We start from the raw sequence: 72,089 nt of genomic DNA on the forward strand, positions 1-72,089 counted from the left end.
TGCTCCGAACATGTGAACCCAGGCACAAGAATCATCTCTCCCATCCTCCTCGCACCCATCCAACCTATCAAAATCAGATGGGCCATTGAGGAACCTCACAATACAAAGGATTGGTTAATAGCCCTGCTACACCTTGGAAATGCTATATGCAAGGAAGCTCCTCCTGTGGAACTGGAAGCTGAATGAAGGAAATTAAACAAAGTTACAGGAAAATTTTCCATCTCTCTTTGCTGTTTGAGCTCTTACAGGACTAGATACACCAAACTGAAGCCAGAGATCACCAGGAGTTACATCCTGGGTCCACCCTAAAAGACACTTTGAATTGACAGATCGCTACAGCTGTGTCATTCTTAGGATTTAGATGATAACTCATATGACCAAATATATATATTTGCTTGCTTTAACCTGTAAATAACTCTCATTTCTTTTTCCTAGTTAATAAATCTTTAGATAGTTTATTACAAGATTGGCTACAGGTGTAAGGTGTCTTTGGTGTAAGATCTAGGGTACCAATTGATCTGGGGTAAGTGACTGGTCTCTTGGGATCGGAAGCAACCTGACTATTGTGTGATTTTTGGTGTAAGTGACCATTTCAATGTGGCTCTTGAATCTTTAAGACTATGGAACATCTCATCAGTCTTCTGAATGCCCTATCCAATGATGTTTGTAGAGGGGTGCAAGCCAACAACTTGTCCAGCTCTATAAGTGTCTGGAATTCCTGTCTGTCATCCTCTAGCAACTTGTCTGAGAACTTCAACATATTGTCCAAGAGAAAGAAGTCATATCTGGCCAGTAAGGCTTGTTGATTAGCGATATAAAATTGTAAACCAGATATGGAATACATTTTTCTATCCAAAAGGTCTATTTTCTTTGGTTCCTTGTTCTTTGTGGTAGAAGAAGGTCAACCCTGATTACCCTGTCTCACGGCTGAGACAACTAAGGAACCTGGCAAATAATGGGTATAAAAATGTCCATATCCTTGAGCAGGAACATGGTACCGTTTCTTGGTTCTCTTACCTGGCGGAGGCAGAGAGGATGACATTTGCCATAAGGATTTTGCAAGCTCTAATATGGTGGCGTTGACAAGTTGAGCCACTCTAGAAGGCCCCGCTGAACCTAGAATGTCTACCAATCTGTGAGAACTCTCCTGGATCACCGCAACAGGAATATCTAGAGAGGTAGCTACTCTTTGTAAAAGGTCTTGGTAAGCCCAGAAGTCATCTTGGACAGATGAGGAATTCTGGGGAACTATAGTTACATCAGGTGATTAGGAGGAAGAATGCCAAGGATGTGAGGTTAATCCCTCTGCATCACAGTGGATGGAGGTTCCAAAGCCTGAAGAGCCCTTGAGGTTTTGTTCAGTATTGACGTTGGTACTGAAAATAACTTCCTGGACTTCCTTATGTGCCCTAGCGAATTGTCTTCCTAGGAGGTCTGAAAGGTGGAGGAACTGCAGAATGGATCTGGAAGTGGGATGCATGCCTGTTGAATTCTAATTGGGCCATGGGTCCATGATAGGACTCCAGCCATGACTGTTCCAAAGGCCCCTGTATCTGGACTGTTTCTGAGCATCCATGGGTACCAGTACTGGAACTCCACTGATGAAGGAGAAGGGGAGTGCCGACTTCTATCTAGGGAGCGAGGGTCATAAGATCCTACCTCAGACCCCGAGGAGGAACCTCAGTTGTCCAACACAGAGGTGGTGGGCCAGATGGTACCGAGTCTGGGGTCACAATTACAGAGATATCGGTACTGGTGACATCATGCTGTCTTTACTTCCAGACTGCACAGGAAAGCAGTGGAGCCTCTGATGATCTAGCCCCCCCCTCCCCATAGAACCAAGGGCTGATCAAGACTGTGTGGTAAGTCTGTAGCTCGGGCCTGAGGATCCACTGGTACTGGCTGGCTTGTCTCCTGTATCCTCAAGGAGTCCAGCATTGAGAAGTATAGGTCTCATGCTGTAGCATGGTCCTTTGCTGTCAATGGTACAAAGACATTTTCCTGATGCTGTTGCACAGAAGTCAGTATCATAGCAGAGGGTCAGTCTCAATGGCCAATGCCAGAATCAACAACTCCTGATGAGATGAGGTTGGTACTGGGAAACTTTTTCCAGACTACGCCCTTCCCTGTTCCCCAAGTGGGTGGACAGTACAAGGGACCTCAGTTGCCTCGCGGAGCTAAGTCTCGGCTCATTTGAGGAATCTGCCCTTTTGTGCTTTCTGCTCAGCACTGGAGAAGGGGACTGGTGCTGAAGATCAGAAACAAGTTCTGGAGGGAAACTCCTTACTAGTTGTGAAGTACTCAGTGCACTCCCTGAGTGGGAAGGTTCAGAAGATGGATGCAGGATGGTTTCTGTGAGGCTGTGATGTAGTCTCAGAGATAACATGGGTGAGGTAATATCTTTTATTGGACCAGCTTCTGTTGGTGACAGAGACGGAAGTTAGTTCAGTAAAAGATATTACCTCACCCACCTTATCTCTACAGTAAGAAAGATAATTTCTCTGAAAGAGAGATGGCATGCAATAGCAAGTCAATCCTCTCTGACTACCAATCATGCGCCGTAAGAAAGAACTGAGTTGGGTGTGGGGCAGCTCCATCTTTTATACCATTGTGTAGCAGAACAAGGCAGCAGGGGGTGTTTCCCGAATGGGTACCACTAAGGGAAAAATCTCTGACTCTGGTACACTGGGCATGCACAGACCCGATGTGGAATGCACAAGTACAATCACTTGAATTACTACTATTAGTAATTCCCTGCTCATGTAAAAGATGAAAAAGAGAAAAAACTATTCTGCAGTTGAACAACAATTAAAAAACAATGAAAGTCCCAAGAGAAATCACTTGGATTTCATCAGAGCAGCATAGAGACCAATACAATAGAAGAGTGCCATGTAGAAATAGATTGCAAAGTAGGAAACTGAAGTATGTCTACACTCCAATAAAAGACAAGCAGCACAGCCCAGGCCAGTTGACTCAAGCTCATGGGGCTCGTACTGCAGGGCTATCAAACTGCAGTGTAGACATTCAGGGCAGGGGGCACAGAACTCCAGCCCAAGCCGAAACAGGCCAGCTGCAGATCTTTTATTCAAGTGTAGAGATACTCACTGGCATGCCCTGCACTCAACTGATGATGCTGTTAAGTTGAAGTTGATACAGTTACATTGGTGTAAAGACATTGGGACAAATTCTGATAGCCTTACTCGTGTTGAATAGCACCTTACTTTATTAACATATCCAATGAAATCAATGGGCTACTCTTGAAGTAAGCTGCTCCTCAATGTGAGTAAGGGTATCAGAATCTGACTCACTGCAAATAAGGAGGATGGGATTCCGATATACAACATAATTATCAGATGAAAAAAGTCCAAAAAGTAAATGTAAAATATAAAACAAGTGGCTAGAATCACTACTGGTAAAAAGGAGTGCAATTCCTTTGAATTCAATAGAGCTGAGTCCATTAAAGCCAACAATGAATTTAGCCCTAAAAGCACTTAGGCATAAATGTAGCATGGTAGTGCTAGCATAGCTGGCATTCACTGGTAAAGAGAAAAATGTTCCATCATCATTTAAAGAGAAATTGACTAGTTATTCTACCTCACACCTCTTTGAAGGCAATTTCTATACATTAAAATAATTTGCTAGAACTATTAGGAAATTAATAACAGCAGTAATAACCCTTTGCATTAACACAACACCAAAGTTGCCAAACCACTCTACCATAATTAGATAGGAAAGTAACAGCAATTAGCAGAAAGAACATCAGGTCTGGGAAACAAGAACAGAGAAAACACAGAACAACATTGTGAAAAAAAAATTTTTTTTTACTTCATGGCTGCAAAAGGCCAAACAACTCAGTTGTCTTCAGAACACCTAAAAAATTATCACATATTGACAAACATCCTGACAAATATATTGATCTCTAAGCAGAATAGGTAACAAAGACTACATTAACAGTAATTAAAGGTCATCTCATCTTTATTTCACATTACAGTGCTCAGAATTCATGTTGATCCTTCACCTGCCGCTACCCCTTTACACATCCTCTGTGCTTCCTATATGTTTGACGGTCTCTCAGCTAACACTTTGTTAAACTGCAGCAGCTGGATGCAACTTTGATTTCAGAACATGGTACAGTAGTCAAATAATTCCACATTATAGGCCAGATCCTCAGCTGGTGTAAACTGGCATAGATCTATAGCATAGATTCCCTGTTGCAATGAAGAAAAGAATAAAAATGAATCTGCAAATGGTCACACTTTATATTAATGTCCCATGTCTAAATAATTTATAAAGAATTAATATATGATTAATTGATATTATAGGCATGCGTAGGGAATATTATAGATGGTTATAAGCACTTTAGTAAAAGATGTTATAAGCCATGGTTATGAACAATCTATTAATCCATTGGACTCCACAACAATTGATTAATCGTTTATAAATAATTAATAAATGATTATTAGCTGTTCTAATAAACTGGTTATAAATGGAACCTTCAGTCAAAGTGAGTCCATGCAAAGAATATAGAATAAACTTTTTTTCAATGTTTTATTTAAGAAATTCAGCTTTAACATACTTAGCATGTTCCGGTAGTGGAGGTGATGGCCACAAAAGAGTTAATCATCTTTTAGCAGGTGCTAGGTAACATAATCTTCAGTGTGTTTAAATCCCAGGTTGTATTCAATCAGTGCAAGTCCATTGATGATCAGTAATGCTCCATCTTATGTCTCATTATTAGAATGTGTTCCCCTCAATATCCAGAGTTAACACTGAATGGGTGGCTTTCTAGAAGAACAGGAACTGTTTGCAGTTGAATTGAATCTTAATTACAAGCCAGTTGCTATTTCTCTATATTGCCTCCAGAGCTTGCATAGTAAGGGCCCTATCCAACAGCCCTTACTTATGTGAATAGCCCCATTGGAGTGTCAGTGGGCTGACTACTCATGGGAATAAGAGCTGCAGGACTGGGCTGTAAGACTACAGCACAAACTAATCCCTGGCTGCCACCTACTGAACCTCTGTACACTGTCAGATACCTGATTCCTTCCGATTGTTGCCAGCTAGCTTATATCCTAGAGGGGGGGGAAAATTCCAATCATATACTTCAGATTGTATTGTTTTTCATGAAATCATTCACAATCCAATTTAAGGAGAGAGAATTTTTCATAAAAAACATCAGAGTGACAGTACAAGATTAACGCAAAGCTCAAAAAGCCAATGTTTTTTCCAACAAAAGCTGAATGAGGTTGTAATATGGTGTTTCTATCTCCTATCGTGTAGAATAGGAGCCCCATTCTCCATTTCTATCAGTAGGAGAGTTTTCTATGTCAAAAATCCAGACAATACATTTCCTATCTCCTCTCCCTTGGACTGACATTCACCTCATTACATTAGGGCTGCAGAAGGTCATATGGACCCTTAACATCAGGCCCCATGCAGAAGAGTGAATGTCACCCTTGATCTTTTGATCTGCTCCAAGCTAACACATTTTAAAACATTCTGTATTTTTAAAAGCAAAAGCCTTGAATTTGAATTGCATGTGCTGCAGAGGCATACAATCACATATAGTGTGCATTCAGGTTTTACAAGTCATGCAGTGTATTATCATATGCAGTGGAAGACACTTCTAGTGAGCTAGGATATAGGGAGACTCCGTTTGGGGTGAAGCAAAATGAAACCACCAAATTGTTCTAGTGCTGTAATGAGTGAAGCTCTATGGGGAAAAAATGACTTTGCTAGTGGATGACTGGACTATAATAACTCCTAGCCAAATAAGGATGCTAGGAAAGATAGTGAAACATTACTCTAGGTGTCCCATTTATGCAGAGACTTGTAAAAGAAAAGGTTAAATTAGATAGTGACTGTTCATTAAGGTTATTGATATGAAGAAAGCCTTTATTTCATTTAGGAAAAACTTTCTTAATTCACCATTACTAGGAGATGTTTCTAATCATTTAGCTTAAATGAAACATAGATGGTTTAATTAGAAGGTGTCAAGTATCAGAGGGGTAGCCATGTTAGTCTGGATCTGTAAAAAGCAAGAGAGAGTCCTGTGGCACCTTTAAGACTAACAGATGTATTGGAGCATAAGCTTTCGTGCGTCTGACGAAGTGGGTATTCACCCACGAAAGCTTATGCTCCAATACAGCTGTTAGTCTTAAAGGTGCCACAGGACTCTCTGTTAATTAGAAGGTGGTTTTTTTCAAGGCTAGTCCCTGAAAACCGTACTAGATTGTTTAAATAGATTTTATCCAAATTCAATATGAAAAAAAACCCAAAAACTAAGGAAAACAGCTTAATATTAATCTTCAGGGTCTGATTATGAAACAACTGCCAACATCATTCATCACTTCACATTTCTTATGACAAGCCATTAGACCTTACTGCTTTAAGCTCTTTATCTTCATTGTTACATTGTTGATTGAAGGGGACACTTCGTCACATTCTAATTAAACCATTTTTTCGTTCCCATTCTTTGGGCATAAAAGCTAAGAAAACAAAATGATTGCTGACCAGTGTAGAAGCCTAATCGATACACTCTGATTCATTCGTCATGCTGTTTTATAATCCAAATGGAATGTCTGTTATATATAATAGAGCAAATAAAACATCCAGTATGTTACTGTCAAGGTACAAATGCAGCAAAGCTAATCATTGCTGCTCTTGTTTTGGGAAGGGTTTTTGGTACTTGTTTTTAGAATATATGAGGTTTATTAAATAGAAATATGAACAACAGTTTCTCCACTGTAGATTGTTTTGGTAGCACTTTTTAATTTACTCTGAGTGACTAACACTCTTGCAGTATGAAATTTAAGGTTCCTTGGATGGTTTTCTATGATGGGTGCACAGCTATTGCCTCAAGAAATTTATTTCAAGGCTTAAGTTAATTCAGGTGAGTACAACACTTTGAGATCCTCAGATGTAAGCCACTATAAAAGCAGAAAGAATTATTCTCTTTGGTGCAGATTCTCCCCCTGCCCCCAATCCTGCAGAAGCCTCTCCAGAGGTCTGACTCCATGAAGGAAGAGGGGATGAAAACACATATTTTTGTTCCCTTCTGGTCTTAGGTAGGTTAAGCAGAAAAGACAATACACCTACCTGCTGTATAAAATAATATACCGCCCCCCCCCCAAGTGGAGAGGGGGTTGGTCCACAGGCTGTGTTATCATTTCTGTGGATCCCCTTCCTCCCAGGCAGCCTGGGGCAACTGAAGCCAAAAGTCTCCAGTACAATGGACTATCAGGGACCAAGAGTGTGGTGTTCAGGGTGGTCCTCTAGGTTTGTGGGTCAGCCCTGAAGCCCATTCTGCAGGGAAAGAGGTGAGCGCAAAGATTTCCATGAGAGGGGATAACCCAATCCATTATTAGTGTTATACTAGATCATACCAATAGTACTTCTGGATCAATAGTGTGTTTCAATAGTGGCCGATGTCAGATGCTTCAGAGAAAAGCCAAATCGATAATGCACTGTATCATGGGATGATATTGTGCTAACTGCATCTGTTATTCATTGATGCCCCATAGCCTGGGGATTTATTGATTATCATTGTACTTTTTACCCCTTGCGGATGCTATTCTTAATACTAAAAGAGGAAAAGGACAGCGGAGAGCAATTAGATGTGAAAAAGAAATATGATTTGGCTGCAAAAAATCATAATTTGGGGTTACAGTGTGACCAATTATTACTATAAATATTTTATTTATAATTTGTAATTCAGCAGTGCCTCAAAACTCTAATCACTGTTGGTGCCTCGTTGGGTTCAGTATTGTATAGAGATATAACAATTCAATGGCCAGAAACTACATTTACTGCACGTTAAGGTGGCTTAGTGGTACGTCATTCCTCTGCAGAACAATCTAGCAAGTTTTGGTTCAAGGCTTTGTTGAAGATGGTCTTTCTCACTCACAGTCTTTCAGCAAGATGGTGACTGACCCTTTCTTTGGTCAGAATCTCTTCCAGAGGCTCAAAGGTGCTGGTGCCATTGTCTTCTTAGGTGAAAGTTGTTTTGTTTCCTGCCATCTCCTCCCCCTGCTGTCCTGAGGACTCTGTTTACTATTTATATGTAAATTAAGGTAAACACACATTTCTTTGTTTATGTTAGGCCTGCTTAACAAGTTTTGTCTAGGCAGGGCTATTTGGTTTTGAACATGTGCTAACATCATCATACTGGGGGAAATCATAACTTCACATATGCTGTTGCTACATACATTTTGCCATGATATTATTAACCAGCGAGTTATTCGTTTTCAAATGATACCTCACAAGCATACTTTGTACAAAGATTATTACAATGGTATGTAGGGAGTGAATACCAGGTGCTTTGGGACATACAGAGTTAACAGGTATGAGTGTTAACAGGGCATAGCTGAAAGAGAGTAGAGTTAAGGTTGCCTGAGCAACCTTAAGTGTGTATTGCCTGGTTTTCAGAAATTTGAGTTTTGGTCAACTCAGCGTTCTGCAAGGGGGTGGCATACCACCAAGCAACCTTAAGTCGGAGTTTTCACCATTGAATTTCCTAGTTTTTATTAAACAGGAAAAGATACAGTTTGGGTAAGAGTTAGTAGTCATTTAGGCAACTGTACATATATCCCGCAATTTGCGTGCCTGCCCAGCCAGTCCACACACACATACACACACACACACACACCAGCTGGGCTTCACCAGCCCTACTTCAGGACACCTCCCCAGCCATGCCCCAGACCCATTCACTGTGTTTCTCCCTCTAACTTGGCCAGTCCCTGCCTCCTCCCACCCCAAGCAGAGAAAGCATGTGCCTGAAATTCTCACTCCCTGGAATACAAAGGTGTCTATTGCCATTACTTTTGCCTTCCTATAACCCAGCTAACAAACGGTGCCTGGAGTGAAGAACTGCTATGTTACAGTGGAATAGTGTTCCTGGTCATGTTTCAGAATGGTTGGAGGGTAGAATTTGTGCAGGGCCAGCAAGAGAATTCACACCAAAATACTGACAGTTTTATGTTTGAGAGAACAATCATCTGACCCCTGTCCAATAGGTGTATCCCATCTCAAGAAACAGAGAGGCGTCAGAGCTTATAATGTTTCTATGCCCATACAATGCACATTTTCTGGTCACCCCTCCAATTTTCTGATTAATGCTTTTCCAACACTTCTTAATAGCTTTCATATTGTCACTGTAGCAATTATTCAGACACTCACAAAATCAGAGAAAACTATCACAGCTCTTGGACACAAAACTCTGATGTGATCCAAATTAGCTCTCATACATTGTATGGGAGTGCACCAGATCATTTCCACTCAAGTGAATCACCAGTGTCCTGTAGATTACAACCTCAAGTCACTGCTTTAGATGCTGCAGAGTGAAGAAAACATGATGCTAATGCAGGCCACCTCTCTCCACCCAAATCAGCCTGTAGTCAGCAATCCCCATGTCATGGTGTAACTCCTTGCTCTCCTGCAAACTTCTGCAACTTCATGATCCAGAATTCGCCCATTGTCTCAATTTTAACAGTCAGAAATCGATGGATCATTATTTTGAAATTTCAGACCATAGCTAGAGTTCTTTGATTTGGTTTGGTTTGTTTCTCTACTTAGTAGACTTTTTCTGTTCTCATAGGCTGAGATAATCTATATCAAATTTTAGCCCACAAAGAATTTGCACATTCAAGTTAAAACTCTAAAAACAGAAGTCTACAATGGAAAATGTTGACAGATCCTCAATCATAACCATGCTAGAAAACACAGCTATAATATATGACTAGGATAAAATAACAAAACTACACAAAAAACCCAGCACCAACAACAAACAACTTGAAGGCAGATGAGGTATTAGAGACTATGGAGAGAGGACAAGCATTTAAATCAACTACATATCATAAATCTACTGTTCAAGTTATTTGGGGGCAGGGGAAACTGACTGAGAATTACAAGGGGCAGGTGACAAGTTGTAGTATATCACCCAAATTACAGTGGCACAGTGAAGTGGCTAATATAAAGCAACTTTTCAGCTCAGCATTATCCAGGCACCAGATGGCAAGTGCTCAGGAGGACATGAATAGGAGAAATGTCACTGGAGATACCATAGGTGTTCCTGAATGAAGAACCATGTGGGGAAATTTTATGTTTCTTGCCATCATTTCCAGAAGTACCAGTTTGCAAGTCTTTTCTTTGTGTTAAATAAATCCACAGGCATCCGAAGACTTGGTTGTTTCACTAGACTTACTGAGCTAGTCCCAATCTAATAAAGCCAATAAGTCGTCCAGCTGAAGACAGTGGAACTACTCACATACATTAAATTGCACGTCCTTACTTGGTTTTTCTGGATCAGGACCTAAATGCACCAAAGAAATTTGTAAGTGGTTGCCACATAAATCATCAGGTGGCATTCAGTTATTACAAAGAGTTATTCTTTGTTAAGCACATAGCAAAACCTGAAGACATGTATAAAGACAAATGGCCAAATTTTGCACTCAATAATCTCAGTTTAAAACTGGAGTAACTCAGTCATCTCATTTGAAATCTAAAGATGACAGTCTGAATATCGAGATTGTTTTTGCTATTGTTGTTAACTACTTTACAGCTGATCATTTCAGCAGAAACATCCAGATAATATCAACATTATCCTGATAAATCCCAAAGGTATATGGTTTTCTTGCTAATCATGCACCACCCAGCTCAATCTCTGGCAAGGGTGCTTAAGGTGGTCGGGTTTCATATTCAGTTTATGACCATCACTGGTAATCTTGTTGTACCACTGAAGCTTTTGACTCCCATGTGATTATCCCAAGTTGTCATGGGATAAGCGGGAAGATCCTTTCATGGATTGAGAACTGGTTAAAAGACAGGGAACAAAGGGTAGGAATAAATGGTAAATTTTCAGAATGGAGAGGGGTAACTAGTGGTATTCCCCAAGGGTCAGTCCTAGGACCAATCCTATTCAACTTATTCATAAATGATCTGGAGAAAGGGGTAAACAATGAGGTGGCAAAGTTTGCAGACGATACTAAACTGCTCTAGATAGTTAAGACCAAAGCAGACTGTGAAGAACTTCAAAAAGATCTCACAAAACTAAGTGATTGGGCAACAAAATGGCAAATGAAATTTAATGTGGATAAATGTAAAGTAATGCACATTGGAAAAAATAATCACAACTATACATACAATATGATGGGGGCTAATTTAGCTACAACTAATTAGGAAAGAGATCTTGGAGTCATCATGGATAGTTCTTTGAAGACATTCATGAAGTGTGCAGCGGCAGTCAAAAAAGCAAACAGGATGTTAGGAATCATTAAAAAAGGGATAGAGAATAAGATGGAGAATATCTTATTGCCCTTATATAAATCCATGGAACGCCCATATCTTGAATACTGCGTACAGATGTGGTGGTCTCATCTCAAAAAAGATACACTGGCATTAGAAAAAGTTCAGAAAAGGGCAACTAAAATGATTAGGGGTTTGGAACGGGTCCCATATGAGGAGAGATTAAAGAGGCTGGGACTTTTCAGCTTGGATATTATAGAGATATATAAAATCATGAGTGGTGTGGAGAAAGTGAATAAAGAAAAGTTATTTACTTATTCCCATAATATAAGAACTAGGGGCTACCAAATGAAATTAATGGGCAGCAGGTTTAAAACAAATAAAAGGAAGTTCTTCTTCACGCAGCGCACAGTCAACCTGTGGAACTCCTTGCCTGAGGAGGTTGTGAAGGCTAGGACTATAACAGGGTTTAAAAGAGAACTAGGTTAAGTCCATTAATGGCTATTAGCCAAGATGGGTAAGGAATGATGTCCCTAGCCTCTGTTTGTCAGAAGGTGGAGATGGATGGCAGGAGAGTGATCACTTGATCATTACCTGTTAGGTTCACTCCCTCTAGGACACCTGGCATTGGTCACTGTCTGTAGACAGGATACTGGGCTGGATGGACCTTTGGTCTGACCCAGTATGGCCATTCTTATGTTCTGGCCATACTGTGGCATTCCTGGTACACATGCTTCAGAATTTGTTGGTGACCCATTCTAATAATATGTCGATATCAGGAAAGCTGCTGAAACTGAACTAGTGCTGATGGAGGCAGGTGCAACCCAGACAATTTGCTTATTCCTAAATCCTTAACTGCCAACCAGGTGTCAAACACCCTAGTGTCCTCTATCCAGTTTCCAAACCCTCCAGCTTGAACCCTGACAACTACTACAATATAGTTCTTAACTGGAAATTATAGAAGGCAGGCATCCAAAACACACCAAAAGATCATGCTGGCTGAAATACAAGACTAAATCATATAGGCATTCATTTACAAAAAGGTGAAACATTTAAAAGAATTATGACTATACATGTTGATCTATCCACTCCTATTTAGGACACAGGAACACAGGATTAAGTATTGGGTAAATACTTAAATAGTCTTTGGCCAAGAGAGAGATTGGTGGGAGGGAATGATTCTATAAGGCTGGTGGTTATGGCACTCGCCTCTGAGGTGGGAGACCCAGAGTCCAGCCCCTTGCTCCAATAGCTATTTATTTACATACAGGGAACAGATTAAACAGGAGAAATTGAGACATCCACATGCCACAGGACAGTGGTTAAGGCATGAAGCCTCTGTCCAAATCCTCGCTCCCTGTCAGGCAGAGAGGGAAACTGAACCTGGGTCTCCTATGTCCTGTGTGAGTGCTTGAGCCACTGGGCTTAAAGTGATAAGGGAAGCACCTCCTTCTTTGGCTGGATTCTCGGTGGGGTCCAATCCAACAGGCATGACTACCAGATCAGGCTCTGCAGGTGAGGTAGGCAGGGGAACATCCGTCTTCCCCTGGTTTGAGGATCCTGCTGGGGCTTAGACATGAGCTAGGTATCTGGATATCTAGAATGAGGCATTATGCATGTGTCTAGAGCCAAAAACTTAGATGCCTAAAAGACTTTTATAGTGAAAATTTAAGCACTGATGGATTTTAGGTACCTACAGGGTTAAGCACCGTCTGAGTAGAGGTTTTGAGATTCTCAGTGGCACTTACAATTTGGTCCTAGGTGCCTAAAGTGGGGAGTTAAGCACCTAAATTTATTTGTGGATCTGGCCCTTTGCTCCAACTACTCTAATTGGCAGGATGTTCCTCTGATGGTTAGAAACCTTCCAATCTTCAGCCTAATTTTATTAATAGCTACTTCATTCCCATTTGTTGTTCTGTCAACACTGTCCTCTAGCTTAAATAGCTCTTCTCTCTCCCTAGTATTTACCTCCCTGATGTATTGAGAGAGAGCAGTCATCGACCCTCTGAACCTTTGTTTTGATAGGCTAAACAAACCAAACTCTTTTTAGTCTCCTCTTGTAAAATAGGGTCTCCATTACCCTGATCATAACTAATATTTATGGAATAATTTGTTTTTTAAATTATGTAGCACATAATATGAAGTAACTAGTAGATCAATAAGGCCATATTCTGACCTGATTTATGCTGAAATAAAAATGGAGTATCTCCCTTGAATTAAATAGAGTTACTTCAATTTCATCTAGGGTTGCCATGTGTCTGGTTTTCAACCGGAAAATCAGGTTGAAAGTGGGCCTGCAGAGTGTCCGGTCAGAAGTACTGATGCTCTTCTCTGCTCCCTGGCTCTGCCCACCTGCCCGCTGCAGAAACACCCTGTCTTTGTGGGAAGCCGCACCAGGGGCTCTGAGACATGCGTGACCAGCACCAGAGCCGCAACCTAAGCCGGGGATCCCACCTGGGGCAGCTGCTTCTCCCCGGGGAGAGATAACTTTACAGCACCAGTTCCCGTTTCACCTCCCTCCCTGTGCCACTCAGATTGGGGCTCAGCCTGGCCCGGCCCGGGAGGGTAGGGAGCCCCGCCCCTAAAGCATAGGGCATGCGGCTCACTGCAGACCCTGGCCTCCAGCTCGCACACACAGCACGGGGAGGGAAGGGCATTTCTCCCAGCCCGGCTCGCCCAGACAGACAAACAGACAACATCCCCTGCTTCCCTCCCTCCTGGTGATCACTGCCTGCAAACGCCACCACCAGCCTGGCCCAGGGCGTGGGGACTGGGGACACCAGCTCATCAACCCATGCCAGCCCCTTCTCAGCCTGAGATCAGAACCCCTCCTTATGTCTGAAGTAAATACGGATGAAAAGTTTAAAACTTACAAGTGGTTGAAACATTTATTGGGGGCAAAGCAGAATAATTACTTACATGTTTCTAAATATTCAAGTATTATTAATTAAAAACAGTTTTAACTCTTAATTTAACTTTTTTAAATTCACTGATGGAACTGTATGAAGCTAATTAATAGTAATTAAGTAACAGTAACTACCTGTATCATATGTGGTAATTGCTTACCCTAATCATTTGTAGTACAACCTTATCTATGACCTGCTTTTCCAGTATAGTTTAAAGAAATGTACTCATGCCAAGAATAATAAATGATTAACACCAATATATCCAGGCACCTGACAAAAATACATTAATTAATTGTTTTGTGTGTAACTTAAAGTAAATCCTTATCTTTTCTGCATCTACAGTTTCTGATGGAAGGGGAGGGGTGGTAAAACTTTCAGTTACATTGTTAGTGTAAAGTTATATGCTACCACTAACTGTAAAACAATGCTCGTTACAACATTTAATAGATGGAGCATACTTTAACTCCTTGCAGTGTGGCACATAATGTTGCTATCTTTCTGAAACATACAATGCTCTGTGCAGAGATTAGCCAACATAGCTCACTGAAATCCAGGTACTTCTTAACATGAGAGATTAACAACACAGATCAAAAAACCCCAAAACCTCCTAACCCAAGCATTTAATCAATTCCATGAACTGTGAGCAATTTATGTATTTTCGGGGGGAAGGAGGTTGTTGGATGAATCAATTTCAATGAACAAACCTCTCAAAAAGGCCAGATTATCCCCTACAAAGCTCTTCTTGGCCACATGTTGGAAAAACCACCATAACTACTTGCTTCCCCTTCACCCAATGGAAGCTCCAGAGGTTCTAATTAGTCCCTTGAAAGAGGTTCCCAAGATCAGTCAGTCATCAGGGTGAGCCCAGCAGCATGGCTCTGACAGGAAGAATATTTACAGCTGTAGTTCACTGGAGGCTATGTTATGGAACTCTAGTCCAAGGATGATTCGCTGCTTTTTCCCCCCTCCTGGATCTCCATGGCTAGTTGCTGCTTTTTCTCCTATTTAATCCTCATTCCTATCTGCAGAAAGGACCTGGATTGCCTCCATTTCATCCTACTCCAGGTTACTAGATGCTGCTTGGCACACAAGCCTCTGCTAAATCTATATAAGCCTCAGCTTGCGCCACAAAATTTTACCCACTGCCAGCAATGAGTCAAGAATCTGAGACTTGAGTTCAGGAGTGCGCAGAATCTGTATTGTTACTACAAAGGTAGAAAAAGACATTTGATACAGTAATATTCCATCACCCCACACACACACCTTGCTAATAATGTAATCTACCTCTTTAAAACAAATCTCTACGCTGTTTGACTTGTCAATCCATTTTAACACAATTCTTTTACATGTTCATGCTTTGGATATCGCCTCTGAGGCACAGTTGTCAACCTTCACGTGGTAAATAAGCACCCCGACTTTCACAATAAGCCAAACATCAAGCTAATCCCATTTCAAAACAAGGCCCAAACAAGCCAATCCCTAAGAATCCCAACACTCTATGTAACTAGATCCCCTGGCCTGCAGTCTAGAACTGTGGTGTGCCCACTATGCATCCCCTGACTCTCTCCCCCTCTTGCCCATGCTTACCCCTTGCCCCTGCTTGGCGGGAGCTAATAAAAATAAATAAATAAATAAATAAATAAATAAAAAAAGAAGCAGCAACAAGCTACCAGCCAAACAAGCAACATGCTACAAGCCAAAAACTAGCCAACAAGCAACTCACAAGCCAATGAATCCAAAAACAAGCCCAATTTCTGTGGTTTTTTCGCGGGTTTGGCATGTCTGCTCTGAGGTTATATACATGAAATTACGTAAAAGACTGGTAGCTAGCATAAGATGCCTGTAAGAATAGAAAAATTCAGAACAATTATCATGCAAATAAAAGCCTGACACTACACATATCTCAAATGAGTCCTCTTTATTCTTTATGTAGAAAAACACCAGGAAACACAACCTTAAATGTAGTCAACTTGTGTTATCCTAGTTCTACAAGATACTCCTGATTAAAAATAGATGGCATTCTTATTAGCACTGATATAACTTACTTCTCAGGGAAAAGGTACATCATTGTTTGCACATTTCTTTTCTTGAATCTTATCATCTCAGCCACAGCATTTACTCGATATCCCTTGAGTTCTATTTGAAGAATGATGGTACACAAACTGGGATTTACTGAGCATGAATATTCTATAAAGGACTTGGGGATTCTGTGTTCACTGACTCCATTGTTAGTCGAGGCAGCTTTGTTTTTGATTTATTTTTAATATATGTGTATAAATATTTGGCTCTCCCTTTTACTCTACACCTAAGATATAATAACATCAACATATTCTTAGAATAATTTATATTCATTGGGAACCAATTGCTCAGAAGAAACATGAGCAGAGTTTGCATGTGTTGGTGGAAATAATTCCAAAAACAGTATTTGCCATATGCCCGTTTACATTCAAATAACTGGTTTAACATTCTTGAGGTTACAATATATACAGTAGAAACTGCTTAACTGGGACAACCCGGGGTAGCCTATTGCTTCAGTTAAGCAATTTTCCAGATTATCAAAAAACCCTGCAGAGCTTCGGAACTCTGTCAGAGCTTCAGTCATGGGGCTGTTAGAAATACAGAGCTTTGAAACACTGCCTCAAAGCAGAATTTAGAAGCTCTTGTGGAACTTCAAAACTTCAGCTGTAACTGGGATTTTGGCTCCGAAGTGCCTACATCCCTTTTGAAAATAAGATTTAGGTTCCTAAATCAGTTAGGCATTGCAATGTAGAGCACAGCAACACCTTTACAAATCTGGCCCTCAGGTTGTAAGCTCTTTGGGAAGGGACAGCATTTTCCCTCTGTGTTTGTACAGCACCAGGCACAGTGGGGTCCTGGCCCATGTCTAGTGCTCCTAGGTGCTACACTAATAAAAAATAAATAACAATAACTTCAGTATCTTCAATATTCCATTGTACTTCTATAAATGCTTTTAATAGGGAAATTTATCAAATTTCATATACGTGTTTAGTTTCTTAAGGTATCTGTAAAGATTTCAAAGACCACCACTGTGTTTGCCTGATAATCTACCATTTGGCAAAATGCATTACCATCCAACTATCACTAGTAGAAAAAAGCTTGATGTTATAATCAATCAACGTATGGCTAAAGGAGCCAACTTTTACCCTTATGTTTGGGTCAGGTTCTAGGTCATTTTTAGGAGGAGGGATGAACTTCTATTTTCTGAGTCATAATATTTGCTCAAGATTATATTTTCCGGTATGAAATGCATAGATTATGGACTTGCTGGCAGTAAACAAGATGATCAAATCCACAGGTAGAAGTTAGAAGAGAATGGAATTTCACCCCAGGGAGGGGAAAAATAGGACTATCTATTTCTGCTCCTTTTTCAAGATGTGCAATGGCAGTTTTCAGGGAGTAGAATACTGACATACATAATATGAATGATGGTATATGAGGGTATATGAGATATCCACTGATATGTGCTGCCTATATGAAATCAAGCCCTGCAGTTTAAAATTGCAGTGCAATCACTTTTTCTATAAATTAGTAAATAAAATAGTCTCTATAACATGGATCGATACCTATACCACAAGTTATACATGAGTAATACCCGCTATTACATTTTAGGAATTAATATAAATGTGTAAAAGGCATATTATTTGCAGACTTTCTATACAGTTTTTATTTCTCAAATTTAAGTATATTTTTAAAAGCAGACTGGATGCATTATGTATGATAATTTTGTCACAGTAGTTTTCAAGAGACAGTAAACCACATCTACTCACATGTTGTGCATTTAACTGAAATTGTTCATTTCATTTTAAAGGTTACGGCTGTATAATTCTGACTTTTGCAAATAGGAATATTTTCAAAATATAAAGTCTAACTTTACTGTGCAGATTTAAATATTCATTTGACTGTTTGGTGGACCAGACATTTGAAATTCAAATGACAATCTATTTCTTTTTTCTTTACAAGCTAATCCATGAATAAAAAGCATTGCAGATCATTTGAAACAAATTAAAAAAATATTCTGTTGTCATTCAACAAGAACCAATGTATTTGATTAAACAGAACAAACTCTGATTCCACTTATGTAACTCTGAAGAACAAGCTAAGCAGATCTTACTGTATTTTATTGAAATACTTTGAAAATAAACATTCAAGGAAGAATTATACTGATAACTGCCAAACAGCAAATTAATATTGTGTATAAACCACAGAGTATTATATGACACATAAGATGCTCTTATGCGATAGTTTACTCTTTTTTATTTCGACTCATGATTGCTTTAAACTCCTGAATTTTAAACTGTCTATTTATATAGTGATTAAGATAAAATGTCCACTTAAGTTTGAAAACACACAATGCAAATTAGTTACATATTCCTCCACAAAGACCAACCTTAAACCAGCATTATGGGTTAGAGATTCAAAGTGCCATGCATCTGTAAATAAGCATTTAGTTACAAAGGTTGATTTTTCATGTTCCAGCACAAACATTTATGCATGCAGCAAATATTTAGAGAGGTTAAAAATCTAATTGTGCAAAATCATCCTTTCAGAGTAGCATCATGCATAAATGAATGAAGTCAACAGCTAATAATACAAATCAAAAACATCTAGCAATATACATGGCCCATTCTGATTCTAGATGAACTCCACCACAAAGAAGTAAAGAAATGTTAGATTGGCAACAAATTAGTAAAATACATTAGAAAATATCTAATAATACTTAGCTGAAGGTTTGATCCACTGCGCTTTGAAATCAATGAGAGACATTCCAATGATTTCAACAGAAATTGGATCAGGCCCTGAATAAAAAATGCTTGTAAGGACGTGGATGATTTTGATGTTAATTTTTTTTTTCCTCATGGTCTAGCACCAACAGTCAAATCCTGCAGCCTTTACACACAAGTAACTCTCACTGGAACCAACAGGAGTTTTGCATGCACAAGTATTGATCCCTTAAATGCATTTTAATACTTCTACCTGCTTTTTCTGTTCATATTGGTGTCCACAAAGGAAAATATAATTTTCTGTTGAATTAGCTTTAAAAAAAATCAGGTGAGGATTGATTGATGTTGGAGGAGACCTTCATCTCATTTTTGTTTTGTAAATTGATTACTGACATTTCCTTCTAATATTTTGGTAAGTGGGAAGGTTTTAAGATGGGAAGTTTATACCCAGAGTTCCTACAGTATCAGTTCTTCCCTCTTACTGAGTTTATTCTGTATCCCAGCATTATAGTATGGGAACCAGGAAATTTACCATCTTCCATTTTAGACTTAAATATATTTAAAATAATTTAAAACCTTTAAATAACCATGGTATCTCTAAAGATATTGGGCCAATTTCTGCTTTCATATACATCAGAGTTTTAGGAACTACATTCAATGGCACAGATAATTCCCTTTCACTTGCAAATCTCCCACCTCCAATACTGAAGGTTGTGGTCAGTTGCCGCCACAGCACTAAGGTTTAGGCCAGGCATGGAGATTGGGTGAGCAACGAGGAGGCGAGGACAGGGGACATCATCACTCTTCCAGCCCCATGGAGTTTGAATGAAAGAGTTAATATAGCCAGTGGCTGTTTTGTTTTCTCCATGGAGCCATGGCCAAGGGATGTCCTTGATGGTGCAGTTCCAAAGGACCTGGGCTGCCAGGGACTGGGGTCAGAGGGCCAGTGTGCAGACATGAGGCCTGCATACCACAGATGATACTTGCCGACAATAGATGTCCCTTTGTATCTGTTAGTTTGGGGGTTAGACGCATTGCTTATTCACATGAGAGCAAAGTTCAGGCCCCCTTCCCCGCACCCTAAGAGAATGACAACAGAAGAACTCTGCAAGGGGTGTAGATTTTCTTCCTTTGATACCATATTTCTGTGGGTTTGACTATGAGAGGGGACAATCCAGGCCAATATTATGGCTTAAAGCATGTTTTCTGCCAATGGAGCTACCCAGTATTTATGGAGGTGTATCAGAGCAGAAACAGGTCCACAATTTCATTTATGGTTTTATATTTTTTTCAGATAGGTTGATCTTTTCCTTAAAGTTAACCCAGCAACCAATTCAACTGTGCCACACTGAAGATTTTCTGATTATTTTAAAAAGATGAATTACCCACTCCCATATATTGGCTCTTGTTAACATCTGGACAATCTAAAAATGGCATTCCATATTTTCCTTGTTTAGAATACTCAGCTGCTGAATACACTTAATGAAGTGAGATACAAAGACTGCATAACACGGGTTCAGTTACAAGGGGATTCAGTATTACTCAAAAGCAGCAAAGAGTCCTGGGGCACCTTATAGACTAACAGACATATGGGAGCATGAGCTTTCCTGGGTGAATACCCATTTCGTCGGATGCATGTAGTGGAAATTGCTATTACTCAGTATTACTCAGTATCTCGAATGATGATTTGACTACATAGATCACACCTTACTTTCCAAAAGACAGCATACAGTGGAGTGGAAGTGTTTGCCTGTGATTCATAGGGCTCTTGGTTGTCAGCATCAGGTTGGAAAATTTCTCATTTTTATTAAATGATTTTGAAGGAAAGAAAAAATGTGATTGCAACTCTAGTGAAGGTACAGAATGTTACAGCTTGTGGGAGTGTTAATTAGAACCAATTATAACTTGACTGACGTCTTCAAATGAGTTAAAATACAGTAACTCTTACTTGACAAATTTTTGTTTTGCTTCAATGCAGGTATATTATTAGGAAAATTCATTTTCCTGGAGCCAAATCTAATAGTGCTCATTCGGGTATAAAGACCAAGAGGAAAGGGTTGCTCGGAAGTTATCCTTTCCACAAACTTCAGTTTGTATACACACCTTCTTTAATATTTCACTCCCGTGATGGTTTGGGAAACGTGCTTTTCTCTTCCCTAGCCATGCTCGTGAACATTAACTCATGTCACAGGAGACTTCTAGATGATACTGGATATTCAAGGTGCTCTATATGGACAGGTCAGGACCAAGAAGGGTGACACAAGGCCCTCCTTCTCTGTATACCTGCTCTGATTGGTTATCTGGAACATGAACCATAGGAATGGTGGGGCAGTTGGAACAGTCCTGTGATCCACTGGTTAATTTTAGGATTTCCAAGAAAAAATGGTGACATAAGGTAACCACACAAAAAGGTTTGCTTTTAGCGTTGATTTGTACTAGTCCCTGCTAGTCCTAGTCCTCTTGTATGACCTTATTTAGTACTCTCTACGCCCACCTTACTTAGGCAAAATTCCCATTACTTTCAATGGGATACATCAATGCCTAACGAGAGGAAAGGAAGGGCTGAATAAGACCCATAATATGTTATACATGGGTGTAATCTGGTTCATGTTTAATTTGGACAAGCATTCTCAAACAAATTGCCTCCCATCTAAAGCCTAATATTAAACTGTAAATATCTCAAAGGCATGTAATGTTCCTTTAAACCAGAGAAGGAGAACTTAATTAGCATACCTCCACCTTCTCCCCGACACTGTCTTTGTAAGAAACCAGAACACAAGTCTTCGATCAGCTCTATGGGCAAAAGTTTTCCTAAATATTACAGTAAGAGTGAGAATAGACTGATCCCAAATTCACAAACCCTTTATCTAGAACAGGGGTCGGCAACGTTCGGCACGCGGCTCGCCAGGGTAAGCACCCTGGTGGGCCGGGCCAGTTTTATTTACCTGCTGACGTGGCAGGTTTGGCCGATCGCGGCCCCCACTGGCCGCGGTTCGCCGTCCCGAGCCAATGGGGGCAGCGAGAAGCCGCGGCCAGCACATCGCTCGCCCGCGCCACTTCTCGCCGCCCCCATTGGCCCGGGACGGCGAACCGCGGCCAGTGGGGGCCGCGATCGGCCGAACCTGCCACGTCAGCAGGTAAATAAAACTGGCCCGGCCCGCTAGGGTGCTTACCCTGGCAAGCCGCGTGCCGAACGTTGCCGACTCCTGATCTAGAATCTAGATAAAAGAAGCAAAAAAGGTTGGTGTGAGAGTTTTATGTACCAAAAAAACCAAAACAAACAGGAAAAAAGTAAAGAGAAGAGAGAAAATTCTTTCTTTATACAAGATGCTATCAAAAATAAGATATCTTTATAAATAACATGTTTATTGTCAGTAACATAAAATATTCTATTGAATCTACTCCCAAAACAATTAAAGTGGAAGGAAGGTAAAAATAATTAGTATGTCAGTGATAAAACAGGTGCACTGATAGGATTTATAAACAATGGCATGCTTAATTGAGACAAAGCCAATATTAATATTTATGTCTATGTATAATATCTTAATTATTTATATTACAGAGTTGAACTATTATGAGTTAGGATTACATTGAAAGGTATGTTTCCACTAAAACAATTTTTTATTGGATGTGCATGTATGTCCAAAAAGCCTGGAGTAATGAATTGCTGATTTCTTATTGCTAAATAAATAAATAAATGTAAAGGCACCAACAATGCCCATCTGTCAACTGAACAAAGGAGATGATGCAAAATAGACGGGGGCGGGGGGGAGGAGAGAAAAAAGGAAGAAAAGGCCGAGACCAGGAAGTAGCTAGCAATGACTTGTATTCCACTGTTCTAAAAATGTATCAAGGAACCAGTCTTATTCTAAATGTTTCAGTGAAATCTGAATTAAATGCTATTTTTGTTGTGTTGCACTGCATCTTACTGCATTCTCTAGTGGTTCACACAGGATGTTCATTTGCATATGGAATTAAGGGCCGGCATTTGTGGGCAGGGAGTACAAGCTGGCTTCTATTCTCTATCCTGCCTCCTCTATGTCAAAGAAAGTTTGGCATTTGGTGTTTTAAAGAGAAGCCTGGCAGCAATTACTCTCCACAAACCTCTGTGCCTTTTCTCATTCCTTTTCAAGAACCCTCCTAAGGGAGCCTATAGATCAGGGATTGGCAACAGTAGCCTGGGACTGCATCTGGCCTGCCAGATCATTTTACTCCGCCCGCCAATTGTTAACAGATGATTTAGTCTGCTGTGACATTTCTTTATCACTTCTTTTCTGTGATCAACTGTGAATATTAAGTGCTTGTTTCAATGTGGAAGACCCATCACTAGGGAGAGTAGTTGTGCACTTCTTTGGATTGCATGTATGATGAATGCAACAAAATTCAACATACTGAAATGTCAACTCTAGATCCTCTGCACCGCGAGTAAAGTGGGAAGCGGCATATGGAGAAGCCAGTGGCTGATTCTTCCTTTACAGTTTTATCATGAGTAAAAGAAAGAGGGAGAGAAATCCAAGTTTTCCATGTATAGTGGAAGCATGATCAACTTTTTTTTTTACTGAAAAATGGAGGTAAGCCCCATTGTCTCATATGTTTCCAAGTCATGGTAGTGAAAAAGGAATCCAACTTGAACTGTCACTATGTACCAATCACAAATGCCAGGGATGCCATTGTTACTGATCTAAATGGCAAAGTTTTAAGGCAGCAGAGTTGTTTTGCCGGAGCTGCCACAGTACAAAGGTCAAGACTTTCTGCATCATAAATTGTTGATCTCAAGCTGGTGTGGGCTAAAAAAGCCACCAAGTGATGACAAAACAGTAAAATGATGTGTAATGTAAATAGCAAAGGCATTTAGTAACAATAAAATGGCAAAAAAAATTGAAACGGTATCTCTTTCTTGATGTACAATTTTACGAAGAGTTTAGATATGCATGAACATATGGAAGAAAAGCCAAAGAAAATTATCCATGGTTGTTCTTATTTTTCTTTGGCATTAGCTGAGAGCACAGGTGTGTCAGATGTAAGATTAACTACTGATATACTTACAAACAATTGACAGTAATCTTAACATGCAGGAAGAATTTATGAAGTTAATCTCATTACATGGAACTAAAAAGGATCCAGATATTTTTGTTGTAGCTCAAGAGGCTGTTGCAGATTTTGGAGGTTTGGAAAAGTCAGCTGTTGATATGAATGGACCACCTGCTGTGCATGGAGCAAAGGTTGAGTTTATTGCACAACAGTTTGGTGGATGGATTACCCAACAATGCACTGCATTATTCAAGAGTCATTGTGTGGAAAATCACTTAACTTTGACCATTGCATGAGTGTGCTCATGAAAGTTACATATTAGATCCAAGGAAGCAACAGATCACTGAGTCATTACAAATTTGTGGCTGAGTTGTGATAAATGCCTTGAGAGATTCTTTGCACTTCGAAAGAAGATTATTGCCTTTTGGCAAAACACTGAGTTCTGATACTACAGAGTTTCAGGAAAAACTAGAAGATTCAGTTTTGCTTTTTGATACGTCATTTTTGACTGACATAACCAGACATCTGAATCATTTGAATCTGCAATTGCAAGGCATGGACGAGTCTGTGTCAGATCTTGTTCCTCACATGGATGATTTCCAAAAGAGAGCACACGCTTTTTAAGAATCACCAGTTGCATTTGGATTTTGCCCGTTTTACAACATGTACTGCACTTTCATTGTCACTGCAAGAGTATGTGTCAGAATTTAGCAGGTATGCTACTGTCATTGAAATGCTGCTTATTGAGGTTGGATGCAGTAAAATGTATAGAGATGTGCCATTCTTAGCACACAGGAAAGCTCTCCTTCAAGTTTCACATAGACTAGCAAGATACTGTAATGATGAGAAGCAGCAGAGAAAAAGCATTAAGACAGACTTTTTATGTTGTATTGTTGTATATTAAACCCAAGCTCTTCTGCACATTGAAAACCAGGTTAGTGAAAGATTTATGTTTGAACTGCTTTGTTTATTTAACAGTTATGCTATAAGGCATTTTATATTTAAGAACGCTTCAGTTTTACACTATTAATACATGGTTTGTTGTGTGTTAACATGTATTGTAGCAAACATTTCTTAGTCATGCAATCTGTATTCTTTTAAAGAAAAAAGGATGGCCGACCAAAGGGTTTAATGGATTTTGTGTCCCTGTACTTCCTTAAAGTTGCCTATTCCTCTTATAGATGCTCTCCAAAGTGGGGTTGAAACCCACAATACTAAGACTGAGAGTTTTAGAGATAACAGAGGTTGATATTTAGTTACAAACAGAGCTCATCGTAGGTACCGGTTATGTATCGTAATGTGTAATGTATCAAAATCAGTGCATGAGGTTAAACTCAAAGAAGGGCATCTCAGAGCAGTTATCAACAGTTAACAATGTTCCATATATACAGTAGTTTGCACCTAATGATAATTATTGACTAAAGATAGTCAGGACCACTTCTGAAAAGTTGGGAATTTTCTCCAACTAATTTGCAACTTCTAGATTATTCAGACTAAACGTATCTAAAATATTGTTATTTATTTGTTTATAGCACCCAAGTGTTGGGCACTGTGATACAATTTTTTTAACCTTCGAAGTTTTCTGATACCCTTACTCTTAGCGTCATTTGTACCATAATATGCTTTGTATTTGACATGCACAGCAAAGCAATACTCAAAAAAGAAGAAGCTTTTAGTTAACATTTCTGCCAACAAATAAATAAATGAACAGTTGGAATGTTGAGGGGGAATCATGGCAAAGAATGAAGTTTGGGGAAGTGATCATATATTGTAGAAATAACCTGCTACATCATAAGAAAGGCAATGGATAAACTAACAGGACTGGAAAGGGAGTTTCTAACATTGGCCTAAAAGAGAGGTCATACAAGTATGAATTTGTATTTGAAGTTGAAGGAAAGAGAAAGCATCACTGTGCCTAATGCATTAAGACAGCTGTCTGGTTAATCCTAGTTAAAACATTATCCTCTAATTCTACTAAGGTGAGTCATTACTTACAGTAGGGGGTCTTCAAAGAAATGGCATGTATGCATGCCCCAAACACATGGTATAGGTCATCTGCCATATTAGTGCCAGTCAGAGAGACTAAATTAGAAAACTGAGACAGGTAATAAATTACATTTAATTAGAGCCTGAGTCAATTGCCAATAAAATCAATGGGTTCCAAAGTACTTTGCAAATGTAAAGGAGGAGGCAAAATGCCACAATGTCTGCTTCCTTTCTCTCTCCCTCCGCCCCAGGAGATAAGCAGAGGGGTCTGGCCTTTGGGATATGGGTCAGCAGAGATTGGCAAGGGAAGTTTCATTGGTTTGATAACTAAAGTATTTAACCTTCAGCTAGTTCCCATTGTTTTGTTCTGAGGGGTAGCTTGACTTACTGAGCCCCAAATCACAAGCTGAACTCTGGGGATCCTTTTATGCGTGACCAAAACCCTCTCAAATGGCTAGCTGAAACTCATACAACCCAAGAGCCTCATTCTGTTCCCACTCATTTGTGTGGAAGTTTGACCATTGATCTTGCTCCTGTTGAAATCAATTCCCCTAAGCTGGAGGGTTTCCCACAGCTCTAGCTGAAATCTGGCAGGTGGTTTTGCTTTGTGTTATACAGAAAATAAAAACACTACAGACAAGAAGTGAAGAAGCATCTGCAGGGAGAATTTAGATAAGCAGAATGCAATCATGGGGAATGAATTTTGGCCAGAACACTAGGGTTAACACCCTTACTCTTACAAATACTGTTGGATATTTATATATTAATAAATGTATCAGGATTGCGGTTTGCTTCACATCCTGTGAGCATCATAATGACTTCCCACACTATGTTTGTTCAAAGGGAAAGAATACTTGTAACATATTCAAAGCTGGAGAAGGTCATTGTTCTAAATGAATTGTGGGAAAGAATGCCTGCAGACCAGAATACAATTGTATGCTAAGCATACTGAAAAATGGAAAATAATGTTCCCTTGCTTGTTACTTGGCACCCAAAACATATGCTTATTACTATTTGTACAGTGCCAATAGCTTGCTAGACATTTTATTTTACCATTGAGTTTATTTTATCTTTACTGTGCTTCTTAGAGATTGGTGGTAGGCTTTAGATGAGGTTATCTTGGCAGTGTTTGTATTGATATCACTAACTGCTATGAGGACTAAGAATCATATGATACAGTCAAACGCACACTGTGTGTGCAAGGGCTGAGAGCAGCCTATACACCTAAACTGATATTTTCTTGCATGCTCCCATCCTCCAAAAAGGGCGCGCCAGAGCCACATGTCCCCTTTTGTGTTGCAATTGCTCTCCCCACCAATTAAAAGGATGGGTTTTGACCATTCATCTACTAAATCTGTAAAAAGTAATAGCTGTATTATATCAGAATAAGGAAAACGTAGAGAGAAAGCTATGGGGGCTTAATTCTTCACAGTACAGGAGCAAGCAGAAGACAAAAAGCAAGGCAAGGCAGTGGTGTAAGGGAATAAAGTTGCCATGCATACTGCAGCAAGCTATTCAGTGCTTCTTGTCTTGTTAACTCTCAGACTCTCTCCCTCTCATACACAGTTGTAGAGACAGAGAACATAGCCAGCCTAGATGATAGCAGCATCTGTTGTTTCCTTTATTGTTATCTCTAGATAGTTAACGAAATTATCCTCAAATTCATCCACCACTGAAATATTATACGCCCAATTTTACATCAGTGAAAACATTGCTCAGATCCACCAGCCTACTCTGATCTAGTAGCAGGAGTACAGCCATGGAAGGGAACACATAGCTAAATGCACCTTTCTTGAGGGCATTCTGAATTTCTGCCAACCTCACCCCTTTTTTACCATGTACTCTGGGGAGCAAGGGAGCAGGGCTTCCAAGGGCTGGAGACTAACTTCCTGACAGTGTAACAGTGTCTAGTACTTATCCACGAAAGCTTATGCTCTAATAAATTTGTTAGTCTCTAAGGTGCCACAAGTACGCCTGTTCTTTTTGCGGATACAGACTAACACGGCTGCTATTCTAGTACTTATCTGTACTTGTGCCATCACCTGGTCTCCACTCACTTTTTCAGTACAGCACAACCACCTTATGCTCCCTGCTGTACAGCACATATGTACTTGCTGGATCAGGGTTTGATGTTATATTAATAGTAAATGTAGTTGGGATAGCGTGCCATTTGCACCTTCTCCAAGAGAGTTGTTTGGTTACATGAGATTTTACACATCTGTCAGCTAATTCAGCGATCCAAATGCAAAATGCAGCATTTGGAAACACTATGAATATTTGTAATACTCCCTAGAGGAACTTGGAATTGCAGAAAAGTGATTTTGTTACCACTTCCTTTGGTGTAAAGCTTTCCAGTGAATTGATTGTGTTTTATTACTGTGAATTTTCCATGCAATTTGTTTTCTAAAGAAGACCACTTAGATGGGTAATGTACACATATTATGGCCTAACTAAGTTCACTTGGAAAAAACAAATAGAAAATTATTCTGTAATCTTTGACCCTTATAAATCACCTAGAGGAAGACCCTAGAATCCTACAAGATACTTTCTTTAACCCTAATAATCTTTGTTGCCAAATTCTGACTGTTAGCCATATGTCTCTGGCCACTGAAGTTTAACAAGCTTCCCTGCGTCAATAGAATTATATCTTGTTCTCTGAAGAATCAGATAATGAAGTTGCTCATTAAAAATAATGAGCTGCCTTAGTAATGAGCCCTGATCTACAGCTTCTGTCTGTGAAATATCTTCTTTCCAATTGAAAGATAATTAGATTCACTTGAGGTCCCCAAGTTGGAATATGAAAGGTAGCCACAAAATCATACTTAATTATGCAGACTGAATACTTTGAGAATGAAGTTGCAAAGATAGAAGATCAGCTATGTAAAGGCTATTACATTTAGTCTTTAAATATAGTTGTTGGTAGATGCTAGTTGAAAACAAATAACTAATGCCAAAGTCATTATGTAATATTCTCCATCAGTGAATAGAAAACTGGTGTTCTAAAACACAAGCTGACACGTTCAAATCTGGCTGCCTTAAGGCACCTGCATGTATATTTAAACCGAGTGGCTTGATTTTTCAGCAGTGTGGAACCCCAAAGATTTCAAGTGACTTCAGTAGGAGTTGAGGTAGTCTGACCCCTTCAAACAAAAAATCAGACTATTTATTATACACAGATGATTAAATGTGGATTTAGGTATCTACTTAAGACACCCAAAGTTTTAGCTGTAGTTCTTACTTGAAAGGCTTAGATCTTCAAATTTATCAAGCCAACTCAAAGCAATGGTGGTCCTTCTATTTACTTCAGTTATTTTTGGATTGGGTCCTAAGTTATTTTCACCAAATCAGATATTTCTGATTTAGTTGGGGATTGGTCCTGCTTTGAGCAGGGGGTTGGACTAGATGACCTCCTGAGGTCCCTTCCAACCCTGATAGTCTATGATTCGATGATTTCCAGTTCTGAATGTTTTAAATATTTACCTTCCCTGAGTCATCTTTTCCCAGTCGTGGAAATTCTTTTACAGAGACCTTATGAGTGTTAGGCTGCAATTTCTTAAACAAATTGATCAGAGAAATAAAAAGAAACATCTACATTGCACTTTAAATCTCATTGAATTCTAATTTCAGCAAACTATTTATGGGTATTGAAAAATCTAGTAATGGATGGTTTCAGTAATTTCCACTTTATCTCAGATCCTCTAGCCAATTATTACCCAATTGTAAAGACTCTCAAACATGTTTCTATTGCTTAATAGTAACATTTGAGATTTTACTATTCATTTTCTGACTGATTAAAAATGCAGTCATTTACTTAAATGATAATATCACTCCTTGCCTCTCTGTTTTCCAGTAGATAAATTACTCAGGCTTGGTGGATAACATTGTGAGAATTAGAATTTGGCTAGGGAAAACAAAGGGGAAAGATATTATCTGTATTAAAAAAAAACAGTTAATATGCTTCATTTCTAAGTCCTCCCCACATAAAAAATTGTAATTTCCTACTCTGCAACAAACTATAGCTTAAGGCTCCCTGCACAAGGATCTGCCTGTAATGTTGTCCACAGGATAAAAAAGTATTTCCTAAATGTTCTCTATTAGGTTTGTCCTGGGAAATGTTCTTCTTCACTATGGCCAGATGGGTTTGCCCCATCTGGTTGTGTCACATATAGTTTGCATTTGAAAGAGCATTTTATTAAAAGCGATGCAGACATAGAACTATGAAAGGAATAATTTACAGTACATTTACAGAATTCAAAATAAATAATTTACAGGACAGCATAGATCTGAACAAAGGGAGATATTTATGGAACCATGTTTCTGATAGTTTGCATTTATTAGAGCAAGTAGCATACAAAGTTGGTAGAGTGTTATACAGTCCACTTGGAAGTACATAAGGGATGTTAGGGTGCAGGGTTATAGCATCCTGCATACATGCCTTCAGACCAAAGAAGAATCACACACCATGCATTTAAAAAATAGTTAACTTACCCAAGTAATTGAAATAAAAGGTAGTTTTATCTGATGTAAAACCAGTTAACGTAGTGCATAAACATTACCTAATTAAGAAATAAGTGCAGTGGCTGCATTAGATTCACTTCTTGACTTTTTCCCGTTTATACAGGGTTGATTCTTTGCCACTCCTTCCAATCCAAGGCACAGGTTCATAAGTTTTGGAATTCCATCCTTTTTTTCTTCACACTTTTCTTGACAGAGTCTTCCCACCATATTCTCTGTCTTCCACATCCTTTCTTGCTTGTCCAGACAAGACGCGATAAATCGAACCCGGAAGTTCGATTGCCAGCCGCCGAACTACCGCGTAAGTGTAGCCAAGCCCAAGTAGTTATTTCTTGAAATAAATTATTGTTGTCAGCTGTGATGCAGTCCTTTTTAAATTCTAAAACCAATCTAGCAGAATCTCTCACAAGAACCTTTTCCTTATATTCAACTGTTTCCTTTAGATTACACCCACACAAGCATACAAAACATTGCATGATGTCAAATATTACAACAATGTATTTCTCTCTCTCTCCAAGTCCACTGTCTTTAGGCAAGGTCTCTGAACTCTCCATTACTAGGATTCTGCCAAGAGCATGTAAAAATAGAAGCGGTAACGGAAAGCAGGTTCTGAGGTTATCAATCATCATCTTCAATTCATGACAAAACTTCTCGGATTCAATTCACAGACAGCCTACAAGACTATCTACAAATGTTTGTCTTTAATGCTGATGGAAAGTACCAAATTAACAGCCTAGAGATAAAGTCTCCTGTCTAAAAACAAGTGCAGAAGAAATGACCAGGATGGATAACCTCCATGATCCAAGCTTCTCTGTGAGGCATAGATGCTAATTTTAGTGTTGGTTGCATTGGTGGGTTTATGATGTAAATACCTGTCCATAATGGAAGAACTAGATGGTTCTTGCAATGCTCAAAAATGCTCACAAGAAACCCATTAATACATCTTCGGCTGCCCATCAGACACAAGATATACAGTACTGAATTATCATCTACAAGAAGATTTTTCTCCACAATTCTTTTACAGAATTTATTTTATCATCTGCCCTATCTCACTGTGGGCCTGTTCTGGCAAGATGCTAAGCATGAGCTCAGCGCCCGTCACAAGGTCCTCAATCACCTTACAGGGTCAAAACCTTTTTCTGCCCAATCAGAGGAAGAATAGTCCAGTTGTTAAGACACAAGCATAGGATTCAGGTGACCTGGGTTGAATTCCCTGCTCTGCCATAGATTTCCTGTGTGATCTTGGGCAAGTCACTTATTCATTGTAGTGCAGATCCTCATCTGTAAAACCATACTCTCCTTCTTTGTACAGGTGTTTGAGGATAAGTACATTAAAAGTCTGCAAGACACTCAGATGCTATGGTAATGGGGAGTATATAGACACCTAAGCTTGGAGGGTAGATATGAAGAGAGGATTGATAAAGCATGCTACGGAAAGGAGAGGTTAGAATCTGGGTGGTAGTAAAACATGGTGCCTCAGTATTCCCATTCTGGCATTTAGACAGGAAACTGAAAATATTGTGCGTCCCCAAATTAGGACATAGAGCCACTCTGATGTTACCTTGTGTCCCTTAATTTGGCAGGGTATCTGTTAACAACATCCTGGGATTTAAAAGTACAAACAAACAAAACACAGTAGCAAAGGCAGGAAAGCTCAAACAGCATTTAATTATTTCCATAAGATACTCATTTTTTTCCTGATTTGAAAATTTTTCTTATAAACTTCCCATAACTTGTAATCCACTATGCTTCTGAGAAATAAGCACATGATCTAGCTAATGTATTTTCACTGTTGACTATTTGTATACTTAATTTAAAAATAAACGCTGATCAGAGATATACAAGATTAGAGCAAAGTCACTGGCTAATATAGCCAAACATCCTTTGTGCAACAATGGAAGCCAGAACTAAATGTACGATTATTAGCAGTTATCAAATATACTGCAGAAAGATGGAAACAGACCTAAATAATTGAATTCAGTTGGCAAAAGTGTAAGCACTCTAACATTCCTTTTCAACATTTTAAAAGGTCATTTTTACTTTTTGTGCATTTGGCTTTCATTTATAACCTGCAAAACGTACAGTAATAGCAAATGCAATTTTATCTTTTTTAATATTCATTTTGTATTCTCCTGCTTTTTAATCATTTGCTTCATTGATCACTTACTGGGTTAATTTCACTGAATTATTATACTGAACCATAAAATATTATATTTTTATCTGTGAGCTGGAAAAGGTAGCTTATTAGAGAACTTTAATAAACTTTTAAATATACTTTGGCTGTGGTCAGGGAACCTTTTGCAAATGTTCTACAATGTTTACCATGGATTGAAAAGTAGAGCACCACTACTATTTTTTTTAAAGTAAATATACATAGTTTCCACTAAACATTCATTAGAACAGAAGGAGAATACACTCAAATTGTGAATCTATTTAATCTATAAGTTTGAAATATTCAAGGAAGTGAACATTTTCAGTTGTCTCTTTTACCTTTTGTATCTAGTCTGTGTGTGGCTTAGCTACATCCATTCACCCAAATCATGGAAAAAATAACCCACCATTATTAATGTGGAAAGGTCACAAGGTGAGTACTGGCTCTGGATAAAGGGAATTTCAGCCTGGAGTAGAGAAGAAAGAAAAGACCCTAAAGTGAAAACAGGGACTTGAGGAAAAATGATGCTGAGCATAGACTGAGAGGGTCTTAGATACTAGATGCAGAAAGTAAGGAGTTAAGACACATGGGAACTTTTCAGCAGTGGGGGGGATTCTGAGAGGGGATATGATAACAATTTTCAATTACATAAAAGATTCAGAGACAGAGGTCATCTGAAAAAGAGAAAGATATAGACAGAAACCCTGTGAGGAGACAGAGAAAGAGTGTGTTGGAAAGAGAATGGTGGACATGACTCAGGAAATAAACAGAGATGGATTAGTACCATGGAAGCAGAAAGCAACAGATGACTGTGGAAGCTGAATAGAAAGATACCGTTTTATAGAAGACAACAAGGAATAAAGCAAGGGTAATAGAGGCACTCTACGGAACATTTCCTGCTCAGTAATGAAGCTCTCTACCTTGAGTTCATAAAAATATGTAAACATCTTATTTCTTACTGAGGTGGTTTGGCTAGGGGGAAAAAACCAAATGGACACCAATCCAACATGTCTACTTATTGTAGATACTCATGCAAGTAGATTGCACTGAGGGCACAATGTCACTGGTTAATGAAAACTCTATATAAGAGATTTTTATTTATTTTTACAAAATGGAGGGAGCAGCTAAACTCTCCTCCACACACACTCCCACACATACTTAAAGCCAGGGCTCAAATTTCCAATTCAGTTTTCTGCTGCTGGAGGCATAACTGCAATAGGTTAACACGTTCTGCATATATATCCACTATACATGCAGTGGAATACTACAACTTGCTGAAGATAGGCTAAATAAAAAAGTATTTAAAAAAACTTTCAATTTCTCCAAAACACAGATATCCAAGAAAACAGGATCCCACCTTAAATTAGTTTGATTGTTTGACGGCTGAAACGACCCATGACAAGTGACTTCTTATAGCACAGCTCATTCATGACTTTACCACTGTTGGAATCATAGAATTGTAGGACTGGAAAGGACCTTGAGAGGTCATCTAGTCCAGTCCCCTGCACTCATAGCAGGACTAAGTATTATCTAGACCATCCCAGACAGGTGTTTGTCTAACCTGCTCTTAAAAATCTCCAATTATTGAGATTCCACAACCTCCCTGGGCAATTTATTCCAGTGCTTAACTACTCTGACAGTTAGGAAGAGGTTTAGGTTTTCCTAATGTCCAACCTAAACCTCCCTTTCTGCAATTTAAGCCCATTGCTTCTTGTCCTATCCTCAGAGGTTAAGGAGAATAAATTTTCTCTCTCCTTCTTATAACAATATTTTATGTAATTGAAAACTGTTATCATATCCCCTCTCAGCCTTCTCTTCCCCAGATTAAACAAACTCAATTTTTTCAATCTTCCCTCCTAGGTCATGTTTTGTTGCTCTTCTCTGGACTCTCTCCAATTTGTCCACATATTTCCTGAAATGTGACACTCAGAACTGGACACAATACTCCAGTTGAGGCCTAAAGAGTGTGTAGTAAAGTGGAAGAATTACTTCTCGTGCTTTGCTTACAACACTCCTGCTAATACATCCCAGAATGATGTATTTTTTTGCAACAGTGTTACACTGTTCACTCACATTTAGCTTGTGATCCACTATGACCCCCAGATCCCTTTCCGCAGTACTCCTTCCTAGGCAGCCATTTCCCATTTTGTATGTGTGCAACAGATTGGTCCTTCCTAAGTGGACTATTTTGCATTTGTCCTAATTGAATTTCATCCTAATTTCTTCAGATCATTTCTCCAGTTTGTCCAGATCATTTTGAATTTTAATCCTATCCTCCAAAGCACTTGCAACCTCTCCTAGCTTGGTATCATCCACAAACTTTATAAGCGTACTCTCTATGCCATTATCTAAATCATTGATGAAGATATTGAACAGAACCAGACCCAGAACTAATCCCTGTGGGACTGCATTGGTTATGCCAGCTTGATTGTGAACCACTGATAACTATTCTCTGTTTTCCAACCAGCTTATGCACCCACCTTATAGTAGCTCCATCTACGTTGTATTTCCTTAATTTGTTTATGAGAAGGTCATGCGAGACAGTATCGAAAGCCATACTAAAGTCAAGATATACCACATCTACCGCTTTCCCCAATCCACAAGGCTTGTTACCCTGTCAAAGAAAGCTATTAGATTGCTTTGATGTGATTTGTTCTTGACAAATCCATGCTGATTGTTATTTATCACCTTATTATCTTCTAGGTGTCTGCAAATTAATTGCTTAATTATTTGCTCCATTATCTTTCTGGGTACTGAAGTTAAGCTGACTGGTTTGTAATTCCCCAGGGTGTCCTTATTCCCCTTTTTATAGATGGGCACTAAATTTGCCCTTTTCCAGTCCTCTGGAATCTCTCCCGTCTTCCATGTCTTTTCAAAGATAATCGCTAATGGCTCCGATATCTCCTCAGTCGACTCCTTGAGTGTTCTAGAATGTATTTCATATGGCCCTGATGACTTGAAGACATCTAACATATATAAGTAATTTTAAGTTGTTCTTTCTCTATTTTAGCCTCTGATTTTGCCTCATTTTCACTGCCATTCACTATATTAGACATCCAATCACTACTAACCTTTCTTGTGAAAACTGAAACAAAAAAGTCATTTAACACTTCTGCCATTTTCACATTTTCTATTATTGTCCCCCCCACCCCCATTGAGTAAATGGCTTACCCTGTTCTTGGTCTTCCTCGTGCCTCTAATGTATTTATAGAATGTTTTCTTGTTACCCTTTATGTCTCTAGTTTAATCTCATTTTGTGCCTTGGCCTTTCTAATTTTGTCCCTACATACTTGTATTATTTGTTTATATTCATCCTTTGTAATTTGACCTAGTTTCCACTTTTTGTAGTACTCCTTTTTTTGAGTTTCAGATCATTGAAGATTTTGTGGTTAAGCCAGGGTGGTCTCTTGCCCTACTTCCTGTCTTTCTTCCGCAGTGATATAATTTACTCTTCTGCCCTTAATAACGTCTCTTTGAAAAACTGCCAACTCTCTTGAACTGTTTCCTTAGATTTGTGTCCTATGGGATCTTACCTACCAACTTCTTGAATCTGCCTTCTTGAAATCCATTATCTTTATTGTGCTGTTTTCCCTCTTATCATTCCTTAGAATCACGAACTCTACCATTTCATGATCTCTTTCACCTAAGTTGCCTTCCACTTTCAAATTCTCAACCACATCCTCCTCATTTGTCAAAATCAAATCTAAAACAGCCTCTCCCCTAGTAGCTTTCTCCACCTTTTGAACTAAATAATTGTCTCCAGTACATTCCAAGAACTTGTTGGACAATGTGTGCCCTGCAGTATTATTTTCCCAACAGAAGTCTAGGTAGTTGAAGTCACCCCTCACCACCAAGTCCTGTGAGTTAACTGTTGAGTTATATGATCATCCTGTGACAAGTATAAGTGACAAATGCCTGAAATGCTTAATTGTTTGCAGGTAGTTGTAGCCACGTTGGGCCCAAGATATGAGCGAGACAAGGTAGGCAAGGTAATATCTTTTATTGGACCGTCTGTTGGTGGAAGGGACAACCTTTTGAGCTACTAAGCCCTAGTCTACACTACAAACTTCTGTGGGTATAACTGTGTCTCTCAGGAGTGTGTAAAACCTCATTAACTTAGCTACCATCTCTCGGGGAGGGGGAGTATCTGCACCAACAGGAGAAGCTCTTCCGTTGATGTAGGTAGCATCTTCACTAAGCACTACATCAGTGCAGCTGCGCCACTGCAGTGCTGTAAGTGTAGATAAGCCACAGAGCTGCTTTTTCTTCAGGTCTGGGGAAGGAAATCAGAGTGTCTACGCTCAATACAAGTTAGGACAGAAGCTTAAGCCTGACGGGTAATGCATGTTGCAGGCAGTCAGTTGAAATGAAGCGTGCAAATTAGACTGTGATGCATAAGGGGTTTGAAGTAGGGTATTAAGGGTAGCAGGCAGTGTGGTGTGTTACGTATTGTTGTAATGAGCCATAAAACCAGTGCAGCACTAGACCCTGACAGAACAACAGATGCAAGACCTGCAGACATATCTCAACTGCTACTCCCCACAACACTCCTTTCAAGATTCATGGGTCCTACATAGGGTGACCAGATGTCCCAATTTTATAGGGACAGTCCTGATATTTGGGGCTTTTTCTTATATATGCACCTATTACCCTCTCACCCCCATCCTGATTTTTCACACTTGCTGTCTGGTCACCCTAGTCCTACACATGCTTATTATAAAGTGTGGTGTACCTCATCCAGTGCATCAAATGCCCCAACAACAACTATGTGGGTGAAACCAGATAATGCTCTTGAATGAAGTCACACAGAAAAATGATAAGAGTCAAAAACACCATTTCACCCATGGACAAAAACTTTTCACAAAGCAATCACTCAATCTCTGATCTTTCAATATTTGTCCTTAAAAGAAACTTGTGCAACACCTTCAAAAGGTGAGCCTGGGAACTTAAATTCATAACTCTGTTAGATCCCATGGACTCAACAGGAACAGTGGTTTTATGGCTCATTACAACAATTTGTAAAAATCTAACCCTCAACTGAACCCAGTGCATTTCAAATGATTGCCTACAACATGCATTACCCCTTATGCTTAACCATCTATCCCAACTTGTGTTTAGCTCAGACATTGATTTCCTTTCCCAGACCTGTGTAGCTCAAATGCTTGTCCCTTCCACTGACAAAAGATATTACCTCACCTACCTTTTCTCTCTGAAATGCTTAGTAACTATTAATTTCTCCTGGACCTCAACTATCAGACAATCTATCCACCCTCTGATTACCCCAAAATAGGGCACCCTCAGGCCGGCTTTAGGCACCGCAGGGCCCGATTCGAAGGAGCTGCCACCAAAGTCCCGCCGCTGTCTTCGGCGGCAGCTCGATCGCTGCCGCGGAGGAAGGACCCTCCGCCGAAATGCCGCCGAAGACAGTGGCAACGATTGAGCTGCCGACGACGACAGTGCCGGGACTTCAGCGGCAGCTCAATCGGCTGACGGTGCCTTTGGTGGCACTTCGGCAGAGGGACCTTCCTCCGCGGCAGCGAGTGAGCTGCCACCGAAGACAGTGGCGGGACTTCGGTGGCAGCTCCTTTGGGACGTTGAGGGGCCCTCTTAGGGGCGCGGGGCTTTCTTAGGGACACAGGGCCTGATTCCGGGGAATCAGCTGAATCGCCCTAAAGCCAGCCCTGGGCACACTGCTAAAGTGTACCACCTAGGGAATAAAGACAATACGAAAATGTGAGACACTTTGTTTAAGGAATCACAGATCGGTTTAGGTTAGAGGTTCCACTTCCCAAGAATAGGTACTGAGTTGGCTAAATCAGACCATTGTTAATGTACCTAGGCAATAATCTCTCATCATTTACATATGGATAAAACTTCTCTCCCCCGCCTGTCCTTGCTAAAAAAAAACCTAAAGCTATGTCTACACTGCACATCCTACAGCAGCACAGCTATGTCACTACAGCCATGCCATTGTAAGGTACGCAGTGAAGCCATTCTTTGTTGGCAGGAGAGAGCTCTTCTGCCGGCAAAATAAAACCACCCCCAATGAGGGGTGGTAGCTTCATCGTGGGAGAGTGTCTCCCGCCGACAAAGCGCTGTCCACACTGGTGCTTTTCATCCATAAAACTTTTGTCAATTAGGGGGGTTATTAGACCCTCCTCAAGAAACATGATGTCAGTTACATGTGGGAATCAGAACTTTTTATAACCTGACTTGAATACACTTAAAATTTCTTCAGTAACATTAACTAAATTTATTTTGTTCAATTTCCCAGGCATTTTAAAAAGAAAAAAAATACTGAACATCAACTTTAAAGCATTCATGCAGTGATATGAATGGGCAGCCTCGTCCTAGATATGATAAGGCAGATGCTGAAGTAGTAAGTCCCTCTACAGGTTATTCACTGATTCCACCAATACATTCTTGGACTCAAACACTAGATTTATTTAGATTAAATGCCCTGCAGGGCAGGGAGGGCAGGGACTGTCTCTCATTCTCTGTTTGTGCAGTGCCTAGCAGAATGGGGCTTCATTCTCAGTCTGCCCCCCAGGCACTACCATATTAAACATGATTAATAATAATAGGTGTCTGAGGGAGGGTCATGCAGGATCAGCCACTGGAGTAAATACATGTGTTGCATCTATTCTAGTCAATTCTTGTTCTTATACTGTGGCCTGCATCAGGCATCTTTATTTAAAATTCTAGATCAGAATTTGGCGATCCACTTTTAGTGTCATTAAATTAGTAGCAAAGTAGGATTTAAAGATGCCACTGATATCACCAGATAAGAGTACTCAAGGCTGGAAGCAAATGAGGGTTCAATAGTGTTAACTTTGAGTCTCCAACACTGCAGCCAGGAGCATCAAACTTGCAACCAGTCACAGGTATCCTTCAGAAGTTCTGGTGAAACATGTGATCTGCGAGGAATGTTACAGAGACTGGAGAAAAATATTTTGAGGTCCTGCTCCAGCAAAGCACTTAAAACACATGCTTAATGGGACTTCAGAGGGACTATTCACGTGCTTAAAGTTAAGAATGTATGTAAGTGCTTTGCTGGATTGGTGCCAGAGAGAGCAGCATAGAGAAGTTTTAATTGTTGCTGCCCATGCAATCTGTGTATCAGTGAAAGACTCCATTCCCCTGAGATTTCATCAGGATTCAGACAAAAAAAAGTTAATTTTTAGAAGCAAATGAAACCGCAGTCCTGCTCCATGCATACATTATTAGATCGTGTGATTTTTTTACTGAGTCACTGTAAAATCCATATAGTACTTCTCAATAGCTATAAGGCATGCAGTTGCAAACAATGATAATATGCAATAGCACTGTCTCGTGATATGACGGGAATTACTACAGTTGTCCAGTCCATTCCTGATCTACGAAGAGAGAAATAATGGAGTTTTACCTTGAGAATTTTTTTCCTTACATTTGCTCTCAGGCTGTTTAAATACTAAGTTGTACTAATGTATATCCAGCATGTCTCGCTCACCATGCCTCTAAATCAATATTTCCATCCAGAAATCAGACCTGATTTTCATTCATGTAATATTTCTGATAACTATATCTAATTAGAGCATTTATTTTATGTTCACAGTGTTCATTTTATGGGCTGGGGCCGGAGGGAAATCCAGTAGTGCTTTAATAGATTTTTCCTCCAATTAAACTAGCATTACATGAATTTAATGGGTATCTTAATTAGGCAAAGCTATTAAGAGGATTTTATACAAATTAAAAAAAAGTCCTGTATATTTTAACTTTTTTGTAAACATATTAAAGGGGAAACTCTTAAAAACATGAGAAACCAACCCAATCCTACCATTAATGGGAAAAAATGGAAACATATAAAGTTTCTATTTGTACTAAAACATAATGATTAAGTATTAGCACAACTGGAACACATATAGCGTCAACAGAGGTAAGACTGAATTTCATCCAAAAATAAAAAGACCAAACACACTACTAGAAGTAATTCTAGAGGCAGGAGATCTTTATCTGTTGACTCCCTTTACCTGCATGTAGCCACAAGGGTAACAACCAAGCTTTTGTTACGTGGCTAATCCGATGAAGTGGGTTTTAGCCCACGAAAGCTTATGCCCAAATAAATTTGTTAGTCTCTAAGGTGCCACAAGTACTCCTCGTTCTTTTTGCTGATCCAGACTAACACAGTTACCACTCTGAATCATGTAATTCTGTTAAATTTAATTCTATTGTTTTAAGTAACAAAGGCATCATAGCAAAAATTTCCTTGATGTCTAATTTAAGACAGAATTCTGAAAGTTTAATTTTCCCATGCTATAGTTGAGAGATTTTTTTAACTCATTCAGTGCATTTTTTTCTAATTGAGCTAATTCAATTAGATTTTGATCACTGCCAGTTTATTAAGCCTTTCCACTGCTGAATTAACAAACATATTCCTCTGAGATGCTGATACAAAAGTAGACCTACCCTTCAACAGCTGTTCATTCAAGTAAGACCAAAAACTAATAAGATCAGGACAAAGTGTTCCTCTGAGCCAATTCGTAATGCGTAAATAAACCCACTATGCCATCCAGTTGGCACTAATGGTGACAATGTAGTAAAGCATAAAGGAGTGTACGTGTTTTTCCTCAGTAAGTTCCAGTCTCATTAGAGCACTACAGCCAGTGGTTAGTTTGCTGTATGTGAAGGATTTTATTTAACTTAAAAGTAGCTACAATCTCAAATAAGACAAAAGGGAAAATATAAATGTATCTTATTTTTAATGCAAATTTTTAAAAAATAATATCTATGCAACTGGTCCATGCTGCCTCAGTTTTACCCCACACAATAAAAAACAGAACTGATTCATCTCAAAGAGGTGGGGCTAGATTCTCTACCACATTACGCCCCTTTGTGCCAATCGGATAGTGCAAAAAACTAATCTGGCCACAAATGTGCAGCCAAATATTCCTTCTGTAGGAGAGGAAATCCCTACTAGCCCCCATAGGCCCTCCCAACCCTATGGCTAAACCAACTGAGTGTCTTCTAATGGCACATTATCCCTTAGCTAACTATTTATATGTAACCAGACATCACTCATTTATAGAATGTTCCTGTAATACACCCTGCTATCCCCTCCTCCTTACCCTCCCCCTCAAGCACCCTGCATAAGTTCATCCACTGGAACCTGTAACAGAATCCACTGACCCTGGCTACGTGGCAAGAGTATTAACCTTGACAACCCTCATGTGATGCAACTGGGGACAGAAAATAAAGACTTGTCTCTTTTCAGCACTCCTGGGGTGCAAGTCTTTACTGCAGAGTTCTGCAGGCCTTTAGTTCTATACGCATGGCTTAAATTTGTGCAGAGCAGAGCTCTGGTAAATATTTTCAAACCCACGGGAGCCCCTGTGCGCCCCGCGGGACTGAAGGCCCGAGCCCGGCACGCCATGTGGGGCTGAAGGCCTGAGCACTGAGGCTCCGGGAAATACTTGGTGAGAATTTAAGCCCTGTCTATAAGATATTGATGTGAGAGGCAGGAAACAAGGGAGCAATGTGACATTATCCGCAGCTGATTCCTCAGGTATTCTAGAGACCAAATGAGGCAGAGAAATACTGCTTGGAGGTGGGTTTCAATAGTGTCAGAGCTGCATACCTTCCCTGCACCTGCTGTTATTTCTTGTGTCCCATCTTTTGCTCTGCACCTCATTTTTACATGTACTTCTTCCCATAAAGAGAGTCTGCATCCTCCTAAGCTCATAGTACCCTGTGGTATTATGAATTATAAATATCATGAATAAACAAACAGCACTTCCTTGAGGAGTGTTGTTTTGTAATTCTGGATTTCAGAAGACTCATAGGATGTACAAACTCCTGCAAGTGCCTGGTTTTACATACCAGTCTTTGCAATAATTAAAATGACTGATACGTATAAAACTACATTGTAGTAAAGCTCCCAACTCCTGCTCGGTGGCACAATCCCTATGTTCTTTCTATAGGGATGTAGTTCACCAATGATCAGAATGCCCTTGTTAGGGAGAAACTCACTGCATTGAAAAAATAGGAGACCCAACTCACATTATCTTACTACATAGGCTGCTATTGCATTTGATGAATAACGTTCATGTTGCTGAACAACAAAGTCCATCATCCTTTCAGTCTTATTGACAACGCTGGCTGTGCATTCATATTTTTTCCAAGCCATTCATTAAAAAAATTTCCTATTTTTTACTGTTTCTCCATCTAACTTTTGATTTCTTTTCATTCTGCATTTTAGTATTTTTCTCTAAATGTTCCCTTCATAAAGAAAATTGTAGCACTACAGAAATCATCTTTGATAGTCTGAATGGACTTTTCCACAGATGCAAAATAGGTTTTCAGGAATGTATATGCCTATGGTATCGCCATTTTGAGGGCTTACTCATGGGCTTACTCATCAAGGATCTGGCATTTAAATACAGATACATCAAATCCCTCCAAAAAACTGACTCCTTCCATGACACTCACCTACCTCATACTCCTTTTTCTCTCATCATCGTCCAGTTTACATGGCCCCCACTACCATAGTATCTGAATGCCTCACAAATTTTAATGCATATGCTGTCCATCATCTCCAGTGATAATGTCACCGCACTTCATAAGTTCTCTTGTGACTGTATAGTCCAATCTGCAAGAAGCAAGGTCACAAACAGGTGCTACACAGGAATTTCATGGCTATTAGCCAGGATGGGTAAGGAATGGTGTCCCTAGCCTCTGTTTGTCAGAGGGTGGTGATGGACGGCAGGAGAGAAATCACTTGATCATTACCTGTTGGGTTCACTCCTTCTGGGGCACCTGGCATTGGCCACTGTCGGTGGACAGGATGCTGGGCTGGATGGACCTTTGGTCTGACCCAGTATGGCCATTCTTATGTTATGTTCTCCCATTGAAGACTTGGCATGATGGCCCTACTTTCGATCATTTTTTGCATCTGTCTTTCTCAAAGCATTTACATCCTTTATTGATAGTTGCTGTCTACTCAGGTCTGTCCTTTGAAGTTATCAATATTTATGCTGAAGGGCTTGAGGTTCTGCTTTGAAGCATTTACATTGACCGCTCTTCCTGAACATACTGAGTTTCAGCTCATCCTAGAGAATTTCTTTTGGACTCTCATCACCCATTCTGACAATGTGACCTGTCCATCGGTGCTGAAATTTGATAATTATTGCTTCAGGGCTGGTTGTTTTTGGCGCTTTCATGGATGTTAATGTTTGACACTTTGTCTTGCCAGCAGACCTTCACAACAAAGCAAATGTGAAATGGTTCAAGTCATTTTCATAACACCCATATTACCTCCCTTTTACAAATGGGAAATTGAGGCACAGGGAAACTAAGTGATTTGCCAAAGATCGCACAGAAAGTGAATTCAGGGAGCAGAGAACTGAACCCAGATTTCCTGGGTTCTCCAACTAACACCCTAATCAGTGGACCATCCTTCATCTTGTTTCCATTACAATGAAGAATAGTGAGTGAGAATAAAAATGATCCCTGTCTCCCCGATAACTAAGTTAACTCCCTCCTCTGTATGTCTAGTCTTCTCTATGCAGGACAGACACGGTCTTTATTTTTGTTTCTTGTACAGTGCTGTGCACGTGTCAGATCTCAACAAACAATCACTATATTTTTTAGAAACCCACTAATTCAAAATTTGCTTTCACGTTTCACCTCTGAACAGGACCTTGTAATATCAAGTGAATTAATTTCGATGATCCTTTGTCATATTTAAATTATTTCCAGCATTATGTGTGGAACAAACAGGGATTAATATTTAAAGCAGCGTGCAGGGATTTAGCTGTGCAATTCTTATAAATGTCAGCAGCAGCCACCCAGAAAGGATCACTGCATAATTGTCTAAAAATATATCCCACAGAGTATTACACTGAACGTAATTCCACAGGCTATTTGCACCAGGCAGTTATGGCTAGGTAAGGGACTGGAAAAAATACACTGAATCAGCACATCTGACACCTTGGCCATGCTTCCTCCATAGTCTGTGGTACCTTTAATGCTGTTGATGGGTTGAATTCTGCTCTGTTACCTCAGTACAACTCCACTGAAGCAATTGTATTTTGGATTTACACCAGTTTAAATGAGAGCAGAATCGATCCCTTTAACTGATTTTCAAAGGACTTTGGGGGAAATATTAACTATCATTTCATCCTCACTGACCCTATTTAACCAATAAGTGACAGCAATTCTTAATCTTTTTGAAAAAAGCCTTACAATAGCAGAAGTATTAGGAAGAGACTTCATAAAAAAAACTTCATGACAAATAATTACTTATGTTTTTTGCTGTGGTCAGTTGGCTAATTTAAATCCTCTGGGAGAGATTTTTATCCTTCTAATCTAATACCTTGTACTTGTAAGAAGGTAAATTTTTGAATAGAAATATTTAGTATGTCCATATACCATACATTTTATTGTAGAAGCTAAGTCAATATGGAGCAAAATAGTCTCCCCGATAGGCACGTTAATATTTAAAACAAATTATGATGACAAAATATAAATTTAGAAAGAAAAATGAAAAAAAAAAAAAGAAAAACACTGGGATAAACACTTATTAACTACACAACCTGATTCCAATCTTACACTTCCCAAATGTTTTTCAATGAGGTCTGAAAAAAATAAATTACTTACACAATAGTATACAAGATTGTATTCTATGTTAGGGGAAAGAAAGGCTCCCTATATCCTGCCACTGTGTACTAACATAAGTGTGTCTAGATGTAGATGAAGTTGTATATCTGTTTTATCACACAAATATCTCTGCACTATAATCACACTGGCTTTTAATAATCCAGATTAGACAAATGTAGAATAGAGAACAATCCTGTCTTGACAGGGAGATGGTTTGGATTATCAGATCAGATGGGTCTTTTCCAACTCTAACTTCTATTATACTATGACACGGGGGGGAAAATCTTGCAAGCAATATGAGTGTGCATGTCATCTATCAGATAGTCAGCAGTCTTTAAGAATGAATCCTCTGCCTGTCTCTGGAAGGTAATCCCCTTGTATATGAGCAAAACCAATTATTTATGTTTCATTCATAGGATGAGAAATGCCTATGCCAATGTTTCAATACAGAATGAGCACATGAAAAGCTGACACATACATTAAGCAAATCATTTTTAATAAGTGAAAAATAAAAGTGGTTTTAAACTAAGAGGTGATGTTATTTTTCTAAGGCAAAATCTTGTGGGAGCACAGAAAGACTCAGTCTTAAAGATAATGGTTCAGATACTCAGATGGTGTAAATCCACATAGCTCTATATAGACCTCAATCGAGTTATGCTGATTTACATTAGTTGACAATCTGGCCCATACGTATAAAACCAAAATGAAACTAGAAAGAATTACATTGTGTATTCTGCAGAGAACCCTTAAAGCCAAAAGGACTTGTGTGGAAATACTTTAGAATAGCTTTTTTATAGTTATTCAAACTCAAACATTTTGGTCTTTTCACAGAGCAATGCTGAAGAAAAAAGTGCCAGTAAGAAAAGCACCTTAACTCAAGTAATTACCACGTGCAAGAACACACTAAATATCCCCACTTCAGAAATTTCCACATGTATGTTACTTTTAAAGACATATGAGGTTTCTCTTACAGAGATGAGCAGTGATTTAAGTCACAGATCTGTAGTGATGATAAAAAAAAATACAATACCCAGCACAATCAATTACAATAAGATATAAAAACCAAAAAATTTTGCAAGCCTCTTACAATTCTTACTTGCACACCAGACTGCAGTATATGCATGCATGCATACAGAGACACACAGCACCAAAGAGTTTTGCCTTATTTTTACATTTTCACTATAACTTAATAATTTGCATGATTTCCTTGTTACTTATATTACTGGAAGCATTATTCACTTTAAAAATGTACAATATAGGGGAGGTGTTTGTTTTCCTGTTACATCCATGTCTTCTTATGATTCTACTTCTCATTTTCCCTTTTCACTCAAGGGGATGCTCCTTCTACTTTTATCTAAATTAGATTTTAGAAAAAGCATTATGGGGAAAATTGGAGCCTTTGATCTTCCCTCAAACTTAGCTGAGATTGCCTTTCCTAGGTTTCATTTCTTATGATGCGTTATGAAACCCCAGAACCACCCGAAGTGATAAGAATGGATTACAAAGGGATAAAGAAATCATTCTGGTATCACAGGTCCCGTATTTCACCTTTCTGTGAAAACACAGGCACAGACACACAAGCATATTACTTACTTCTTTCTCCATAAATCTCTCATCCATTTCTCATGCCAGTGTAAAGAATCATGTGTAGTCAAAAACTTCAGAAATGTCAAGATTTGCATTTGGAACTAACTTCAATAGAATAATACTACTGTCAAGTTGTTTAGGCCTAAAAGTTATATTACCTCTAAGAATGTTAACATTTAGAGCATTCATGATTAAATAAATAATTGACTTGATGAGGTTTCTCTTTTTCTTTGTGAATTTCATGTGAGCGGACTGCAGTTTTCCGATGTGGCATCATGTCCTATGGTCATATCAGTGGCTCCATCATGACAAAATAAGGCATGATCTACATTTGGCTCTTTCAAGGACTTGGGTAGCCCATGGCATCATCAAGAAATAATACTTGCAGCTCCAACTTGCAACTCTTTGATGAAATCTGAGACTGGCTTAATAAGGTTGCAAGAAAATTGATCACTTCATAGCACTGTTGTAGAAGCAGCCATTCAACCAACAGAGTTAAAAATACAACTAACAAACCCTGTTCCTGGAATTTTGCTTGCCAATAGATAATGCCGGACATGAGGCTTGTGCTTCTTAAGAAGTGTTTGCCAGATGGGCACTCTGTTCCCTAAGGGTCCAGTCCTGCCTGGTGCTGAGTATCACAGTCCCTAGGTAGGCTGTCCCTTTTGAGACCCTCTTCCAGTATCCCAAGTGCACCTGTTTTAACTGATAGGCCAGTGCTTCCACTTCTCTTCGGGGTGAGATCCCATGAGCCAAGTACTCTCCAACTGGGTCTCCAGGTTACCCCCCTTGGTAGGGTTGCCAGGCGTCCAGTTTCCAGAACACCCAGTCAAAAAGGGACCCTGGTGGCTCCAGTCAGCATCGCCAACCAGGCGTAGCTCCGCGCAGCTCCCTAGGTGCATGGGTGGCCAGGAAGCCTCTGTGCACTGTCCCCATCATGAGTTATTGGCCGGGAACCGCAACCAATGGGAGCTGCAGGGGCGGCGCCTGTGGGCGCGAAGGCAGCGCATGGAGTCTCCCTGGCCACCCATGCACCTAGGGGCTGCAGGGACCTGGCGGCCGCTTCCTGGGAGCCGCGGTAAGCGCCGCCGGGACCCCACACTCCCTCCCATACCCCAACCCTCTGCCACAGCCCAGAGTCCTCTCCCGCACCCAAACTCCCCCTTTCCCTGCCCAATACTCCAACCCCAGCCCCCTCTTGCATCCCAAACCCTTCATCCCCGGCTCCACCCTAGAGCCCACACCCCCAGCCAGAGTCCTCACACACACCCCGAACTCCTGCTCCAGCCCAGAGCCCTCTCCTGCACCCTCAACCCCTCATTTCTGGACCCAACCAGAGCCTGTACCCTAGCCCAGAGCCCATACCCCTCCTGCATCCCAACCCCCTGACCCAGTCCGGAGCCTTCTCCAACACCCCAAACCCCTCATCCCTGGCCCCACCCCAGAGCCCACCCCCGGCACCAGAGCCCTCACCCCCCTGCCCCAGCCCAGTGAAAGTGAGTGAGGATGGGGGAAAGCGAGCGATGGAAGGAGGAGGGATGGAGCGAGCAGGGATGGGGCCTCAGAAAAGGGATGGGGCAGGGGCGGGGCCTCAGGGAAGGGGCAGGGCAGGAGAGTACGATTTTGTGTGATTAGAAAGTTGGCAACCCTACCCCTTGGTGACCAACCAGGATACCTAGCAGACCTTTTATCTGATTTGTCTTTCGATCTCCAGGTTCCCAGCCTTGGCAAAATAGCTATGTAACCGGGGTTGGGTCCAAGGAATTGCCTCTTCACGGCTATTAACCTACTATTGTGTTTGAGCATTTGCTCGGGTGCTCCTTATCTAGGCCATTGTGTTGCCTTTCCTGCTTGGTTTTCCTGACAGTCCTATTTGATATAACTCCATAACAAATAGCTCATCATAAATAAACCCACTGAGGAATACACCATAGTCATAAAAATAATACAGAATTTCCCAGTTCTCCACACTGCGCACCCTCAACTGAGGGCAAACATCATCTCTCAGGAACTACCTCGTGTCTCACAAGATTGGGCCCAAATTCATTAATGAACTGATGCCCACTAAGGGCGCTGTGCTGATGCCATCTTTTAGGTGTTGTGTAAAATGATCACCTGTGACTGACCAACATGGCACAGTAAAGGTACTAGCCCTGTGTTCTATATGGGATTAACTTTGCTTCCTGTCATTTTTCCTACCTACATTTTCTTATGCACTTTCATTACAGTGGTATATCATTCTTCACTTCCTACGGTTGTGTAGGATTGCTGTGTGCTGATACACAGCTGCTGCCTTCCACCCTGAATATTATGAAAATGATGAATTTTTCACTTTTCACATAATGAAATTGATCATGAAAACATTATCTTTGGTCCTTTTTCTGAGTGCTAATAAATAATTCTCCTGCAAATTCCCTTGGAAGAACTATTAGCCCCATCAGCAGCCAAGTAATGGGTGGCCTGGCCTAGGGGTTGGAGCAAGAGGCCAGTCTACCAGTGAGAGCTGAATCCAGATGGGGCAGGTCCAGGAGTGAAACCAAAGGTCAAAGCTGGGAGACAAAGACTGAAATCTAAGCTAAAGGGTTAACTGGAGTCTCAGTCAGAAGGCACAGCAGAGGGTCCGAGCCAGGAGTCAGAAACCAAAGCCTACACTGAAGGCTTGGCCGGAGTTGCAGTCAGAAGGTGGGTCTAAGGGTCTGAGCTGGGAGTCAGAAGTCAGGAAGGAGGTGAAGCAAGGCTAAAGACAGTGGAGGCAGAGACAGGACCAAGTGCAGCTGCAGATAGAACTCTGAGTGGGACTATTTTATTTAATCCCACTCCTGTCCCGCCCTGCAATACCCACTCTCACCCGCCCCTACATCGTTTCTTGAATTTTTTTCCTGCTCCCACTATTATGGCAGCAAGTCCTGCTGAAGCCGCAGGATCCCACTGCAAGGCTCTAAAATTGTCCCAGCAATGGCTGGACATGCTGCTCTCAGCAGATGTCTCCCCACCAACACTCACCCACTCCTTGCCCCAACCCTCCCAACTCACCCATGCAAAGGGATTGGAGTCCTTGTGCTCTCCTAGAAGGAGATGAGCAGCGCTTGCGTCTCCCCTTCCCCACATAAAAGAAACCTCTAATCCTCCATGGATATGGCTGGAGAGCCCCTGCATCTTCATGTAAAAGGGACAGGAAGCCCCCACATGCAGCCATCCCCAAGCAGGGAGCCCCCATTGCCACCCTTTCTTCTGCACTGCTGCTGGCACTGCTGCTGGCAGCAGCGCTGCCTTCAGAGCTGGGTGGCCAGAGAGCGGCGGCTGCTGATTGGGGCATTCATGTTGTTTGCGGTGCATGAGGACTATATTTTTAATCCCGCTCCCATCCTGCCACGCATACCCAGTCCCATGCCTACCTGCTCCTGCATTGTTTCTTGAATTTTTATCCTGTTCCCGCTATAATGGCAGGGGGTTCTGTGGGACCCACAGGATCCCAGGCCTGGTGGAGGGCTCTGCAGCCAATCAGATGGTGCAGTCAATCAGACAGCTTTTGTCAGGGCCAGCTGAGCTCAGTGGACTGCGAGGAGATGGCTCTGCTGCGGGCTGGCTCCTGACAGCCCCTCACATCACAGCAGGAAATTGTTCATCATAATAAAAGAAAATTGTTGGCTGTGCACAGAGACTCAACAAGCTAATGGTTTGTAATCAATTTCTATGTTACAAAACATCAGGTTAGCTGTAAATTTACATTACTCCATAGACTAGAATGAGGCTAAACTGGTCAAGGCTGAATTAAAACAGAGGAACTACAGGCTTGTGCCTATGGACCCAACTCATTGTCATTACATCATAATCTTTGCTTTCATCCAAAGAAAGAAAAGTTTGAAAACACGAACCGTGTAACTAAAGCAGCAATATCTGTCTGAATTTGAAGACGGCCTGAAACAATAGATCTAAGAGGTGTGAACTGCCCTAGGCAACTCATTGAGGCATTAACTCCAAGTCCCACTTTACAAGAGGTTCCCATCAACATCACACTAGTAGAGGACTGTATATGTGGTAGGAGAAGAGTGCAGTAGGCCCAGCTCACCCACCTAAATAGATTTACCCCAGTACCTCCTTAGGCCTTTATACAGGCCTCAGCCTGGGGAGTTACCAGGCCGGAGCTCCCCAGCTCCTTTTGCCCTACCCCTACCCCAGCACTGCTCGGCTTCAGGTACCCTTGCTCCTTCAGGCAGCTAGGTCCATCCCTCTCCAAAGCTACAGAGAGACTGTTTGCCTTCTCGCGCGGCAGCTCTTTTCTAGGGCCCAGCCAGGCCCTAATTGGCTGCCTCCCAGCCTTTTCCTATTGGCTCTCAGCCCCAGCCCTCTCAACAGGGCTGGCCTTTAACCCCCTCAGGGCCGGACCCCCCCGCTACAGGACCCCTCCCCAAAATAAAATTTTAAAAAGTTTGCATATGTTGTGAAACATTGGTGACTAAAGGGCTTCAAACTTTGATTATTTTGCATTCAGTTCCCATTCTTGTCTCCATAATTATTATAAATTATTTGTATTACAGCAGCACCTAGAGGCCACTAAGAATGGGGCCCCACTGTGCGAGGCACTGTACAAACACCGTGTAACAGTCCTGGCCTTAAAGGTTTACATTCTGAATAGACACAATAAAGATAGGGCGAGAGGGGAAACAGAAGCATCAAGATATGAAATCGTTTGCCTGAGATCACAGCGCCGTTCAGTGGTTGAGCTACAAAGAGAACAGAGGTCTCCTGACACCCAGTAGTGTACCCTAGCCCCAAGACCACACTGTATCCACAAGTAGAGGGAGAGCTAAGCAGTTAAAAATAAAGAGACATTAATTTATTTTTATAGCTGAACTAGAAATGGGCTGAAGAGTTAGCTATCTATAATTGAAGTGCTAATGAGACCGATTTTTCTGTGCCATGAATAATGTGGACTTTTGCTGGTTGACACTGTCATTTCAGATTATTTTTTTTATTTAACCCAAAAAGACAGTATGAATTAATCTTGCTATTATTCATTGATATGGATTCACATTTTAAATGGAATCATTGCTACTGTTCCTTACTGTTTCCAGGCTGCATGAGAACACAAGCGGCAAGAAGGTAGCTCGGTTAACTAGAACTTTTTTATTTTTGCCTACTCTTTCCTTTCATTTTCAAACTTGGCCATTAAGGTATAATGGTGCCTGAGACAGATTTAGATTCAACAATTAGGCCAGTTTCTTCACTAAGTCTCTGATCCAAAGCCCACTGAAGTCAAGCAAAGATTCCCATTCACTTCAGAGACTATTGGATCAGGTCCAATTACCTGTCTTAATTATTTGCCCATCCTGGAAGAGTTTGAGAATGTTTGAGGCAAAGTAATTTGATTTTAAACTTTGGGATTCAAAGCTAAAGTGTCAGCAGTTCAAATGAGTGAGGGTTGAAGAATCTGATTGTGATGTGCGTCCCTTGCAGTACTTCTCTCCCCTCAACCCAGAACAATTGCCTTCTATCTTATCTGGGTTTAGCTTGAGCCAAACCAAAATATCTGCAAGAGAGTTAAGTCAAGAGACAGTCCACAAGGAGTCAACAATAAAGAAAGCACATGGGTTGGTATAATCAGCAAATTGATGCCGTAGTCTAGAAGCACTGTACACTGATGTGACAAGGTGTACTTGCCACGCATGGGAGACGAAGGGGTTAAACCAGTACTCTTGGCAGCGGAAGCCATGCCCCCTTGCCCTACTGGGCATGCTCCAACTGTTGCAGTATAAAAGGGAGCAACTCAGCTCAGTCTGAGTGGACTACCAAGGAGGAAGGATGCACCTCTCCGACTCTAGCTGAGGAGCAGCTGGAAGCGCAGGCCACAAGAGCGGCCGGGGAGGGGAGATGCTGAGACCCAGACAGGCACACAGGGAGATTGCAGCCTCCAAGGGCCACACTGCCCAAGGGGCCTGGAGACTCTGAGGACACCGCAACTTCAACAGCAGGAGTCAAGGTAGGAAGTAGCCCAGGGAGGGACTAGCCAGTGTCCCTGCAGCAGTTGGTGTGTTGCGGGTGGATTCCCTGCTGACTTTGTGGCGAACCCCTTCACTACTACCAGGGCCCTGGGCTTGGACCTGGTGGAGCAGGGAGGGCCCGGCTCCCCCTACCTGGCCACCCCCCCTTTGGGGGGTGGCCCACCAAACCCCCTTCTATTGACTCTGGCCATAAGTCCACACTTCCCTGCATCCAAGGGGAGTCCTATTAACTTTGGCCATTGGGCCACACTTCCCTGCATCCAAGGGATGTCCTATTGACTTTGGCCATTAGACCGTGTTTCCCTGCCGCCAAGGGGAATCCTGCTGACTTTGGCCATTAGGCCGCACTTCCCTGCAGTCCAGGGGAGCCCTATTGACTCTGGCAATTAGGCTGTGCTTCCCTGCCATCATGGGGCACCCTATTGACTCTGGCCAGTAGGCCTCACTCCCCCACAGACGAGGGGAGCCCTATTGGCGCTGGCCATTGGGCCATACTGCCCTGAGGCTGAGCGCAGTCATATTGACTTAACTGTGGGTCTACCACACCCTTGCCCCAGCCCCAGGGTGATGAGGTGTACTTGGCCTGCGACAACTGCACATGATGAATGGGGGGGGACTATGTGTCAACTTGACCTGTGTCAACTTGTAATCTTGGCAAACTCTTATCTGTATTTTTGAGCCTTCCCTTCAAGCAAGGAGTTCAAACATTCACGATGGCTTCTATCAATCCCAACCAGGGAGTACAGCCTAGCCAACTGACACCGAGTGATCGATAGTCTATCTTAATCAGTCAAGGACAGATCCTTTATGTCCACTGCCAGGACAATGTTTTCTACCACATTGCTCAGAGCTGTTTCCATACCATGAGGCTGCCTGATTCCAGAAAGACAAGGTGGGTGAGGTAATATCTTTTATTGGACCAACTTCTCTTGCTCAGAGAGACAAGCTTTTGAGCTATACAGTGCTCTTCTTCAGGTCTGCGAAAGGTACTAAGAGTGAAATACAAGATCGAACAGGTGGTTTACCATAAGTAGTGAGCACATATTCTAAGGACCCACCTTGTGTCTCTAATATCCTGGAACCGACACAACCAAACACTACATCCAGACTGAAAGACAGTTGTTTTTTTCCCGTCTCCTGCATTTGAGATGAGAGGGTGAAACTAATAAATCCTACGACACAAGAAATGTCTTTTTAATAATCCAAAAATCCTGGTTTCTCACAGTGATTTAGCCAGGGCTTGTAATAAGAGTTCAAATGGTTTACCTTTACCCACATGCCTTCCCATTTCAAATTAATAGCAGACTGTTCAGCTTAACTGCTATATAAGGTTTGTAATCTCCAGTCCTGTGTGCTTAATGAAAGAAAATCATCACTGAAAACTGATACCTGGACTCAGATAAAATATTAAGCTCTGATCAGTACCTCTGTTCTCCCCAAGACACACCTCCCGTTAACGTCTCCCAAATAAGATGACAGGAAGATTGAGGATTTGACTGTTATAGACTATTTCACTTCTTTCCTGAATCCTCTCCCACCATGTTTGATTGACTCATTCTGTACTCTGTGTCTATGAAAAGTAGAATCAAATCCTTATCTAGCCTCTCCTTCCCTCTCTCATTAAACAATATTTAAAAAGTGTTGTTTGTAAATATTATTACCCCCACTCTTCCCCAAAGAGTTCTGGGTAAAAACAGTATGTGCCTTTCTTCTCTATCGGTCCACATTAGGCAACATTTCCCAAAGCCTTGGGATCCCATGAACTGTCTCATCTCTCAGCTGAGACATTGCTGATGAGGTCAGAGTTGTCTGCAAAAAAAAAAAAAAAAGTGCCTCAACCAACCTCATGTACAAATATGCACTTTGAACTTTTACTCCTCCCAGACCCCAAAGATTGACCTTACAGCAATTTTGCTTAGTACTAAACAGTCCCAATGTAATTTTATTTTAAAGAAATAGGTTTCACTTCTGTTGTAAAGAAGCTGGATTACACTCGAGCAAAATTTTGTTTTGGTATCATTGCTCAAAAGAGTTTCACTCTAGGTGTAAAACAGTTTTCTACATGACCAGGTGTGGAATTTGCATAAACTAAATTATGTCCTGCAAAGAAATATATAGTAAAGTTTCTATTCAAGTTATTTTTAAAAAGTTAGTTAGATTAATCTAGCATGAGAAATCAAGAGTGAAGCCCTTCCCTTCAGCTCCCACTGTATCAAGTCTGTGCCCAAATCATGTACAGTCTTCCATGTGCCAGGATGGTGGCATCCTCCAAAAACGGGTGGCACTGTCCAGGGTACTGAAAGCAATGATGCCATTCTTTCCAGTAGCTGCTTTGGTCTGCAGACATCCTATAGAGCCTCATGAAAATCTAAAGCTGCCCCCTCCCAGGGAAGGACAGCTGTGGAGATGCAGTTTGCCCTCCCCTAGTGATGAATTCTCCCTGGAGCACAAGATGCCACACTAGTCATCTTTTCCCCTATTACGATAGTATTTGAGCACCATAACATAGTGGGATGCAATTTATAGCCAAGACTTTTAAAAGTGACTAGTGATTTTTGGTGGCTTCAATTTTCATGCACCCAGATTGAAATACTGTGAAAGGGGCCTAATTTTTTGAAAGTGCTGTGCATCCATCCTTAGAAAAATTAGACCCCTTTAAGATGTAAACAGAGGTACTCAAAATTACTAGTCACCTTGAAAGCTTTGACCTATGCCTGCATGTACCAGCAGAGTTTATCTATCCATTTGCACCTGAATTTAACATTAAATAATATGAGTTTACACAAAAGGAAAAAAGGATTATTGAGTGTATTCACTATATAGATATATTTTAATAAAGCACCATACTCAAAAATGTTGAGGGGCTTTCTCCAAGCAGACTTGTGTGAGACTTACACTGATTTTCAATCCTTTCATTGTGTTCTATTGGATGGGCAGTCTTCTAGAGTTTTGTAATTCACGGTAATTTTTACAACATGTCAAGTTTCCATAGTTTGCACAGACTGATATATACGCTCCAATTTGCCCTAACATGCAGCAATCTCTAGATTTTGTTCATGAGATTCTTGTTTCAGAAATCCATCTTGCTCCATCTGCTTGCTTGTTTTAGAGAATACTGATTAATTTGGGCTGGCTTGTTGCCATTGTGCTTTATGCAGAATTAATATAATTCTTAAACCATCATTTAGAAATTGCATAGACTGTTTGTACACCCTAGTGGGGAAAGTTGGTCAATGCATGTCTTATTAAAAAAACCTATACAATATACTGTTACTTCATTAATAAGCAGAGTCATGGAAACATGATACAGAACTATTGATTAAAATAAAATACAACACTGATAATACCAAATCATAGTGAACCACCCCTTGCATTCCTTTATGAAGCAAAAATTCTATTGAAGGCAGGACCTTTAATTGCCATGTTGGAATGTAGTGGTTTATGTGAAATGAGGCTGAAAGGCACTATAGATCTAAAAATACCTGGCCTTGGTAAACATCTTAAAAGATATATAAAGACACTGACATTGTTTTAAAATGTTTGAAAATGCACTGAATCTTCCATTGTCCTACTTCAAATCCATTCTTTAAACTCACCTCTTCTATAATGCCTACAAAGCCCTTAAGCATGTCTAGGCAGCAAACATGCTGTGATTGCTGCTCACTTTACCAGATATGATCAATTATCTGATACTTTGCCATCTCCCAGTTTGAGTCATCATCTTTACCCATTGTCCCATTTCCTTAAAATCTGCTGAACATGAAAATGATGAACATTTCTGCAAGTAAACTCGTTTGCTAGTATATTCATTGAAAACAAACAGAAGGGTTACAACCGCGGCTTAACTCAATTGGTGTAAAATGTAAACTAATATTAATGGGAAAGAATTGCACAGCAGATGCCCACGATTTCCATTCAAATTAAGTCCCAGAATCATTAACGTTAATTATACAAGAAACTAGAAAGTTTCTTTCAAGTTAGGAAAATGTTCCTTTCTACCAAGCTTTTTTATAAATTATGTTGGGTTGAAAACCTTACTGAGATTGTCTTAATAAAATCCATCTTATAGTAACAACAACAAGAACTAGCTCCTATATAACAATTTTCATTAGATGCTATTGTTCTTTACAAAGGAGGAAAGTACAGTCAGGTGTTTCTCTTATTTTCACGTAATTACTTCAGTTTTCAAAACTTATGAAGTCCTTCGTTTAATAATATCTTTAAATTTCTTTATATTATTTTATCATAACTAATACAACAGAGTCTGTCTTGTATTAATTTGATATAATGAGTATTCTTAGTTTACATCAGTGGCACACTGTAGAAGTGAAACCAAATATTTTTATGTGCTAAAATTGGTTGTTTATGTCCAACTGAGTTATCCCTGTTGTTGTTGACTTTCTAATTGTCTAGCTTTAAAGACACATTTTTAAACACTATCTAACATGCTGTATCTGTGTTGTGTAGGCCTTGCAAGCTGATTGCTTTAATTTTTCTCCTTTAACAAGATAACCTTCTATGTTAGGTTTCAGTTTACTGGAACTTCAAACTATGAAATAATGGTGCCATTTGTTTCCATTAGAATCAACATTCCAGTTCAGAACTTAATGCTTTCATCAATTTTCAAAATGAAAGTACACCGGTATCTTGAAACAACTGAAATTAGACCTATATTTTGCAGATGTAATACACCCCAAAGCTTTGACAAGGCTTCACAATATTTATAAAGCAATAAATATGGAGCTGTTGTTAAAAAGCTGATCATTATTCAGCTGTCAGTGATACGTATATTTATCATCTTGAAATCATGCATTCCACAGTGTGTAAGGAAACTATGGTTTCTCTACAAGGCCTGAAATTGCTTCCCATTAAAATCAATGAGATACAGGCCCTGATCATGCAAACATGCAGGTAAGTAGTTAACAATTAACCTGTGTTAACCCATTGGTGTCAAAGGGACTACTTACACTCATAATTTGTAGAACCATAATTTTTAATGTACTGAATCCTGTTACTACTTATTTATAAGAACCTTTCTCTCTCCAAGTCCATCTCTTTCTTTACCATCTGGATTCCTATAAGTCAACTTCCTCATTTTGGGATATCACAAAGTCCTTGGACAACTCAGCATATCAGTTCTCATAGTGCAGTACAAAGGATTTTGACAACTTCACTCCTTAAAGAACTTTTTTCATATCTCAGGGGGAAAAAAAGATTCAAGCAGGTTTTTGTTCGATCCAAACAATCGAAAAATGTGGGATGCTATTCTGGAGTATAGCTGAACCTCTTGAATCAGGCTAATTATGGTGACCAGGTGTCTGGTTTTCGACCAGAATAACTCTTTGAAAAGGGATCCTGGCAGCTCCGGTCAGCACTGCTGACCGGGCCATTGACTGTCTGGTTGGTGGTGCCACGCAGCAGGGCTATCATGCTCCCTACTAGCCTTCATGCTGCACGGCTCCCAGGAAGCAGCCAGCATGTTCCGCCCTCCAGCTCCTACGCGTAGGGGCAGCCAGGGGACTCCACATGCTTCTCCCACCCCTAGCACCGCCCCCGCAGCTCCCATTGGTCAGGAACCATGGCCAATAGGTGCTCCAGGGGTGGGGGGACATGCCACTGCTTCCGAGAGCTGCTTGAGGTAAGCACCACCCAGAGCCTGCACCCCTGACCCCTCCCGGGACCCAACCCCCTACCCCAGCCCTGATCCCCCTCCCGCCCTCCGAACCCCTTGATCCCAGCCTGGAGCACCCTCCTACACTTATCCCCAACCCCACCCCAGAGCCCGCACCCCCAGCCGGAGCCCTCACTCCCCCCATACACACCCCAACCTCCTGCCCCAGCCCTGATCCCCCTCCCACCCTCTGAACCCCTCGGTCCCAGCCTGGAGCCCCCCTACACCCCAAACTCCTCATCCCCAGCCCCACCCCAGAGTCTTGACCCCCAGCCAGAGTCCTCACCCCCTTGTACTCCAACCCCATGCCCCAGCCCAGACCCCCCCTCCCCGCACCCTGAACCCCTCATTTCTGGCCCCACCCCAGAACCCCCACGCCCAGCCCAGAGCTTGTACCTCCTCCTACACCCCAACCCCCTGCCTCAGCCTGGAGCCCCCTCCCATACTCTGAACCCCTCAGCTCTACCCCCCAGCCTGGAGCCCCCTCCTGCACCATGAACCCCTCATCCCTGGCCCCACCCCGGAGCCCACACCCCCTCCTGCATCCCAGCCCCCTGAGTCAGCCTGATGAAAAGGAATGAGTTTGGGGGGGAGAGTGAGCGGGGTGTGGCCTTGGAGAAGGGGTGGGGCATGGATGGGGCCTTGGAGGAGGGGCGGGGCAGGGCCAGGGTGGGGCAACCTGTGAGTAGAAAGTTGGCAACCCTAATGCACATATGTCAGGATCATTGTGTCTCATGAAATTTCTATTTACTGCCTAGGTGCAGCTGAATTAGTAGTATTCCTACAGTAGTGCAGTTCAGGTTCTTCCAGCCTGAATCACACCAAAAGTAGTTTGTCAAACATTTTTAAATCTCACAAAAGGTTATTTGCATGTCCTGAGTAACTGACCAGTGTGTCAGTTCTTACTCAAAGCAGTTCTCTTAGCTCTAATCCTATAAGAAACATTGTTGGTTTCACTAGAGTCATAAGACATTACTTGCCCATTCAACACATACACATTAGATCATACATCCTTTGTAGACCCAAAGCTCTGACTTAAATTAGTGGAACTTCCGAGTGCATTAATAATGCAGAATTGGGCCCATATTCCTAGGTACAAACTGTGAGAGGTATGGTTTTAAAGTCACTTCTTCCACTGAGATCAAAAACATTTGTCATCCACTGACTTCTATCTTCCTCTACTTACCTGTACACATTCTCTACACAATGTTTGTTACTTTAAGAAGGTAGTATATCTTCACGGATAGCTAAAGGGTTTTTTTCCTTCTAAATTTTGCTATATCTAGGCCTTAAAAGAACTGGATGACAAATGATTTTTTTTTTTCATATGAATGTTCCTACAACTAGCTCAAAAAGAAAAATTGAAAAGAAAAATGATTTTTATTCTACTGGATTTTACTCTAACTAAGCTTTAAAAGAACAAGGAGATAAATTGAAAAGACAAAAATGATGATTTTTTAAACTGAAATAATACCCAGAGGAAGCTGAAAATGAAGACCTATGGAGTAACGATAAGATAATATTATAGAAGATACTCTTGAAATAGATATCAATTCCCCATAATTCAAGTGATGGGACTGAGTGCAAAACTTTTTATCTCTGACTATACAAATTGATACATGGATACTCTTTGCCAAAATGATTTTTATTCTACTGCAAGTTGCCATATCTTAAGTCATGTAAGATAGCATTTGAAAAGAATCATTTTTTGTACAAATGGAGTAGTTTATCTACCCTTTATAAAGGTTCTTAATGTATAAAAGAATGAACATCAACTCTTAAGAGCTTTGACTCAGATAAAGAAAATCTCTTGTGCCTAAAATATTTCAAAACACAATTTCCATAACAATTCAAACCATATTTATAATAAGAAACAAACTTAGCTGATCTCTGGCCAACTGTTTCTGTTGCTTTCAGTACAGCACAGTAATCAATAAACCTTATAGCACAGGTTTTATTAGAAATGGACTAATAATCAGAATCTTGAATCTGAAATGGATACAAAACCTGAAGATGCCTATTTTCCGGTTTGTATGCAGAGTTGTTGTAGCCCTGGTGGTCCCAGGATATTAGAGAAACAAAGTGGGTGAGGTGGTATCTTTTATTGGACCGTCTGTCGATGAAAATGACAAGCTTTTAAGCTTACACAGAGCTCTTCTTCTGGTCATTGCAGCTTTTCTCTCTGATAAACAAGTTCATCCAATAAAAGATATTACCTCACCCACCTTGTCTCTCTATTTTCTGGTTTGACGTTAGTTGCAGCCAACGTATCACAAGACAGGCTTCTTTGTGAGCTTATATTACAAGATGGTGAACATTTCATGAAGCATTTGTAATTTCTTCTATTCAAGATGGCAGAAATCTGTCTTTTGGGTCAAAATCTAGAGAAAACAAGTCTTAAGATTCAGAGTTGTTGAATATCAAACATATCTAGCCTTGATTTGTTCTTAACCCTAAAAACCTCTTCCTTTCCCCATTTCTACTTATAATAAACTGAACATATGTCTCTCATATAACCTCTAACAGAAGAAAGATTCAGTCTCCCACTAAAAATGTCCACTTCTCCAAAGAGCTTTTTCTTTTTCATATCTGAATATTTGTCAATATGATAAATATATTTTAAAAACCTTTTTTAGAAATTGAATGTAGTGGTTAAATTTACAGCATGGAGATTGAGTTCCTATATTTATCCACGTTTCCATTTCCAGTAAGTTTTCCCACCACAATCTCTCAAACCTGGAAAGACAGTCTATATGCTCCTATGGGGCCATATTGTACCTTCAGGAATGAATTTCTACAAGAGCGACAGCACATCTTCTCCTGAGTGCATCCCACAGAGACTGTGATAACAAATGAATGCTGTCTTCAGTACTTGCAGAAACATGGACCCTGTGGACAGGGGGCTCCTGGGAAGAGGTAAAACAGTCCCAGGCTGCATTAGTTTACCGGGCGGGGTCACCACAGAGATCTAGGAAAAGTGATATATATTCACTCAGCCCAACCTCCACTGAACACGGACAGCCTGGTCCCTGTGCCCATCCCTATGCTCAGCACAAATCCTGAACCAGCAGAGAGGTAAACACGGGGTTCTAGGAAGGAGTGAGCAGTGCCAAAGGAGGTGGTTAAACCTCCAGACACGTATCTTGGGGGTATGAAATGGGCCTGCATCTCTGGCTTGAATAGTTACTATACCCAAAAGACCCATAGATATCAGTTTATTTATATCAGAAATGTATATTGCTTTCTTAAGCCTGGTCTACACTACAATTTAGGTCATCTAAGTGGATTTGCCTTGACCAAGCTGTGCATGTGTCTACAACAAAATTTGTCCCCTGCTGACATAAGCACCCTGTTACAGTGACATAACACCACCTTCTTCCCAAGTGATGCAGAACCACGGCCAACTAGATGCAGAGCAAATGTAGAACTTGTGTCAATCCTAACAGTCCTCCAGCAGTACCACAATTCCCCTGTCTCTGCAACAGTGTCCGCTCCTGTCCCAATTTTGAACTCCACTGCCCAGGGGTCACAGAGAACAGAAGCCAGCCTGCCTGTCCCCACCCCCACCAACCTGAGCTTTAAGCCCTCCATGTGTTTTTGAAATACTTTGTCCCGACTGCCAACCTTGGCAAGCATATCTACCAGTGCACCTTGTTACGTACACCTGACCATGCTGGCTACACACACACACACACACACACACACACACACACACACACACACACACTATGGACATGCTCCTTCCCGAAGCCAGGCAACTAATCTTGGATCTCCTCAGCGTGTGGGGAGAAGAGACTGTGAAAGCACAGCTATGGAATAGCCTTAAAAATATAGACATCTATGAACAGATTGTACGGAGGATGCAGACATTGGGGCTCAAAAGGGATGAGTAACAGTGCCATGTAAAAGCGAAGGAACTTCACCAAGGATACCAGAAAGTGAAGAAAGGCAACAACAAAAATCTACCGCTTTTACAACGAACAGTATGCCATACAATAGAACCTCAGAATTACGAACACCCTGTTCATAATTCTGAAATGTTCATAACTCTGAACAAAACGTTATGGTTGTTCTTGCAAAAGTTTACAACTGAACATTGACTTAATACAGCTTTGAAATTTTACTATGCAGAATAAAAATGCTGCTTTTAACCATCTTAATTTAAATGAAACAAGCACAGAAACAGTTTCCTTAACTTGTCAAATCTTTTTTTTAAACTTTCTCTTCATTTCATAGTTTACATTTAACCCAGTGCTGTACTATATTTGTTTTGTTTGCTTGCTTGTCTTGGCTGCTGCCTGATTGCATACTTCCAGTTCCAAATGAGGTGTGTGGCTGACTGGTCAATTCTTAACACTGGTGTTTATAACTCTGTGGTTCTACTGTACTTGGCAGTGACCCCCCACCAGCACCCCACATTCTTCCGTGAGCACTTCGCAGGAGCCTGAGGCAGAGTGGCAGGGAGAGAGGCAACACGGCTCAGGACTCAAACCATTCCATAAACCGGGAGCTGTTTGAAACTCCATCAGAGTCAAGGCAGCCCCACCAAGCGAGCGCAAGTGAGCCCACTGATGAAGGGGAAGGGAGCTTGAGTAAGTGTGTATATGCATTATTCTTTATCGTTTTTTCCTTTTTGTTGCCTGAAACCTCACCTCTTTCCCTCCCTTTCCCGCCCTTCTTCCACCTTTAAAAATGGTGTCCATCCCATCTGCAAGTTTAGAGTACGAAGGTACTGAGAGTTTTGATTGCGGTTCAATCTCACAATCCACATCAGATTGTTTCCTGTACTCGGGTAGAGGCAGAATAACCAGAGGTAGTGCCAGCATCCGCTTTTCAATTCTTTGGTTTGCTCAGCTAGAGGAGGTGTGTGTGTGGGGGGGCATATGGAGTACTTTGTTTATCTGAATAGGTATGTCCCTTTTATCCTCCTAAGCAATCTCAATGAAAGTTTCATGGACCATTTCTAGGGATGGCAGCCTTGTGTTTTCCCCCACAACAGGAGACTTCACACCGCTCTGTGATGAGTTGGGCTGGCTCTATTGCAGTAAACAGGCTAGCAACATATGGGCTCGGGCAGCGCCAGTAGCAGCTGGGTTCTCTGTGCCTTTGTCACCCTCAGGAGTGAGATAGCAGCTAAAATAACCGATGCCTGTGAAAAAACAGTCTGTGAAAACTGCCTGCTCTTTCCCTATACCCATTCCGAGGAGACTACAGCATTTAAACCTTCCATGCAACAAAACACGCCTCTTCATCCCTTCTAGGCCAGGCAGCACTCACCATGGTTTGAGCTACAGACCAGTGCTGTATCAAAGCTCTCCAAAATTAAAGTGAAAATTATCATTTCTTATTAAAGGAACGTAAGGGAATAATGTAAGGAAGTTTGGAGATGTATCTTTCCCTTTCCACTGTGACTGTAAATCTAATGGTGTAATCTGTTTTAATCAGCAGCCTCTGGCAATGTGGCCTGGATGGTTGCCCCTCCATGTCTGCTGAATGTCTGACCTTGATCAGGAGGAGAAAGAAGCATACTAGGAAGGATATGTTCTCAGAGATTCTCTGATCCTCCATGGCCTTGGACCATGAACACAAGGCTTGAAGAGGCTATGTGACCCAGACTATAGAGAAGGACTAAAAATTAAAAGAGTGGTTGCCGAAGGAAAGGGATCAAGAAGCACAGTGGGAAATGCACCAGATCATCATGGGTTTGCTCAGATGTTGCAGAGCATTACTGTCCTACGTGCCCAAAGAGCCTGGACTCAACAGCCTGTCCAATCCTTGGAAAACTCCATGATCGGTGCTTCCTATACTCCTCCCCACCAACATATCAGGTGGCAGCACTTACCTCTACCACTCCATGCCTGGGGAAAACAAGGAGAAACATAGCTACAGTAACTCCTTACTTAAAGTCGTCCTGATTAACGTTGTTTCGTTGTTAAGTTGCTGATCAATTAGAGAACATGCTCGTTTAAAGTTGCCCAATGCTCCCTTATAACGTTGTTTGGCAGCCGCCTGCTTTGTCCACCGCTTGCAGAAAGAGCAGCCCATTGCAGCTGGCTGGTGGGAGAACCAGGGTGGACCGGCAGCCCCCCTATCAGCTCCCCCTATCAGCTCCCTGCTCCTCTAAGTTCCCTGTGCTGCAGCCGCCCAGCAGGCTATCAATTGCCGGCAGTTCAGCTGTCCCATCCCCCCACTGCCATGTGCTGCTCCTGTCCTCTGCCTTGGAGCTGCTCCTCCTTGCTGTGCAGGGGGTGAAGAGGGGTGCTAATCTCAGGGTTTCTCCCTCCCCCCTGCTCCTGCCCCCCGCTCACCCCATCTCAGAGCGGGAGGGGGCACGACAGGGTTCAGGACAGAGGGAGCTTGCTGGCAGCAGCTGCTGTCTCAACTTGCTGATCTACTTAAAAAGGCAATGTACTTAGAGTGGGGTCAGCATACTTAAAGGAGCAATGCACATCTCTCTCTCTCACACACACATACACACACACAGGGTGTGTGTCTCTGTCTCCCCTCCCTCCATTTGTGCTGCCTTGTAGAGTGTGAGGCTACATTAACAACATGTTAACCCCTGAGGGCTCAGCCAAGTGCTAGTTCATCATTCAGCACTAAGGCATTCCCTAGGAAATATCCCACCTTCTTCCACTCTCTGACTCCACCATCTGAACCAAGCTTCACAACCATCATTGCTGTGTACAGTATTAAATTGTTTGTTTAAAACTTATATTGTCTTTTGTCTGGTGAAAAAAAATTCCCTGGAACCTAACCCCCCCTATTTATATTCATTCTTATGGGGAAAATGGATTCACTTAACATCGTTTCGCTTAAAGTCGCATTTTTCAGGAACATAACTAAAATATTAAGCGAGGAGTTACTGTATCAATATATTGGCCTGTGAAAATCACAGAATCAGCCACAGCTTACTACACTGTAATAAGTGTTACATACATGGACATAAACATTCACTGTTTGCTTCCATTTTTACATGGGGTGTTAATGTATGGTTCAGCCTGTTACAGAGTTGCTAAAAGGTTTTTACCTTGTGTATTTGTTTGCATGTTAATGTTGTTGCCTGTTTCGTTGCACACAATAAAGTTTATTTTTGGAAACTTGGAATATCTGTCAGGAATGAGCACTTATAGCTACACCCACCTAGTCGTCACCCAGCCAATAAGCACAGCTGGGCCACAGGAGAACCCCCTGATTGGCTAAGTCAATCAGGTGGCTTGCTCTTAAGCTTGCTGACTTGCCCAGCAGTTGTGAATGATCAGTGGTTGCTCAATGCACATATCTCTGGATTCTCAACCTCCTTGTGCTAACCACACTCCAGGCTCTGCTCCTGCTTGCTCCTGTATTGCTCCAGCCTAGACCCTGCCCTGCATCCCACCTTCTCCAGTTCTGCCCCAGTCTTGTTCCTGTCTTGGAACCAGCCCTGCTCCTGCCTTCCCTGACTCCAGATAACCTGATTTTGACCTTCAGCTCTGATTTCTTGCTCCCACTCTGTCTCTACCCTTAGCTCTGGCATTCAGACTCTGATTACAGTTCTGACCCTCAGCCCTGGATTCTAGTTCTGATTCGATCTTGACACTTGGCTCTGGCATTTGGACTCTGACTTCAGTTCTGACCTTCGTCTCTGATCCCTGGCTCTGACTCTGCTTTGACCTTGGGCTCTGGCATTCAGACTCTGACCACTGGACCTGACTCCTGTTTTTATTAGTCTACACCAAGCATTATAGATGCAATATAGAATTCATAATGGGAAGCACTTACCCACCTACATTTATAGCTCAGTGGTTTGAGCATTGGCCTGCTAAACCAAGGGTTATAAATTCAATCCTTGAGGTGGCAATTTAGGGATCTGGGGCAAAAATCTGTAAGGGACAGTACTTGGTCCTGCTGTGAAGGCAGGGGACTGGACTCGATGACCTTTCAAGGTCCCTTCCAGTTCTATGAGATAAGTATATTTAAGTTCCATTCACATGAGACACGCTGTTTCAGACAAGCATCTGACAACATTACTAAGATTAACTGTTAAAATGGTCTTTTAAGACCCCCTTCAGTCATGTAGCTCCAGGGTGGCTTTTCTAATAGCTTTTGTGTCTACCTGGTCAAATTCCTCAGACAGCTGGTCCACCTCTGCCCCTCCAGCCAGATGGTAGACTTTCCCTCTTTGGCTCGCAGATATTACTCAGGAAACAACATGCCGCTATGACAATGGGGATGTTTGCCTCTCTGAAATCCAATCTAGTGAGTAAATAGAGCCAGTGACCCTTCAGTCTACCAAAAGCACAATCACAAATCGTTCTGTACCTGCTGAGCTGGTAGTTGAAAGTTTCTTTGGTGCCGTTGAGATGACCAGTGCATGGCTTCATGAGCCAAGGGGAAATGGTGTTGGCTCAGAATTGCTATTGGCATTTCAATATTGCCAGTGGTAATGCATCAGTCAAGAGAGAATGTCCCTGCTTGCAGCTTTTTGAAAAGTTCTGTGTTCTTAAAGTTGTGAGTGTCATGCATCTTCCCTGATTAGCCTACACTGATATCATTGCAGAGTCCCTGGTAGTCCACTAGTGCTTGTGTAACCATGGGGGAAAAAATCTCTTTTTTTTTTGCTGATGTACTTCTCGGCAAGAGGGGATGGTGCCAGAATAGGGAGATGTTTGAGGTCTATCATTCCATCTCAGTTTGGGAATCCCATTACTACAAATCCAGCACTATTTCCTACACATTACGAAGAGACACTGTCCTGCACAGGAGGATACACTGAATGGCCTTACACACTTGGATGACAATGGTTCCCACTGTGGTTCTTCCCACTCCAAACTGATTGCCCAGTGACCGATAGCAATCTGGTATTACAAGCTTCCAGAGCATGATCACTACATACTTCTCTACCGTCAATGCTGCTCTCAATTTGGTTTCGCTGTGCTGAAGATCTGGAGTGAGCTTGGCACACAGATTCAGGAATATGGACTTTTATATCCAAAAGTAACATAGCCTCTCCTTATCATCCCAAACCTACATTACTATGCAATCCCACCAGGCAGTGCTCATTTCTTGGGCCCAGAAGCAGCAATCCACCATGTGGAGCTGCTCTGTGAATACCAGCAGAAACCTGGCATTTTTTTTCATTGTGTCCATTAGCATAAACAACTAACAAAATCATGCAAAGCACAGGATTTGGTCGTGATGGGGGACTTCAACTACTCAGACATCTATTGGGAAAATAATACAGCAAGGCACCGATTTTCCAACAAATTCTTGTAATGTATTGGAGACATTTTTTTTATTTCAGAAGGTGGAGAAAGCCACGAGGGGAGAGGCTGTTTTAGATTTGATTTTGACAAATATAGAAGAACTGGTTGAGAATTTGAAAGTGGAAGGCAGCTTGGATGAAAGTGATCATGAAATGATCATGCTCATGATTCTAAGGAGGCAAAACAGCACAATAAAGAAAATGGATTTCAAGAAGGCAGACTTTAGCAAACTCAGGGAGTTGGTAGGTAAAAACCCCTGGGAAGCAAGTCTAAGTGGAAAAACAGTTCAAAAGAGTTGGCAGTTTTCAAAGAGACATTACTAAGGGCATAAGAGCAAACTATCCCACTGTGTAGAAAAGATAAGAAGTATGGCAAGAGACCACGCTGGCTTAACCAGGAGATCTTCAATTATCTAAAACTCAAAAAAGAGTCCTATAAAAAGTGGAAACTAGGTCAAATTACAAAGGATTAATATAAACAAACACCACAAGTAGGTAGGGACAAAATTAGAAAGGCCAAGGCACAAAACGAGATGTCACAAGAAAACATTCTATAAATACATTAGAAGCAAGAGGAAGACCAAAGACCAGGTAGGCCAGTAATATAAACAAACACACAAGTAGGTAGGGACAAAATTAGAAAGGCCAAGGCACAAAATGAGATGTCATAAGAAAACATTCTATAAATATATTAGAAGCAAGAGGAAGACCAAAGACCGGGTAGGCCAGTTAGTCAATGATGGGGGGAAGGGGGATAACAACAGAAAATGTGAAAATGGCAGAAGTGTTAAATGACTTTTTTGTTTCAGTTATCACCAAATAGTTTAGAAGCAATTGAACATCTAACTTAATGAATGCCAGTGATAATGAGGTCAGATCAGAGTCTAAAACAAGGAAAGAACAAGTTAAAAATTACTTAGGCAAGTTACATGCCTTCAAGTCACCAGGGCCTAATGAAATACATCCTAGAATACTCAAGGAGCTGACTGAGGAGATATCTGAGCCATTAGCAATTATCTTCGAAAAGTCATGGAAGATGGGAGAGATTCCAGAAGACTGGAAAAGGGCAAATACAGTGCCAATCTATAAAAAGGGAAATAAGGACAACCTGGGGAATTACAGACCAGTCAGTTTAACTTCAGTACCCGGAAAGATAATGGAGCAAATAATTAAGCAATCAGTTTCCAGACACCTAGAATAATATAAGTAACAGTCAACATGGATTTATCAAGAACAAATTGTGTCAAAGCAACCTAATAGCTTTCTTTGACAGAGTGACAAGCCTTGTGTATGGGGGGAAGCAGTAGGTTTGGTATATTTTTACTTTAGTAAGGCTTTTGATACTGTTTCGCATGACCATCTCATCAACAAAGTAGGGAAATACAACCTAGATGGATAACTGGTTGGAAAACCATTCCCAGAGAGTAGTTACCAGTGGTTCACACTCACGCTGGAGGGGTATATCATGTGTGGTCCTGCAGTTCTGGGCCCATTTCTGTTCAACATCTTCATCGATTTTAGATAATGGCATAGAGAGTACATTTACAAGTTTGTGGATGATACCAAGTTGGGAGGGGTTGCAAGTGCTTTGGAGGATAGGATTAAAATTCGAAATGATCTGGATTAATTGGAGAAATGGTCTGAAGAAACTAGGATGAAATTCAATAAGGACAAATGCAAAGTAGTCCACTTATGAAGGAACAATCCACTGCACACATACTAAATGGGAAAAGACTGCCTAGGAAGGACTACTGCAAAAAAGGATCTGGGGGTCATAATGAATTATAAGCTAAATATGAGTCAATCATGTAACACTGTTGCATAAAAAGCAAACATCATTCTGGGCTGCATTCGCAGAAGTGTTGTAAGCAAGACACAAGAAGTAATTCTTCTGCTCTACTCTGCGGTGATTAGGCCTCAACTGGAGTATTGTGTCCAGTTCTGGGGGCCACATTTCAGGAAGGATGTGGACCAGTTGGAGAAAGTCCAGAGAAGAGCAACAAAAATGATTAAAGGTCTAGAAAACATGACCTATGAGGGAAGATTGAAAAAATTGGATTTGTTTAGTGTGGAGAAGAGAGAGAGAGGACTGAAAGGGGACTTGATAATTATTCTCTCTCCTTTTATGTACTTGTTCTCTTTAACCTCTGAGGATAGGACAAGAAGCAGTGGGCATAAATTGCAGGAAGGGAAGTTTAGGTTGGACATTAGAAAAACTTCCTAACTGTCAGGGTGGTTAAGCTCTGGAATAAATTGCCTAGGGAGGTTGTGGAATCTCCATCTCTGGAGATTTCTAAGAGCAGGTTAGACAAACACCTGTCAGGGATGGTCTAGATAATACTTAGTCCTGCCTGAGGTACAGGGGACTGGACTAGAAGACCTCTCGAGATCCATTCCAGTCCTATGTCTTGTTATTGTGCTTTGACAATATCCACCTTTCAGTGATTTTAGTAGTAGTCATTCAAGTTCTGTAAATATAGGAAAATGGTGCAATCTATATCAGTAACATGCATGAGAATTGCTCTGAACTGTTCAGGGTCTATGCTTCTGCCAGAGAGATGGTGGAGACAGAAAAGTGGCACACATGACTGTGGGAGTTTTTAATGTTGTGAAAATTATGGGATGGGGCAAGCATTATGGGATGAAAAAAGTGGAATGGTGGGAACTTGACTGCTAGCTCCCAGAAATCCGTAGGAAAATCAGTGGTATCCCACAAAGCAATGCAAAATGTCACAAATGGCATTGTGCTATACAGCAGCATGGGGCAGACAAGATACTTACCTGTGGTGCACTACATTCTACATCAATACAACCATGCAGTGCTGAGGCAAGCACAGGCACCAGCTTCCAATTTTCCCCAGGGGTGCTCAACTCCCGCTCAGCTCCAGGTCCCACCCCACTCCACTCCACCCCTTCCCCCAAGGCCCTGCCTCTTCCTTCCCCTGCTCCGCCATCACCCTGCCTCTTCCCCAGCTCTTTCCACCCCCTTCCCCAAGCATGCCCTGTCCCTGCTCCTCCCCCTCCCTCCCAGCGCCTCCTGCACATCGTGGAACAACTGATCCGTGGCGGATGGGAGGCACTGGGTGGGAGTGGGAGAGCTTTGCTGCAGGTAGATGCTAAGCACCCACTAATTTTTTTCTGTCAGCGCCTATGGATGCAAGCACCCAAGTGTGCATTTCCCCCAAGCAATATACAAAAGTTGGAGACTGTACGCTGATGTAACTTGCATCAGCTGATCTTTGTAGTGTAGACATGGCCTTAGTATCGAGGCTCATACCCACAGATTAACAAGTTCAAGTCTGTTTACTGGGCCATATCTCTCCATCACTTCATCTTTTAAGTTGTTTTCTGCAGTGCGGTGTCCTTTGTGTTGAAAGCCACTCTTCTGTTTTCATTACTAGTTCTTTGCCTCGGTTTTTAATGAGACTAATGAAGAGCAGGGTGGATAATGGAAGTCAGGATATGGAAGTAAAAATTACCACATCCAAGGTGCAAGTCAAACTCAAACAGCATAATAGGACTAAATTGGGGGTCCAGATAATCTCCATCCAAAAATATGAAAGGAACTGCCACAGGAAATATCAAGCCCAATAGCAAGGATTTCTAATGAATCTGTAAAACCTATGACTGGAGAATTGCTAATACAGTTCCTATTTTTAAGGGGGGGGGGGGGTGATCCAGGAAACTACAGGCCGGTTAGTTTGATCTCAGTTGTATGCAAGGTCTTGGAACAAATTTTTTAAGAGAAAGTATTTAAGGACATAAAGGTTAATGGTAATTGGGATAAAATACAACATGATTTTCCAAAAGGTAAATCGTGCCAGACCAACCTGATCTCTTTCTTTGAGAAGATAACTGATTTTTTTAGACAAAGGAAATGCAGTAGATCTAATCTTCCGGGATTTCAGAAAAGCATTTGATACAGTTCCACATGGGAAATTATTAGTTAACCTGGAGAAGATGGGGGTTAATATCAGAATTGAAAGGTGGATAAGGAACTAGTTAAAGGGAAACCACAACAGGTCATACTGAAAGGTGAACTGTCAGGCTGGAGGGAGATTACTAGTTTAGTTCCTCAGGGATCAGTATTGGAACCAATCTTATTTAAGATTTTTATTATTAACCTTGGCACAAAAAGTGGGAGTGTGCTAATAACATTTATGGATGACATAAAGATGGGCGGTACTGCCAATAGGGTGGAGGACCAGAATATCATACAAGAAGATCTGGATGACCTTGTAAACTGGAGTAATAGAAATGGGATGAAATTTAATAGTGCAAAGTCATGCATTCAGGAACTAACAACAAGAAGTTTTGCTATAAGATAGGGACATATCAGTTGGAAGTAACAGAAGAGGAGAACGACCTAGGTGTATTGG

The sequence above is a fragment of the Emys orbicularis genome, chromosome 11 (assembly GCF_028017835.1).
Source record: "Emys orbicularis isolate rEmyOrb1 chromosome 11, rEmyOrb1.hap1, whole genome shotgun sequence".
Taxonomy (NCBI): Eukaryota; Metazoa; Chordata; order Testudines; family Emydidae; genus Emys; species Emys orbicularis.